This window comes from Suncus etruscus, chromosome 14 (genome assembly GCF_024139225.1).
Source record: "Suncus etruscus isolate mSunEtr1 chromosome 14, mSunEtr1.pri.cur, whole genome shotgun sequence".
Classification (NCBI taxonomy): Eukaryota; Metazoa; Chordata; class Mammalia; order Eulipotyphla; family Soricidae; genus Suncus; species Suncus etruscus.
The window spans coordinates 24933211-25004327 of record NC_064861.1 but is presented as its reverse complement, the minus strand read 5'-3'; the positions used below and the strand labels follow the sequence as shown (position 1 = coordinate 25004327).

The following is a 71117-nucleotide window of genomic DNA, read 5'->3' as shown; positions in this document are numbered from 1 at the left end:
TGAATATTTTCTATCACGATGACTTAGACCTGCGTAAGAGATGGGGCAGGGTAACAGCATAACACAGGCGGGGTTATTTATCCATTGCTCACCAGAGAAAGTGAGGATGTGGGGAGTCCTGCCAAAGGTGAGAGCCAAGGCCAGAAGACTCTGCCCAAGAATAGAAAAGGAAGAAAAACCCGGGAAATCCAGAGCATAGTGGAGAATCCATGCCTCTATCACCACAGCTCACGCCAAGCGGAAAAAGTTCATGGTCTTTTAGAACAGGAAGGAGAATACAATGGGGCTGGGCTGAAATCGTCACAAAACTCCACAAGTATTTTATAAATAGGCCCAAAAAAATACCCACTCAAAGCAATGTTTTTCCACTCTGAGCTGTCCCCCAGACAAGTTGACTAAATCCTTTCCTCAAAGAACCCATATTTAGCAACTCAAAAAGTTTTAGAACAAAGATTGTTTTAATTGTAACAAGCAAAATAAAACTACACTTGTTTCCTTATATAAACTAGAAAAACACAAGTGTATCGCACCACATAAGCATAAAAGTCAACTTAAGGGGTCAGAGCAATAGTATACAGCAGGTAGGGTGTTTTGCCTTGCTTTGACCCGAGTTTGGTCCCCAGTATTCTATATGGTTCCCAGAGTACTGCCAGGAATGACCTCTCAACACAGACCTAGGAACCAGAGCCCTGAGCACCACCAAATGTGGCTCCAAAACAAAAGACAAAAGATAAAAAACAAAACAAAACAAAAAAGCTGAAATAAGAATAACTAATCAGGGCCCGGAGAGATAGCACAGCGGTGTTTGCCTTGCAAGCAGCCGATCCAGGACCAAAGGTGGTTGGTTCGAATCCCGGTGTCCCATATGGTCCCCCGTGCCTGCCAGGAGCTATTTCTGAGCAGACAGCCAGGAGTAACCCCTGAGCACCGCCGGGTGTGGCCCAAAAACCAAAAAAAAAAAAAAAAAAAAGAGGGGCCGGGTAGGTGGCGCTGGAGGTAAGGTGTCTGCCTTGCAAGCGCTAGCCAAGGAAGGACCTCGGTTCGATCCCCCGGCGTCCCATATGGTCCCCCCAAGCCAGGGGCGATTTCTGAGCACATAGCCAGGAGTAACCCCTGAGCGTCAAATGGGTGTGGCCCAAAAACCAAAAAAAAAAAAAAAAAAAAAAAAAAGAATAACTAATCAAACTTTTTGTTGGGGGGGGGGGTTGTGGGCCACCCCTGGTGATGCTCAGGGGCTACTCCTGGCTCGAGGCACTCAGAAATCGCTCCTGGCTCAGGGGACCATATGGGACTCCGAGATCGAATCCAGGTCCGTCCTGGGTCAGGCGCATGCAAGGCAAATGCTCTTCTGAGCTCCGGCCCTAATCAAACTTTTTTAAAACTAATCAAACTTAGTTGGAAGAGGAAGCACCCCACAACCACCTGGTTATTAATTCTCATGTGGAGCCCCAAGCAATCAGGGGTCTCAAACTCAATTTACCTGGGGACCGCAAGAGTCAGGGTGATCCTTGAGTGCAAAGTCAGTAGTAAGCCTTGAACATTGGGGGGTGTGACCCAAACAACTAAAACAAAACAAAACAAAAAAAGATTCCTCCAGGGCAGGGCCACAAAATATTGTACGGAGGGCCGCAAAGGGCCCAAGGGCCCCGAGTTTGAGAACCCTGATTGGCCAGTTGAATCCCCATTGTCAAGAGAATGACTTTTCCTTTGTGATTCCAGAAAGACCCCCCTGGTCTGGAATCCCTGGTCTCACTTGAGTCATGTGTTGATTTTGTTTGTTTGTTTGTTTGTTTGTTTGTTTGGAAGCCATATCCAGTAGTGCTCTGGACTTACTGGCTCTCTGCTCAGTGGTCATTCCTGGCAGTGGAATAATTCTTGGAGAACCATATCCAATTGAGGATCAAACTTCCGTCAGTCATATGCAAGGCAAATGCTCTACCTGCTAAACTATTGCTCTAGCCCTCGGATGTCAATTTTTGAATCACAATGATCTATCAACAATTATCAATCATAATGGTTCTAGTCAGGGAAAACTCTGGCCAGGTACAGATCATGGATTCATTTCTGAAAGATTAGAGGCAGTCAGCTGAATTCTTTTTTTTTTTTTTTTTTTTTTTTTTTGGTTTTTGGGCCACACCCTGTGACGCTCAGGGGTTACTCCTGGCTATGCGCTCAGAAGTTGCTCCTGGCTTCTTGGGGGACCATATGGGACGCCAGGGGATCGAACTGCGGTCCGTCCTAGGTTAGCGCAGGCAAGGCAGGCACCTTACCTCCAGCGCCACCGCCCGGCCCCGTCAGCTGAATTCTTAAAGAGCATGAACTAAGGGTGAGGGGAAAACGTCTTCTTTCTAGATTAATCAAGTAACACTTCCAAAGGAGAAAGATATCACAGAGGGGAACAAAAAAGATATGAGCTGCCAAATTCCAACCTTTTCGATCTGTCTCTTAATAATGCATCAATTCCTTTTCAATGGGTACATGAACTTTATGTTAATGAGTCTTTTTTTAATTATTTGTTTATTTTTTTGGTTTTTGGACCACACCTGGCTGTGCTTAGGGGTTTCTCCTAGCTCTACACTAAGAAATCACTTCTGGCAGGCTTGAGAGACCATATGGGATGCCAGGAATCAAACCCAGGTCTGTCCTGGGTCTGCATGTAAGACAAACACCCTACTACTGTGCTATCTCTCAGGCCCTGATGAGTCTATTTCTTCCTAGCATGCTGGGGTCAGGGTCCTCCAGGGAATTGCTTTGCTTTACAATGAACTTCTTGAACCATTGGACCTCCAATGTTTGTAGTGGGACCTACAAACCTAAATGTTGTCTAACTTTTCTTGCTGAGAGAAATCAAGTACTGGGGCTGAAGAGATAGCATGGAGGTAGAGCGTTTGCCTTGCATGCAGAAGGATGGTGGTTAGAATCCCGGCATCCCATATGGTCCCCTGAGCCTGCCAGAAGCAATTTCTGAAAGTAGAGCCAGGACTAACCCCTGAGAGCTGCCGGATGTGACCCAAAAACCAAAAAAAAAAAAAAATCAAGTACTATCTATCTCATTTAAGACACACTTCTAGTATCCACTGGGGACAGAAATGTGGAAGTTGATTCTTCTTTCAACTTAGGCTATAATTACAGAGGGTTTTGGAAGGTGGAAAAGCAGGACTGTCTATGACTGACCAGCCTCTATGACCGCAGAGATCTATCTGTCTTTCTAACCTAACCACGGTGGTTGGTAGAATTTATGAGAAATCACCAGCAAGAATATTAACCCTGAAATAGAATTTAAAGACAATTGGTCATAAATAATTGGGCACGGCACCCACAGGAATAACACAGTGGCCTAGAGCAGGGCTTCTTAAACGTTGTCCACTAGCAAGTCTCTTCACCCAAGAGATTCAACAAGAGTAAACATTGTCAAAAACACCTCCACTTCATTACATGTTTGATTTTGAATTCGTTTTGGTTATTAACCATTAATATGTCTTTTATTGTTATTGAAATCTTTGTGTCTCCCTCCACACTCTACACCCCTTTATGGGGTAACATAAACACACAATTGAAGAAGTTATGGCCTGAAACTAGAGTTATAGTACAACAGTAGGGTGTTTTGCATGCAGCTGACCCAGTTGATCCCCCAAGCATCAGTAGGTGTGACTTCCCCTCGACGCCCACCCAAAAAAAAAAAAAAAAGAAGCTAGGATCTGCACTGCCTGGTAATCTAATGATTAGAGTTAAAAAGCCCAGTGTCCTACCACGTACATTGGAAGGGAACCTGGCATCTGTAATTCCCAGCACCACAAGCAACTTCCACCTACACCACCATACTCACCACCATGTGAGTATGAGCACAAAAAAAGGGAGTAAGTCTTAGTTAGCTCCATGGCTTACAAAGAAGTGCAAGCCTCACAGCTAGGAAATGCTATCCCCGGCAAACACTCTAACCATAGTTTGTGTGTCTCCACTTAAAGTGCAAGCCCTAGGCTAAAACAATGGCACAGTGAGTAGAAGTAATTGCCTTACACATAGCCAACCTGGGTTCAATTCCCAGCATCCAATATGGTCCCTTGAGCATCACCAGGAGTAAGCCCTAAGTGCAGAGCCAGGAGTGCCTGAGCACCATTCGGTTGCCCCCCCCCAAATTAGCTATTGGTTTTGGGGGCTTGGGGTATTCTGAGGCTATTCCTGGTTCATTGCCAATGGATAGTTCATGACAATTCTTATATTCAATACTGGGGTTAAACCAGCATGGCCATGTGCAAGGCAAAAGCCTTCTATGTCTGCAGCCACAAATCTTCATTTTTGAGAGGTTTTTCAGTGTTGGAAACTGCAGGTTTAAAAGAAAATATTCATGGTCATGCTTTCCTGAAGGAGAGAAGGGGGAAAAAGGCATTTCAGGACTTAGCACTTTGAAGTGCTTCCGATTAAAAGTAATTCGGGTGTTTGTGAGTAACAAAGAGGAAACTAGAATTCCGGTAAAAGGAAGGAGTGAACTCAGCAAAACGAGGTCCACTGTGTTTGCACTTGGAGACTACAGCCCATACCACACCAGCCAGGACAGCTTTGTTGCCCTATTTCTGCCCATGGTATCAGGTCCTGTGAACCCCCAATTTCCAAGGTAGCAGAGAAGCTTCCTTTTAACTGAGTTATCAAAGTCAATCCCTTTTGACTTACTTGAAGTGGATTTTAAATAAACTGCTAAATCTTATCAAATAGAAACTACTGTCACGGGCCCGGAGAGATAGTACAGCAGCGTTTGCCTTGCAAGCAGCTGATCCAGGACCAAAGGTGGTTGGTTTGAATCCCGGTGTCCCATATGGTCCCCTGTGCCTGCCAGGAGCTATTTCTGAGAAGACAGCCAGGAGTAACCCCTGAGCACCGCTGGGTGTGGCCCAAAAACCAAAAAAAAAAAAAAAAAGAAAGAAACTACTGTCATGGGCCAGAGAGATAGCATGGAGGTAAGTCATTTGCCTTGCATGTTGAAGGACTTTAGTTCAAATCCTGGCATCCAATATGGTCCCCTGAGCCTGCCAGGAGTGATTACTGAGCATAGAACCAGAGTAACCCCTGAGTGCTGCTGGGTGTGACCCAAGAAAGCAAAACAAAACAAAACAAAAAATAAACTACTGTACCTCTCAGAGGGAGAGAATGTTTATGGTGAAAAAATTCCCACTTGAAATTCTTATTGTTTCTGAACAAAAGTTTCTCATGTATTATTGTCTGTTTTATTATTATTATTATTATTATTATTATTATTATTGTTTTATTCAGGGCCACAACCAGCAATACTCAGGGATTACTCCTGGCTTTGTATTTAGCAATCACCCTTAGTGATGCTCAAAGGAACATTTAGGACACAGAATTGAACTTGAATTGGTTGCATGCAAGGAAAGAGCTTTACCCACTGTACTATCTCTCCAGCCCAACATTGTCTATTTATTAGTGTACAAAACAAATACTTGTATTTACAGGTACTAAGTTTCATTACAGCAAAGAATAAGAAACCCCCTCCCAGACTTTCTGAGCCTTCCCCCTGGCACAGGGGTTGGACTATCTTCCAGTCTGAAAACTGGAGCCAGAGAGAACTTTTTATTCATTCCAGTAGTTGTCATGCAGTCTCTGATTCCTAGGACACCTGAAGCATTTTTTTTGTTTTTTTGTTTTTGTTTTTGTTTTTGGATCATACCCAGCAGTACTCAGGGGTTACTCCTGGCTCTACGCTCAGAAATCGCTCCTGGCAGGCTCAGGGGACCATATGGGATGCCGAAATTCGAACCACCGTCCTTCTGAATGAAAGGCAAATGCCCTACCTACATGCTATCTCCCCGGCCCTGCTTTTTTCCTCTTTTTTTTTTTTGTTTGTTTGTTTTGGGCCTTACCCCATTATGCTTGGGGGTTATTCCTGGCTCTGCACTCAGAAATAGCTCCTGGCAGGCTCAGGGGGCCATATGGGATGCCAGGAATGGAACCTGGTTTCATCCCTGGCAGGCCGCATGCAAGGCAAATGCCTAATCATTGTGCTGTCTCTCCAGCTCTGAAGCATTTTTATTTCACTCAAACGTCATATAGGCCTATTCCTCCTCTAGAAAGCTCTTACCAGTCTTTTCACATCAGATTTGAATCTTTGGCATCATATGGTGGCCCAGACACACCATCAGTCAATCTTAAGTAACAGGTTACTCCCGATTTCATTTTCTGAACCATGTGGAATCCTGTGCCATAGGCCCCCTTTCAGAACATTGTTCTTTCCCTTTCACTGCATTTATTAGAGGTGTGTATTCCAAAGGGCCTCATTCAACCATCGATTTAGTTAGTAATAATTTTTCAAAGTTCCTACTATCTGCTTCATATTGTTCCAGAGGTAGAGAATACAGATAAATGAGATAAGCTACATGACAGATTTTTAGTGAGAGATAATAAACAAATAGTTCAATAAAGAACCTTTTGTTCCCTTTTCCTTGCCACATTTCTAGAACAGGACTTTGAACTCAACACAAAGCAGATAACCAAGGCTTATTGAGGTGAAGAACAGTGAAGTGAGAGTGAATGGTAGTCAGACTCGATGAAGAGGAGTGTCAGAGTCAACACATCCAACTACTGTGGGATTAGTTCCCCCTTAAATTCTGCCTAAAACATAGGCAGATTCAACATGGAGCCTCTCCTCTCTCATTGGTCTCTATGAACATGAGCCTGGGAAGATGTTGATGTGGCTTCTGTACTTCCATCCACCCTGTACCTGTGTGGACATGTGAAAATGACAACAAAGAAATGGAGCAGACTTGCCAAGTGATCTTGTCCACTCCTGTGCCCTTCTGTGTCACAGACTGGTTAGCTAGTTGCTAACTCATTTCCTCTTTGTCATGAACATTCTCTTGGATTTAATTCCCAAGCCTGTTGCAGTAAAGCATGACTCTAGGAGCTTTAGTGAGTGAATTGTGAATATAAGTGATTGAATCTCTCTGTAACAATCTTCCAGCTCTTTTCCCATCACAGAGCTTGGAACCCATGATAGCAATGACCCAGATAAGAACATCTGGATCACTCTTCTAGAAGATGAGGCTCTCAGGTGGTAGAAATATCCATTTTGGACTTAACCTAAGTGAGAGATGACCACATGATGGGCCACTGAGTCAGGAAGTGATCTGAGAAGCTCTACTCATCTCCAGTCTAGAATCCTCTTGAAAGATCCAGAGTTGTCTCTGCATCTGAATACTGTATATCACTACTGGTACTGTGATCATATTCAGATTTAATTTAGTGGTTCAAACTGGCTTGTCTCTCTTCACCAACTTCTTCCTCTCCAGAGCAGCCTGTCCTATTGGATGGCAGCAGTGTTCACCCCTGGGGAAACGTCTATGTCTTTACAAGCCTGAAACTCAGAGTCATCCTTGACTCCCTTCTCCTTTCTCTCCTGCCTCCTACATATTGGTGACGTTCCTACAGTTCTCTTCTAATGACACACACATTCTAGTTAGACAGTTTAAAAATTAACAAATTACTCTTAGCCCAGAAATGCCACTTCTTGGCATCAACCTCAAGGGCTCAAAAAAATTAATTCAAAAAGACATTTGCACTCCTATGTTCATTGCAGCACTATTCTCTTTTTTTTTTTTTTTGGTTTTTGGGCCACACCTGGTAACGCTCAGGGGTTACTCCTGGCTATGCGCTCAGAAGTTGCTCCTGGCTTGGGGGACCATACGGGACGCGGGAGGATCGAACTGTGGTCCGTCCAAGGCTAGCGCAGGCAAGGCACCTTACCTCTTGCGCCACCGCCCAGCCCCTGCAGCACTATTCTCAATAGCCAAAATAAAGACACAATTCTAAGTGTCTAAGAACAGATGAGTGGATAAAGAAACTATGATATATATATGGAATACTATTCAGCTATTTCTCTCTCTCTATATATATATAGAGAGAGAGAGAGATAAAATTATGCAATTTGCTACTACATGGATGGAACTAGAGTGTATCATGCTGATACTAACAATAAAGTTAGTCCAAAGGATTGATCCTTTGATGATCCTTTGATGATCCTTTGATGATCCTTTGATGATAGAATGATCCCTTTCATATGTAGGATATAAAAGAAAATAGCAAATGTCAAAAAACAATCAGATGAACTCAAGCCTACAATTTCCAGGAATCGATTTGGAATGCAACAAGAGCAATAAATGCTTATTGAAGTATAAGAAAGCAATATTACCACTTACTACTACTTGGATACTATAACACCAACCAAGTGATCTCCTTAAGCTACCACTACTTTATTTCCCCCACTACAGGCTGAATAGTCTACCAGAAAGAAAAGAAAACATTTTTTTTTTTTTTGTGGTTTTTGGGTCACACCCGGCAGTGCTCAGGGGTTATTCCTGGCTCCAGGCTCAGAAATTGCTCCTGGCAGGCACGGGGGACCATATGGGATGCCGGGATTCGAACTGATGACCTCCTGCATGAAAGGCAAGCGCCCTACCTCCATGCTATCTCTCCAGCCCCAAAAGAAAACATTTTTGTTGGAGCTGGGCAGATACTGGAGCACATGCTCTGCATGCAGGATCCCTGAGTGCCACCACTACCACTGTATGGTCCTCCAAGAACTGCTGCGAGCAATCCCAAGTACAGAACCCAGAGTATCCTTTACATTGTTAGATGTGGCCCTAATACAAAATGAACACAAACCAGTCCCAATCTAACTTCCCATTGCCCTGGAGATCTAGACCAAGCTTTCAAGACAATCCTGAAACCCCGTATGGTTTGACCAATGTCATCAGCTATCTATGCTCTTATCACAAATATATTTTACTTTCTTCTCAGTTTTCCTCTCTACTTTGACTGTTTTCTCTATCTAGAATCCACACTCATCACTTTTTTTTTGCTTTGAGCCATAGCTGACCATTCTTCAACATGAGCTTGAGTTTCACTTCGTTGAGGAATACGATAAATAATTATCAAATAATTTCACTACCCAATCCCTGGGAAGACTTGGTCATCAGACACTTCCTATTGTCCATCATGTATCACATCATATTTTTCTCTCATTTTTTGGGCCACACACAACTGTGCTCGGGGCTTACTACTGGCTCGGTGTTCAGTGATAACTCCTGGCAGTGTGTGGGGGACCATGTTTGGTTACCAGGGTTCTGACCCAGATCAGCTGCACATGAGGCAAATTCCCTACCTGCTGTACTATCTGTCCTGCTGTGTCATAACTCTTTTGATCCTTGGTGGTTGTGACTTGTGTAATTGTCAGCTTTCCGTTTATAATGAAGCTCCTAGAAAACAGGCTTTGTGCCTTCAACTTCAAGAACTAAATAGGAATCACTATGTGTGTTAAAGGAAATAATGTGAGAATTAAACTAGCTAAAAATGGCCAACTTGGGGCTGGCAAGGTGGCGCTAGAGGTAAGGTGTTTGCTTTGCAAGCGCTAGCCAAGGAAAGATCACAACCGCGGTTTGATCCCCCAGTTCAATCCCCCGGTGTCCCATATGGTCCCCCCAAGCCAGGGCAATTTCTGAGCTCTTAGCCAGGAGTAACCCCTGAGCATCAAATGGGTGTGGCCCAAAAAACCAAAAAAAAAAAAAAAAAAGGCCAACTTATATGGGAGACATGTTGGGAACAGGATTGGAGGGAGGACAACATTGGTGGTGGGAATGCCTTTCATTCATTGTCACTATGTACCGTAAATAGTTCTGTGTAATGAACTTCAGTCAGAATAAAAGTTAAAAAAAAAATGACCAACTTGATGGGCCAGAGTGATAGTAAAGTGCATAGGGCATGCAGCTGACCCAGGTTTGATCCCTGGTACTCTATCTAGTTCACAGGTCTCTTCTAGGAATGATATCTGAGCACAGAGCCAAGAGTAAGCTCTGATCACCTATGTGTGTGCCGAAAAACAAAACCAAAAAATAATTGCTGGGGCCGGAGAGATAGTATGGAGGTAGGGCATTTGCCTTGCATGCAGAGGACTGTGGTTCAAATTCAGGCATCCCATGTGGTCCCCTGTGCCTGCCAGGAGCGATTTCTAAGCACAGAGCCAGGAATAACCCCTGAGCGCCTCCAGGTGTAATCCAAAAACCAAAAAAAAAAAAAAGAGAAAAAAGTTGCAATGAAGCATCTCTCAGCAGCTTCTTGGGAATAGATGCCCTTTTATGATCACCAACAGTTAATTCACAGCTTCCCTGTGAGTTGAGTCAGTGTGCTTGGCCCTGACTTAGAAGGAAACAGAACTGCAGGGAACCAGGTATGCCCCAGGGAGGCAGTGAGGTGAGGCAGTCACAAACCACACCACCTCCCCCCTCCCACTTTCCTTGTTTCTGAGCACACAAGGAAATGTAATGTCATGACACATAGGGGGATTTCTTTCCTCCCTTGCATTTTTCTGCTGTGACTCCAGCCTCTGGGGGTGTTGAGGGAGCACAGGCCCCAGGAGGAAGGAGGCAGGCGGTGGGGAAGCTAGCTGCCGCATTCCTTAGCAGCCTCCGTTTGCATAGCTCTGAGAAAGAAGAAAGGAGTTAGGGAGCCTTGGCAGTCCCACTGGGCATTCAGCTCCTGTTCTGGCAGCTGCAGAGGCTGGGCCCAAACATGCACTTTGTCAAGGCCAGGGAAGCAGCTTCTGTCTTCCAGCCAGGCTGCCAAGATGAGGTAAAGAAGGTCAGGACCTCTGCCCGAGATGGGATAGCACAGAAAGAGTCCCCTTCTTTCTGCCCAGCCTGGCAGCGGTTGGCCATGAGTGTGTGTGTATGTGTGTGTGTGTGTGTGTGTGTGTGTGTGTGTGTGTGTGTGAAGTGGGGGTGGGGAATCAATATCCAGAGTCTCTCAGCACAAGAATCATCAGATCTGGGTATTGTTAGGGACATCATCTAGCCCAGCAGGTCAGCCAGCCTGGGGATATTGGAGAAGTAGCCCTTGGGCAGCTGTCCCCACCCCACTGCTACTTGGGCCACTGCCTTCACATTCCAGAGCATGCCTGAGAAAGAGTGAGGCCCCGCTCACCATGGAAACCAGGCTTCCTAGGAAAAGGTCACATATTTGATGTGGCTGTCATCCGGGCACCTTAAAGGCAGCTCTGTTCCTGTTTTCCTGAGGACTCCAGCCAACATGGAAGGCCTAAGACAATGGGGGTGGCAGCTGACTATTTGCTCAGCTTCAGGCAGGCCCTGTGAGTGAACTTCTCAGTAAAATGGGGGGGAGGGGGCTGTCTTCTTAAATGACCTGACTGCAATTCATATTGAGTCAGCCATGCAAACTGAGTCCTGAGACTAGCAAGAATCGAATTATGCCAAAAAATCTACCAAGGGTGGAAAAGACCCCTCCCCAGGGTAAGAAACAGCAGAATGTGGGATGGCAGAGCTTATGAACACTTACTGAGAACTTACTGCATACAGACCGGACTCTGGTTCAAAGCTTTGCATACACTAAAATCCTCCAAAATGATAATAAGGGAATGGAGTCTAATAAGTCTAATAAGGCTCAGTAGTAAGTGACTTGCCTTGCATGTATGCACTCCTGAATTCGAACCCTGGAAATATAAATAGGATGGGGGAGGGCTAATAAGAAAACAAGTTAGGGGCTGGAGAGATAGCATGGAAGTAGGGCATTTGCCTTGCATGCAGAAGGACGGTGGTCCCCTGAGCCTACCAGGAGCGATTTCTGAGCGTAAAGCCAGGAGTAACCCCTGAGCGCTGCCGGGTATCCAAAACAAAAAACAAAAAAAACAAAACCTGGATACTGAGGAATGAAGTGCATATAGATATTAGTAATAATATGCAAACCACAGTGTCTAAAAGAAAAAAGGAGTATAGAGCCAGGAGTAACACCTCTGCACCACCAGGTGTGACCCAAACAAACAAAAAAACAAAAACAATTTAAATATTGTCCAACACACCAAGACGACCAAATTTGGCAGTGTTAGGATCTGAACCCAGATCTGTCTAATCCTAAGCATGAATTGTCCACTCTTTTTTCACTCATTTTTTTCTTTGCCTATTCATTCACGCATACATCAAGCATCTAGATTAAGGGGCTGAAAAGAGGGTAGATATAATGGATAAGATGCTTGCTTTATATTTGGCTGACTAGGCTTGATTTCTATCACACCATATGGTCATCCAAGCTTCATAAGGAATGACCCCTGGGTGCAAAGTCAGGAGTAACTCACATGTTTTTGAAGAATATGGAAGCTAGTACAGGAAGAAGACAGTTCTTCACGTTTTGGGGAGGCCCAGAACTGGGGCAGCACAGAGGAGGGGTGAATAAGCCTGCAGGAGTCAAGTGAGAAGCAGCATCTCTCCAGTAGGTTCTCAAATTTCACCTGGTAGAGACTACCTGCAGGGTTAAACTCGGATCAGAGTTTTAGTGCCTAGAGCCTTAGGGTCTGGAAATGAACCCACAGGTGGAAGAAAACACTTGCCTGCCAAGAGCCCTCCTGACCAAGCCTGGGGCTTCCCAGGGCCTTCCAACCCCCTTAGCACCATTGAGGTCACAGGAAGAAGTCAGATCCTTCTAGAAAGCCTGGGCTGAGGTTCACACAGCCTGCCTGGACCCAGACATTGGAGAAGTGAAGGAAGAACAGGCTATTGTGTCTTCCTTCCCTCACTCTCTGCTGAAAGCCAGAGATCTGTCAATGGAGATCAGTAGAAATAAAGTTCATTTTTCTCACTTTGCAGGAACTATCCAAAAGGCCTCTAGATTAAGCAAGAAGAAAGGGCTAGAGAAACGGGTGACTTAATTCCTCCCAAATGTCTGGTTCCTACACCCACATCCCAAGTCTTTGGGAAAGCCTCCTACACAGGCCGCAATGCACTAACTCCAGCACTCCAGTCCTGAAAGAAAGCCTTTTCTTTAGCTGCCCCACTGCTGGGTAAGGCCAACATGGAGGCAGGGATGAGGGAGAGAGGATGGGAGGGAGGGAGAGATGTTCTCTCAAGAGGGCAGCTGGCTTCCTTCAGACTGTGTGGGTGGCAGTGAGCTAAGAGGTCCCTGTTCTCTTCTCCATCAATCAAGGGGGCAATCATGGGGGGAGGGAATGTAATTTCAAAAGTTCAGAAAGAAACCACAACAACCTCCAAATCATATTAATTTCGTGGTGGTCTGCCACTCCGGAAATCAATCATGGCGAGCAGGCCATTTGAATTGTTTCCTTCTGCTCTTGGAAGAGGTTCACGGTTTTTCTTTTTTCTGGGATTTGATTCCACAGAGTGACTGTGGTGCTTGCTTCCTGGAGGTCAGGTCTGGCTTGGACACCTGACCACAGCGAGAAGGCTAGCACAGAAACATCATCTCCTCTCTCTGCAGAGAATGGTGGCAAGAGGGGCTTGTGGTTCATGGCCAGTGAGGAACTGGGCCTCAGGGACAGCAGGCATAGAACTGCATTAGTTACCAGCATTATTGTGCAGCGGGTCTTCACTCCTCAGAGTCTCAGGGCCTGTAGAGTGACTCCTGGGACCAATCCCCATTAGGGATAAGAGCAGACTTCCCCAACCAATAAGCAATTCTAGGAACGCAGCAAGGTCATAATTGAGTTAAAACTTAACCAGATTCAAAAACAATCTCCCTACTGGTAGCAGCATCCAATTCCAGAGACTTAGAGCTTACCCACAAGACCACCCTCTACCTCAGACACCAGCCGAGTGCTTCTAACCCACTGGGTATAAAGTGCAGATTCCACAAACCCCTTTGCCATATTTAATATAAATGATACTGAAGGATACAAAGCAGCCATTAGATGAAGAGAAACAGGGAAAGATCTTGAACCACCACCATGGGGTGGTTTTTCTGTAGTTGTGGAACTTTGAACCCAGTGAGGTGTCAGTCAGCTAGAAGAGCTCTCATTCTCCAGTCTAAAAGTTTTCCAAAGGACTGAGAGATAGCACAGCAGTAGGGTATTTGCCTTGCATGCAGCTGATCCAGGATGAATGGTGGTTTGAATCCCAGCATTCCATATGGCCCACCCGTGCCTGCCAGGAGCGATTTCTGAATGTAGAGCCAGGAGTAACTCCTGAGCGACACTGGGTGTGACCAAAAAGAAAAAAAAAAGGCCAGAGCGTTGGCACATTGGTAAGGCGTCTGCCTTGCAAGTGGCTGACCTAGGACAGACTGAGACCCTGGAGTCCCATATCGTCAAGCGATTTCTGAGTACATAGCCAGAAGTAACCCCTGAGCTTCAACGGGTGTGGCCCAAAAACAACAAAAAATAAATAAATAAAAATTCTCCAAATCCCCTCTTTTATGGAAGAGGATGGGGACATTTTGTGGGACTTCATTGTTTGGACATGACTAATTATAACACTAATTATATTACTTGACAATTGGCAATTGTTTTGTTTTGGTTTTGGTTTTTGGGTCAAACTAGGCGATGCTCAGGGGTTACTCCTGGCTCTGTGCTCAGAAATTGCTCCTGGCAGGCTCAGGGGACAATATGGGATGCCGGGAATTAACCACCAAAGGTCCTGGGTCGGCCTCATACAAGGCTATCTCTTCACCTTCCCCTCCCCATCAAGTAGGCAATTGAGCTCAATCTCCTCCCTTGAAAGTGATACTTCCTTGTTAGTCTTTCTTAGCAACCAGTCCTGTTCTTAGGTATGTTTTAAAAGACATTTGTTAGCATAGCAAGAGACATCTTCACACTCAAAACAATAAAGAAATGCCTGGAATTGTAGGGGCCTGTGGGAGAAACTGTGTAGGAAAACTAAATATGCATAAGAAAATGTGGAGGTTCATCTGAATGATCAAAATGTTTATTTCTTTTATCTTGTTTTTTTTTTTGGGGGGGGGGAGCATACCTGGGAATACTCAGGGGTTACTCCTGACTCTGCACTCAGAAATAATCCTGGATGTATGTGCTCAGGGCACCACATGGTATGCTGGGGATCAAATTTGATTCACTGGGTGCAAGATGAGTGCTCTACCCACTGTACTGTTTCTCCAGTCCCCCAGAACGTTTATTTCTTAGAAGTTGCAATATCAGGCCGGAGAGATAGCATGGAGGTAAGGCATTTGCCTTACATGCAGGACGGTGGTTCGAATCCCGGCATCCCATGTGGTCCTCAAGCTTGCCAGGAGCGATTTCTTAGCATAGAGCCAGGAGTAACCCCTGAGCACTGCCAGATGTGACCCCCCCCCAAAAAAAAAAAAGAAAAAAGAAAAGAAAAGAAGTTGCAATATCACAAGAAACATCCCTTCCCCAGTTACACTGGGTTCATGACACTACTCATTCCTCTGGGTACTGTGAAGATGAAGTAATATCTTTTCAGAAAGTGCTTTTAGAGCTGTGAAATGCCACATCAATGTCAGGAGTCCTTATTTTCTTATCTTCAAATTATTTTTAGTTACTCCTTTTGCTTCTTTTATTATTATTATTATTATTATTATTATTATTATTATTATTATTATTATTAGTTTGTTCTTCCTTGCATCGTACTATAGCCTCCCCTTCACTTATCTAAATATAGCTCCTAAAAAATTCTTGATATCCACTGTCCTTATGAACTCGGTCTTCCCCTTAATTCACCCCATCTTGATGAATAGGACATAGTCTACACAGTTTCTCAAGCTGAAAATACAAAAATAATAATCATCTTTGATTTATCTTATTCCCACGACATCCACATTCAATTTTTTCACTGAACAACTTTTGCAAATTTCTTTGATATTTTAATAACAGAAACAACAAAAATCGCCATTCAATCTATTAACACATCTTATAAGTGATTCCTCTGAAATATGTCTTCGATCTGCTATTTCTCATACTTTCTCTACCATTGTCCCAGTACCAAGCCACTAGCACAACTTGCTTAGACGACTAGAAAGTTCTCCCAATTTTCTTGCTCAGTGCTTCCTTCACTTTTGACCACTAGGGCCCTTCTCTGCATAGCAAAGTCTGGTTTTGAAAATATAAAGTAGATTATGTCATTATCCTGTTTCAAATCCTCCATCAGTTTACAATTGATTTTTCCTATGGGATTCTCCAAGGGATCTGGCCCCAGGCTCCCTTGTTAATCTTCAATAACTAAGCTGTGGCTCAGGATTCCCTTGCTGTCCTCTATACCTTCTAAGCCTCTGATCCCAAGGATTTCAAGTGTTTGATACTATCAGTTCAGAAGTGACTTCCTGGGGCCGGAGAGATAACATGGAGGTAGAGCATTTGCCTTGCATGTAGAAGGACGATGGTTCGAATCCCGGCATCCCATATGGTCCCCCAAGCCTGCCAGGAGCAATTTCTGAGTTTAGAGCCAGGAGTAACCCCTGAGCACTGCCGGGTGAGACACCCCCAAAAAACAAAAACAAACAACCCCCCCCAAAATAAAGAAGTGACTTTCTCAAAGACACTGCCTTTGAGTCACCTACGTAAATTAACTCTACCCAACTCTAATATATCACTCATCTTTGTGGTTTATATCTACAATTATTCTATTTTTCTTTTTTTTTTTTTTTTTGTTTTTTTTTTTTTTTTTTTTTTGTGGTTTTTGGGTCACACCCGGCAGTGCTCAGGGGTTATTCCTGGCTCCAGGCTCAGAAATTGCTCCTGGCAGGCACGGGAGGACCATATATGGGACGCCGGGATTCGAACCGATGACCTCCTGCATGAGAGGCAAACGCCTTACCTCCATGCTATCTCTCCGGCCCCAATTATTCTATTTTTCTATTTACACATGTATTGCAGTTCCATTCACTGTTTTCCAGTGACCAGGAGTAGTACCTAACATACTTTAAGTGCCCAGTTTTTGAGGGCTGCCTGAATCAAGCACAGGGCTTCAAACTTGTCAGGTAACTGTTTTACTACTACTACTGAGCTACATATCTCTTCACTTATTTGTTCTTAATGAACAGATAAATGTCCTTCTTCCATACTACTTTTCCTTCTTTCCCTATTCTCACTCCACCAAAGTGCCTCTTTCTGCAGAACAGGGATCTCATTTGGAAAAATGAAGGGAGGCCTCCATAAATATTTGCTGAGTGAACAAATAAAGCCTAAAATGAGTTACACCCAAGAAGAATGTTGGCCTCTTAATGCCTAACTGTTCCCAGGAGTATTAGCATTTCTCAAATAGGAAACTTGAATTTCTGGCACTGTTGATAAAGTGAGAATTTCAGCAGTCTAGTTGAAGTGATGTATGCAAACAGAGTTAGAGTTCCATGATTTCTTTTTCTTCTTTTTTTTTCTTTTCTTTTCTTTTTTGTTTGTTTGTTTTGTTTGTTTTTGGGGCCACACCCGGTGACACTCAGGGGTTACTCCTGGCTAGTGCACCAGAATTTGCTCCTGGCTTGAGGGAACCATATGGGGACACCCGGAATCCAACCGAGGTTCGTCCTGGATCAGCCGCATGCAGAGGCAAACAGCTCTAGCCCCAGTTCCATGATTTCTTAAATCCATAAATACCAAGATCCTTTAGGATGCCCTCTTTTTGTTTTTTTTTTGGGGGGGGGGGTTTTGGGGGGTCACACTCGGCAAGTGCTCAGCGTTAACTCACTCGGCCTCTATGCTCAGAAATCACTCCTGGTAGGCTTGGGGAACCATATGGGATGCCGGAATTCAAACCACTGTCCTTCTGCATGTAAGACAAATGCCCCTACTCTCATGCTATCTCTCTGGCCCCACCTTTAGGATGGATGTCTCTTAAACTGAAGGTGACATGGAATTATAAAGCAGAGACTGGAAAACGTGCTGTTTCTAGGAATAAATTTGTGGATAGGGAGCAATGCCTGGCTGGGGGTTTGATCGAGAAAAGTCAGTAATGAGCATCATGAGCCAGTTTGCTAGACTTAATCAGTTGTGACAGGGTCACACCAGCATGTGTTGGTCCTGAATGAAAAAAACTTTGTTTTGGGGAGACAAGGAGAAGTTGGGTCACACCATATGTGTTCTAGACTTACTCTACTTTTGGGAGGGAGCTACACTCATGGTGTTCAGGGATTTCTCCTGACATGGAGCTTAGGCAATCACTCCTGGCAGGGCATGGGGCACCATGTGGGATGCCAGGGGGTCAGGTCCCAGGTCAGTCACCTCAAGGCCTTTTTGGCTCTTCTTCTGAGCTTACTCGACTCTGTGCTCAGGTATCACTCCTGATAATGGCACAGACCACATTTATGGGAAGGATTGAACCTGGGTTGGCTGTGTGCAAGGGAAGCACCTTACCTGATATCCTATCTATGCTGCCCTGAAGGGCGCAGAGCATATTTGCAACTGCCTTCCTTAGTGTTGTTGCTGTTTGGGGAGGGCTGCACCCAGCAGTACACTCAGGGATCATTCCTGACTCCACTCCAGAGTTATTGCTAGCAGTACTCAGGGGAACATATGGGATGCCAGGAATTTGAACTCAGGTCAGTCGCAATGCACAGAAAGTGCCTTACCTACTGTACTATCACTACTGGTCCATCACCTGCCTTACTTGAAATCACATAGAAATTCATTCTCCAGAAGCCAGAGCTATTGCACAGTGAGTGGGGTGTTTTTTTTTTTTAATATCTTTATTTAAACACATTGATTACAAACATAATTATGGTTGGGTTTCAGTCATGTAAAGAATACCCCCCTTCACCAGTGCAACATTCCCATCACCAATGTCCCAAATCCCCCTTCTCTTCACCCCACCCCCGCCTGTACTCTAAGACAGGCCTCTCTAACTTCCCTCGTTCAGTCTCATTGTTTAAGATAGTTCTCAATGTAGTTATTTCTTTAACTACACTCATTTGTGGTGAGCTTCATGAAGTGAGCTGGAACTTCCAGCCCTCCTCTCTTTGTCTCTGAAATTATTGAAAGAATGTCTTTCATTTTCCTTAAAACCTATAGATGAGTGAGGACTATTCTGTGTCTTTCTCTCATCCCTCTGACTTATTTCACTCAGCATAATAGATTCCATGTACATTCATATATGGGAAAATTTTTCATGACTGCATCTCTCCTGGCAGCTGCATAATAATCCATTGTGTATATGTACCACAGTTTCTTTAGCCACTCATCTGTTGAAGGGCATCTTGGTTGTTTCCAGAGTCTTGCTATGGTAAATAGTGCTGCAATGAATATAGGTGTAAAGAAGGGGTATTGTATTTTTGTGTTCCTGGGGTATATCCATAGGAGTGGTATAGCTGGATCATATGGGGAGTTCAATTTCCAGTTTTTTGGAGGAATCTCCATATCGCTTTCCATAAAAGTTGAACTAGACGGCATTCCCACCAGCAGTGAATAAAAATTCTTTTCTCGTCAGTTTAAAAAAGAATATATATATATATGTATATATATGTATATATATATATATATATATATATATATATATATATATATAAAGGGCCTGGAGAGATAGCACAGCGGTGTTTACCTTGCGAGCAGCCGATCCAGGACCTAAGGTGGTTGGTTCGAATCCCGGCATCCCATATGGTCCCCCGTGCATGCCAGGAGCTATTTCTGAGCAGACAGCCAGGAGTAACCCTCAGCACCGCTGGGTGTGGCCCAAAAACCAAATAATAATAATAATAATAATAATAAATTAAAAAATAAAATTAAGCACCATGATTACCAAAAAAAAAAGTTCCTTTCTTTCCACATCCCCGCCAGCACTGCTTGTTCTCATTCTTTGTGATGTGTGCCAATCTTTGTGGTGTAAGGTGGTACCTCATAGTTGTTTTGATTTGCATCTCTCTGATGATTAATGATGTGGAGCATGAGTGGGGTGCTTATCTTGTATGTGGTCCACCCAGGTTCGATCCCTGGCATCCCATGGTTCTCCAGGCCTGCCAGGAGTGATTCCTGAGCACAGAACCAGGAGAAACTCTTGAGTACCACCAAGAATGTGTCTGGCCAAAAAAAGAAAAAGAAAAGTCAAAAAAGAAAACAGGACTAGGAAGGGGGGCCAGAGAGCGATAGCATAGAGATAGGGCATTTTTGCCTTGCATGCACGAAGGATGGTGGTTCGAACTCCTGACATCCCATGTGGTCCCCCAAGACCTGCCAGGAGCGATTTCTGAGCTTAGAGCCAGGGAGTAATCCTTGAGCACTGCTGGGTGTGATCCAAAAATAGAAAGAGACGTGAGAGAGAGAGAGAGAGTGAGAGAGAGAGAGAAGGGAAGGGAGGGAGGGAGGAAGGGAGGAAGGGAGGAAAGGAGGAAGGGAGGAAGGAAGGGAGGGAGGAAGGAAGGAAGGAAGGAAGGGAAGGAGAAGGAAGGATGGAAGGAGGGAGGGAGGTAGGAAGGAAGGAAGGAAGGAAGGAGGGAAGGAAAGGAAGGAAGGAAGGAAGGAAGGAAGGAAGGAAGGGAGGAGGGAGGGAGGGAGGGAGGAGGGAGGGGAGGAAGGAAGGAAGGAAGGAAGGAAGGAAGGAAGGAAGGAAGGAAGGAAGGAAGGAAGAGGAAGGAAGGAAGGAAGGAAGAGGAAGGAAGGAAGGAAGGAGCTGAGTTGTGGATAAGACAGACTCTGCTGGGACCCTTAAGCTCAGCAGACATTTTGGGGCTTCCCCGGGCTTGCTTCAACCTGGGAACTTCTCTGGCATTCATCCCCTGACGGCTTGCCTCGGCTGAGGTGAGTGTTTCTGGGCCAGAGTTGCGAATAAAGCTGACTCTGCTGGCCCCCTTAAGCCCACCTATAAGGCTGGCCCCCTTAAGCCCACCTATAAGGGCGAGAAGCAGAGGAGTGGGGCCGCTCTGCTTCGCTTTACGGCCACGAACTCCACCTAGCCAATGAATACCACCACAACACGTAGAAAAACCCACAGCATAAGCGTGACAATGTGGAAACTACGCAGACCAACTTCAGCCATAGAGAATGAAGATGGAAACTCTGATGACCCAACAATGGCCAACCACCTAAGCAGTCTTTCAGAAATGGAGTTTAGAGAAGAAATATGGAGGTTGCTCACAGAACTCAAAGAAAGTATAAATCAGAACACTAATAAAAATCAAGAGACTATGAAGATAGAAATCAGAAAACTTCAGGGCCCGGAGAGATAGCCCAGCGGCGTTTGCCTTGCAAGCAGCCGATCCAGGACCAAAGGTTGTTGGTTCAAATCCCGGTGTCCCATATGGTCCCCCGTGCCTGCCAGGAGCTATTTCTGAGCAGACAGCCAGGAGTAACCCCTGAGCACCGCTGGGTGTGGCCCAAAAACAAAAAAAAAAGAAGAAAGAAAGAAAGAAAGGAAGGAAGGAAGGAAGGAAGGAAGGAAGGAAGGAAGGAGGAAGGAAGGAAGGAAGGAAGGAAGGAGAAGGAAGGAAGGAAGGAAGGAAGGAAGGGAAGGAAGGAAGGAATGAAGGAAGGAAGGGAAAGAAAGAAAGAAAGAAAGAAATGAAAGAAAGAAAGAAAGAAAAGAGAAGAAAGAGAAGAAAGAAAGAAAGAAAGATAGAAAGAAAGAAAGAAAGAAAGAAAGAAAAGAAAGAAAGAAAGAAAGAAAGAAAGAAAGAAAGAAAGAAAGAAAAGAAGAGAAAGAAAAGAAAGAAAGAAAGAAAGAAAGAAAGAAAGAAAGCAAGAAAGAAAGAAAGAAAGAAAGAAAGAAAGAAAGAAAGAAAGAAAGAAAGAAAGAAAGAAAAGAAATCAGAAAACTTCAAATTGAGGGGCCGGGTGGTGGCGCTAGAGGTAAGGTGCCTGCCTTACCTGCGCTAGCCTTGGACGGACTGAGGTTCGATCCCCCGGCGTCCCATATGGTCCCCCAAGCCAGGAGCGACTTCTGAGCACATAGCCAGGAGTAACCCCTGAGCATCACCGGGTGTGGCCCAAAAAAAAAAAAAAAAAAACTTCAAACTGAAATATCAGGTCAAATAACAGGTCTGAAAAACTCAGTAGATGAATTGAAGAACATAAAGGATGAGCTTTCAAACAGGTTAAAAGCAGCTGAGGATAGAATTAGTGCGCTGGAAGATGAGATGCATAACAACTTTACACAGCAGAAGAGATTGGAAAAAAGCCTTAAATCAAAGGATCAGACAATGGAAAAGTTACTCAAAGAATATGAGCAGATGAAAATAGAAGTCTTTGATGAGCTCAACAGAAATAACTTTAGAATCATTGGAGTCCCAGAGACCCAAGAAGAAAATCTCCAGGAAGAATCAATAGTCAAGAACATCATCACAGAGAAACTACCAGAGCTAAAGAAAACATGTGACCAAATCCTGCATGCCCAAAGAGTACCAGCTAAAAAAGACCCCAAGGAGAAACACCCCAAGACACATCCTAGTCACAATGATGAATCCCACAGATAGAGATATAATACTGCAAGCAGCAAGATCGAAAAGGGAAATTACATTCCAGGGAGCATCCTTGAAATTTACAGCAGACCTGTTCCCAGAAACACTCAAGGCCAGAAGGCAGTGGTGGGATATAGTGACAAAACTCAATGAAATAAATGCTTCACCAAGAATACTGCACCCAGCAAAACTCACTTTCAGGTTTGAAGGAAGTATACATGGCTTCACAGATAAACAACAGCTCAAAAATTTTACAGACTCAAAACCAGCCTTAAAAGAAAAACTGAAAGATCTATTCTAAAGACAAGACAGAACAAAAACAAACAAAAAAACAAACAAAAAAAAAAAACCACCAAACTTCTACACAAAGATGGCAATAAATCCCATGACAATTATTTCTCTCAATGTCAATGGACTAAATGCACCCGTTAAGAGGCACAGAGTGGCGAAATGGATCAAAAAACTGAAGCCAACCTTCTGTTGCCTACAAGAAACACACCTGAATAGTCAGAAAAACATAGACTCAAAATCAAAGCATGGAGGAAAATCATTCAAGCAAACAACACTCTTAAAAAAGCGGGGGTGGCCATACTAATATCAGATGACACAAACTTTATACTCAGAAAAGTTGTAAGGGACAAAGATGAATATTATGTACTAATCAAGGGATTTGTACAGCAGGAAGAAATCACTCTCCTAAATATATATGCACCCAATGAGGGACAGCAAAGTATTTAATACAATTGTTGACAAACCTGAAGAAGGATATCAATAATAACACAATAATTATGGGAGACCTCAACACAGGCTTGTCAACACTTGATAGGTCAACCAAATGAAAACCCAACAAAAATATACTAGACCTGAAAAGAGAAATGGAAGAAAGAGGCCTAGTAGATATATATAGGACACTCCATCCTCAGAAACCTTCTTTTCCAATGTACATGGGTCATTCTCCAGGATAGACCATGTGCTGGCACATAAAACATACCTCCATAAAATCAAAAAGATAGAAATTTTGCAGGCTACCTTTGCTGACCACAAGGCTCTGAAGTTAGATGTGAACTACAAAGGGACACAGAGAAAAAACTTTAACACCTGAAAATTAAACAGCCTCCTACTGAACAACCAGTGGGTCCGAGATGAAATCAAAGAAGAAATCAAAAATTTCCTGGAAACAAACGACAATGAAAACACAAACTATCAGAACCTATGGGATATAGCAAAAGTGGTACTGAGAGAAAAATTTATAGCTTTGCAAGCACACATCAGGAAGGAAGAAGGAGCATACATGAATAGCTTAATGACGCAGCTTATAGAATTAGAAAATAATCAACAAAAGAAACTAAAAATAGGGAGACAGAAGTAAATATCAAAGCTGAGAGCAGAAATCAATGAAATGGAAACCCGAAAAACATCCAAAAGATCAATGAAAGCAGAAGTTGGTTCTTTGAAAAAATAAACAAGATTGATAGACCATTGGCAAAACTCACAAAGCAAAACAGAGAGAGAAACTTGATAACACGTGTTAGAAATGAAAAGGGGGAGATCACTACAGATACTGCAGAGATTCAAAGGGTATTTAGAGAATACTTTGAGAAACTCTATGCCACTAAATATGAGAACCTGGACGAAATGGATAAATTTTTGAACTCATATAACCTTCCACGGTTGAATAAAGAAGATGTAGCATATCTAAACACCCCCATCACTGTTGAGGAAATTAAAACCGTAATCAAAAATTTGCCCAAAAACAAAAGCCCAGGCCCTTATGGATTCACGAATTAATTCTTTCAAACCTTTCAAGAGGAACTACTACCAATCCTAACCAGGCTCTTTTATGAAATCGAAAAAACAGGTAACACTTCCAAATAGCTTTTATGAAGCCAAAATCACCTTAATACCAAAACCAGATAGAGATGCTGCCAAAAAAGAAAATTACAGACCAATATCCCTGATGAACACAGATGCAAAGATCCTCAACAAAATCCTGGCGAACAGGATCCAGTGCCTCATCAAGAAGATCATTCACTTTGATCAAGTAAGTTTCATCCCAGGAATGCTAGGTTGGTTTAACATCCGTAAATCTATCAACATAATACACAACATAAACAACAAGAAAAATAAAAATCACATGGTCATATCAATAGATGCAGAAAAAGCATTTGATAAGGTTCAACACCATTCTTGATGAAAACTCTCAGCAAGATAGGAATAAAAGGAACCTTTCTCAATATAGTTAAAGCCATTACCAGAAGCCAGTGGCAAATATTATCCTCAATGGAGATAAACTAAAATCCTTCCCTCTAAATTCTGGTACAAGAAAAGGCTGTCCTCTCTCACCACTCCTATTCAACATAGTACTGGAATTACTGGCTAAAGTGATTAGGCAAGAAAAAGATATCAAGGGAATCCAGATAGAAAAGGAAGAAATCAAACTCTCACTGTTTGCAGATGACATGACACTCTACTTAGAAAACCCAAAGACTCTACCAAAAAGCTTCTAGAAATAATAGATTCATATAGCAAAGTGGCAGGCTACAAAATTAACACACAAAAATCAATGGCCTTTTTATACACTAATAATGATAGGGAAGAAATGGACATTAAGAGAACAATCCCAGTTGGTCCGAGGATTGTGTGTTATTGTTAAGCTGTTTAACATTGTCTCCTGCTCACGCCCAAACTTGACTAACTGGGAGTTTTGGCCCGGAGAGATAGCACAGCGGCGTTTGCCTTGCAAGTAGCCGATCCAGGACCAAAGGTGGTTGGTTCGAATCCCGGTGTCCCAAATGGTCCCCCGTGCCTGCCAGAAGCTATTTCTGAGCAGATAGCTAGGAGTAACCCCTGAGCAACGCTGGGTGTGGCACAAAAACAAAAATAAAAAAGAGAACAATCCCATTCACATTAGTGCCACACAAACTCAAATACCTTGGAGTCAACCTGACTAAAGATGTGAAGGATCTATACAAAGAAAACTATAAAACACTGCTCCAAGAAATAAGAGAGGACATAGGGGCTGGGCGGTGGCGCTAAAGGTAAGGTGCCTGCCTGCCTGCGCTAGCCTGGGACGGACCATGGTTCGATCCCCCGGTGTCCCATATGGTCCCCCAAGCCAGGAGCGACTTCTGAGCGCATAGCCAGGAGTAACCCCTGAACGTCACCGGGTGTGGCCCAAAAACCAAAAAAAAAAAAAAAAAAAGAAATAAGAGAGGACATGCAGAAATGGAAACACATACCTTGCTCATGGATTGGCAGGATCAACATCATTAAAATGGCAATACTTCCAATAGCATTGTACAGATTTAGCGCGATTCCTCTAAAGATACCCATGACATTCTTCAAAGAAGTGGATCAAACACTTCTGAAATTCATTTGGAACAATAAACAACCTCGAATAGCTAAAGCACTCCTTGGGAAAAGGAATACGGGAGGCATTACTTTCCCCAATTTTAAGCTGTATTACAAAGCAATAGTTATAAAAACAACATGCTATTGGAATAAAGACAGACCCTCAGATCAGTGGAATAGGCTTGAGTACTCAGAGAAGGTTCCTCAGACATATAACCACCTAGTTTTTGATAAAGGAGCAAGAAATCCTAAATGGAGCAAGGAAAGCCTATTCAACAAGTGGTGTTGGCACAACTGGTTAGCCACTTGCAAAAAAGTGAACTCAGACCCCCAGCTAACACCATTTACAAATGGATTAAATGGATTAAAGACCTTGATATCAGATCTAAAACTATAAGGTATATAGAACGACATGTAGGTGAAACACTCCAGGACATTGAGACTAAAGGCATTTTTAAGGAGGAGACAGCACTTTCCAAACAAGTGGAAGCAGAGATAAACAGGTGGGCCTATATTAAGCTGAAAAGCTTCTGCATCTCAAAGGAAATAGTGCCCAGAATACAAAGGCCACCCACTGAGTGGGAGAAATTATTCACCCAATACTCATCAGATAAAGGACTAATATCCAAATTTTACAAGGTACTGACAGAACTATACAAGAAAAAAAATCTAACTCCATCAAAAAATGGGGAGAAGAAATGAACAGACACTTTGAAAAAGAAGAAAGGCAAATGGCCAAAAGGCACATGAAAAGATGCTCAATATCACTAATCGTCAGGGAGATGCAAATCAAAACTACTATGAGGTACCACCTCACGCCACTGAGATTGGCACACATCACAAAAATGGAAAACAAGCAGTGTTGGCGATGATGTGGAGAGAAAGGAACTCTTTTTCACTGCTGGTGGGAATGCCATCTAGTACAACCTTTATGGAAAGCGATATGGAGATTCCTTCACAAACTGGAAATTGAGCTTCCATACAATCCAGCTATACCACTCCTAGGAATATACCCAAGGAACACAAAAATACAATACAAAAATTCCTTCCTTACACCTATATTCATTGCAGCACTATTTACAATAGCCAGACTCTGGAAACAACCAAGATGCCCTTCAACAGATGAGTGGCTAAAGAAACTGTGGTACGGGCCCGGAGAGATAGCACAGTGGCATTTGCCTTGCAAGTATCCGATCCAGATCCAAAGGTGGTTGGTTCGAATCCCGGTGTCCCATATGGTCCCCTGTGCCTGCCAGGAGCTATTTCTAAGCAGACAGCCAGGAGTAACCCCTGAGCACCGCCGGGTGTGACCCAAAAACAAAAAAGAAAGAAAGAAAGAAAGAAAGAAAGAAAGAAAGAAAGAAAGAAAGAAAGAAAGAAAGAAAGAAAGAAAAAGAAAGAAAGAAAGAAAGAAGAAATGAAAGAAAGAAAGAAAGAGAAGAAAGAAAGAAAGAAAGCAAAGAAAGAAAGAAAGAAAGAAAGAAAGAAAGAAAGAAACTGTGGTACATATACACAATGGAATACTATGCAGCCGTCAGGAGAGATGAAGTCATGAAAATTTTCCTATACATGGATGTACATGGAATCTATTATGCTGAGTGAAGTAAGTCAGAGGGAGAGAGAAAGATGCAGAATGGTTTCACTCATCTATGGGCTTTAAGAAAAATGAAAGACATTTTTAACAGTATCTCAGAGACAAGAGAGATGGGGGCTGGTAGGTGCAGCTCATGACATGAAGCTCATCACTTAGAGTGATGAGTGCAGTTGGAGAGATGACTACACTGAAAACTATCATAACAATGTGAATGAATGAGGGAAGTAGAAAGCCTGTCTCGAGTACAGGTGTGGGGGCGGGGAGGAGGGAGATCTGGGAAATTGGTGATGGGAATGTTGCACTGGTGAAGGGGGTGTTCTTTACATGACTGTAATCATACAACTATAATCATATTTGTAATCACAGTGTTTAAATAAAGATAATTATAAGAAAGAAAGAAAGAAAGAAAGAAAGAAAGAAAGAAAGAAAGAAAGAAAGAAAGAAAGAAAGAAAGAAAGAAAGAAAGAAAGAAAGAAAGAAAGAAAGAAAGAAAGAAAGAAAGAAAGAAAGAAAGAAAGAAAGAAAAAGAAAGAAGAAAGAAAGAAAAAGAAAGAAGAAAGAAAGAAAGAAAAAGAAAGAAAGAAGAAAGAAAGAAAGAAAGAAAGAAAGAAAGAAAGAAAGAAAGAAAGAAAGAAAGAAAGAAAGAAAGAAAGAAAGAAAGAAAGAAAGAAAGAAAGAAAGAAAGAGAGAGAAAGAGAGAAAGAGAGAAAGAGAGAAAGAGAGAAAAAGAAAAGAAACTCATTCTCCAGGTACCTATTTTCAGAATCTATTTTTTTTTTTTCAAGTTTTTAACACTTTAATCCATCTGCCAACCTGATTCCCCAGCCTGGCCAGCCAGGGGCCATCCCCTGAAGGAGATGCACCTCACCTAATGTCATGATGAGGATTCTGCAGAATCTATTTTAAAAGAAGAGTGCTTAGACTCTAGAGCAATCAGATCTTAGGCCAAAGAGCAGCAGATTCTAGACTCAGACCTATTTTTTGTTTTGTTTTGTTTTGTATTGTTTTGTTGTTTTTTGGGTCACACCCGGCAGCGCTCAGGGGTTACTCCTGGCTCTGTGCTCAGAAATCGACCCTGGCAAGCACTGGGGAACATATGGATGCCGGGATTCAAACCACCATCCTTCTTCATGCAAGGCAAACACCCTACCTCCATGCTATCTCTCTGGCCCCATTAGACCTACATTTTTTTTTTTTTTTTTTTTTTTTTTTACAAACATGTGCTCCTGCTCCTCCACTGCATCCCTATGAAGGCATCTTGGGCCTCCTTTTGTGAATCTAAAAACTGGATGGAGAAAAAAACCTCTTGATCTAAGATCCTTCTTTTTTTTTTTTTTTTTTTTCTGGTTTGTCAGCACTCAGGGTTCCTCCTGGCTCTATGCTCAGAAATTACTCCTGGCAGGCTCAGAGGACCATATGGGATGCCGTGATTTGAACCACCGTCCTTCTCTATGCAAGGCAAACACCCTACTGCTGTGCTATCTCTCTGGCCCCTTTACTTTGTTATTTTTAACTATTGGGGGGAAAAAAAGAGAACAAGACTGGCTCAAGAATTTCTGTAGGGGGCCGGAGAGATAGCACAGTGGTAGGGCGTTTGCCTTGCAAGTAACCTATCCAGGATGGACAATGGTTCAATTCATCATTATAAAGAACCACAGGGGTAGCTGAAGGACCTGGAGAAAGGGAGGCTGTTTAATGCTCAGGAGCACTTTGCCAGCTAAACTACACAAGCAGCTGCCACTTCTCCAGTTCCCAGGGCCACCAGCCAGCAACCTGGTACCCTTATGGTGCCCATAAGGAGTCTGAGGATGCATGGAGAGAACTCCTTGGCTGCAGCACTCAGAGGAGTAGCTAAAAGGCTGCTCCAAGATCTTACTGGAAGCTTTGGCTGGAGAAACAATGTGCAAGTTTGTGTGAGGACTAGAAGCCTGTACTTGGGACCAGCAAAGGGAGAACTCAAAGACTCCTGCAGCTTCATGCTCACTTCCACCGTTTACTCTGTTCTAATGACCAAAGTCAAACATTGGTCCTTTGCAGAACTTCATAGATTATAAATAGCAAGATTTCCCCATCCATGTTTTTATAAGAACATTTTGTGGAAGTATAATATATAGAGGAAAATGCACAAGTCCTACACAGTGAATTTTCTCAAGGTGAATGTACTCAGAAGCCAATACCCAAATGGTGCAACATAGCATTAGTCCCACTAGGATTTTCCAGCTGTTCCCTTCCAGTCATTGCTAAGCCAAACAGGATTCCCTGTCCTATTCTCTTTTTTTTTCCCCTGCCCCCGATTTTCTTCATCATAAACTGGTCTTTTTCTTTTCTTTCTTTCTTTCTTTTTCTTTCTTTCTTTCTTTCTTCCTTCCTTTCTTTCTTTCTTTCTTTCTTTCTTTCTTCTTTCTTTCTCTCTCTCTCTCTTTCTTCTTTCTTTCTTTCTTTCTTTCTCGCTCTCTTTCTTCTTTCTTTCTTTCTCTCTCTCTCTTTCTTTCTTTCTCTCTCTCTTTCTTTCTTTCTCTCTCTCTTTCTTTCTTTCTCTTCCTTCCTTCCTTCCTTCCTTCCTTCCTTTCTTTCACTTTCTTTCTTCCTTCCTTCCTTTTTATCCTTCCTTCCTCTTTTCTTTCCTTTCTTCTACCTTCTTTCTTCCCCGTCTCAATTTTCTAGAAATACCACATTTCTTCAAAGAAAATAATCTCTGAAGAAAAGAAGTAAAATAAAAGTTATATTAAGAAAAAAAAAACAAAAACAAAAAAGAGGGCCCGGAAAGATAGCACAGTGGTGTTTGCCTTGTAAGCAGTCAATCTAGGACCTAAGGTGGTTGGTTCGAATCCCGATGTCCCATATGGTCCCCCGTGCCTGCCAAGAGCTATTCCTGAGCAGACAGCCAGGAGTAACCCCTGAGCACCGCTGGGTGTGGCCCAAAAACAAACAAACAAAAAAAAAACCCAAAAACCAAAAACCAAAAAAAAAGAAAAAAAAAGAAAAAAGTTATATTAAGAGAAACATGGAGGGGGCTGGAGAGATGGCATGGAGGTAAGGCGTTTGCCTTTCATGCAGGAGGTCATCGGTTCGAATCCCGGTGCCCCATATGGTCCCCTGTGCCTGCCAGGAGCAATTTCTGAGCCTGGAGCCAGGAATAACCCCTGAGCACTGCCAGGTGTGACCCAAAAACCAAAAAAAAAAAAAAAAAAAGAGAAACATGGAGTTAGGGGGAGCAGTGAGGAATAAAGAGAGAAAGAAAAACAAACATGGACTTCATAGAGGAAAAGCTAAGGGTACACCTCTCAAGTTGAAACACAAGTGATTCCCCAGGATGGAGAATACGCCTTTGATGTTTTTAGATTTTAAATAAACCAAGTCATTCATCAAGTCACTGAATGGATCCTTTCATGACTGGCATCTTTCACTCACTATTGTAAGATTTATCTATATTACTATTTAACATTTCAGTGTAAGTATATATCATAATATAGTTCTCACAATATATTTATTAATTAATTTATTTTTTTTTTCGTTTTTGGGTCACACACGGCAGCGCTCAGGGGTTACTCCTGGCTCCATGCTCAGAAATCGCCCCTGGCAGGCACAGGGGACCATATGGGATGCCGGGATTCGAACCACCGTCCTTCTACATGAAAGGCAAACACCTTACCTCCATGCTATCTCTTCAGCCTATTAATTTTTTTTCTTAATAGGTGCCATGTCCAGTTCTTTAAGAGTGAGAGAAGCCAGAGATATCCCTTGCAATGTTATGTCTGATAGTGCTTTGTCCTGGTATTTGGGAGAGATGGCTAGGCAGTAAGGGGATCAAACTGGGCACATGTCATCTTTCTTTTTTTTTTTTTTTTTCGTTTTGGGGCCACACCCGGCGGTGCTCAGGGGTTACTCCTGGCTATCTGCTCAGAAATAGCCCCTGGCAGGTACGGGGGACCATATGACGCCGGGATTCGAACCTACCACCTTAGGTCCTGGGTTGGCTGCTTGCAAGACAAACACCACTGTGCTATATCTCCGGGCCACATGTCATCTTTAGCTATCTCCCTCCATGCTTCATCCTCAAACAGTGATGGATATTTGAGCAGTTTCCAGTCATGACATGTAGCAAATAAAAGAGTGAGAATATGGGGCCAGAGCAGTGGTGCTAGCAGTAAGGCATCTGCCTTGCAAGTGCTAACCTAGGATGAACCAAGATTCGATCCCCGGCATCCCATATGGTCGCCCAAGCCAGGGGGGATTTCTGAGTGCATAGCCAGGAGTAGCCCCTAAGTGTCACCAAGTGTGGCCCAAAAACCAAAAAAAAAAAAAAAAAAAAGTAAGAATATGCTCAGTTTTGTTCATTCCTGTTTACTGCAGCACAGCCCCACCCCTCACCAGTTTTAAAAGGATATTCATAGTGCATACAAAAGCCCTGGGTGGATTCTTGGAGAAACCAGAGTCACAACTGTTTTAGAGAAGATGAAGAAGGGACAGTCAAACAACTTTGTCCTATAGCCTCCCAATGGCTCTTTTACTCCAAGTCACCCAAGTTCCCCATGACTATATGACCTACCTCAAATTCTTTGCATCCTGTCATCTCTATCCACTGTGCTCAATGTCACTTCTCTAAACACAACTGTACTTTATTTGTCTACCTGCTGGACTTGGATTGGATCCTGGTTTTTTGTTTTTCTGGTTTTTGGGTCACACTCAGGAGTGCTCGGGTTATTCCAGGCTCTATGCTCAGAAATCGCTCCTGGCAGGCTCAGGGGACCATATGGGATGCTGGGACTCGAACCACTGTCCATCTGCATGCAAGGCAAATGCCCTACCTCCATGCTATCTCTCTGGCCCCTGGATCCTGGTTCTTTTGTATATTCATTCAACCATGTAACAACACTAAAAATTATAAACCTTGATTAAACTGTTTAGGGTTTGGAATTGGAGGAACGATACACCCTAACTTCACAGAGTTAACGTTTTAGTCAGAAGTAGATAATAATGAAGAGTAAGCTAGTGGTGGGGGCCGGAGCAATAGTTCAATGGGTAGGGAGTTTGCCTTGCATGTGGTCGACCCTGGTTCAATCCCCAACATCCCATAAGGTCCGTCCTACCCACCCTGAGTTCACCAGGAGTAATTCCTGAGCACTGCCCTGCCAGATGAGGCCTGAAAACCAAACAAACAAAAAAAGAACGGGGTGAGAGAGAAGTTGTTATTTTATAATGGGTGATCTGAAAGGAATGCAATGCAGACAAGGTGTAGATTCTGCTATTTGTTTTTTGGTTTGGAAGCCACACCCAGAGGTGCTACTTAGAGGGGGTTACTTTTAGCTCAGTGATCAGATGTTTCACCTGGCAGTGGGACTGAATAGTGCTGGGGATCAAATCCGAGGGATCCAGCATGAGAAGCATGTCCTCCAGTCTATTGAGCTATCTCTCCAGCCTCAAAGATTGTTTCCAGTGGTCCTTCTAGCAATGATGTTGGAAACCAAGGTTATTAAAGGAAAGACAGGTCCTCAGCAAAACAGCCCAAGCAAGAAAGGACAGTGAGTTAGACTGCAGCAAATGTAGTGACAGGGATAAGAAGTTCTGCATACAACAATACTCCAAAAGTAGGATTGACAAGATGTACTGCTGGTTGGCTGGAGAATATTAATAGGGAGCGAGAGTTGTCTTGTTGCCTATTTTGCATATACGGCAGAAGATCAGGTACTGAGGCCAAGGTCTTGTGGATTGAATAGGTGGGTTTCTTTTCTAGTGACAGGCAGCCAAACCTTTTAATTTTTTTTTCCCATGGAGAGTGGGTGTTGTTAGCATGGTGCTAGGACCTCATGCGTGCATGGTGAGGGTTCTATAGCTGACCAATGTCCTAGTTCCTAGGCAAAACTTTTGTGACAAGTCTGCTTTTTCTGTTTCAGAGTTAGTATGATGTCAGTAATAAGACAAATCAATGGAGTCCAACACCAGTACCAGTTTTGTCACTCACTTACCAGTAGTGTGTCCTCAAATTACATCATCCCTCCAAATCTCAGTTTCCTCTTTTGGAAAACTGAGATGGTGAGAGGACCTTCATCACAGGGCTGCTGGGAATACTGAAAGAGTGTACACAAATAGGGCATGGCCTGACATAAAAGGCAATACCAAATCAGGGTTTAGGAAATAGCTATGTCAAACTAGATCACAGTTAAAATAAGCAGATAGGGGTCTGGAGAAATATTATAATAAGTATAGATACTTGCCTTGCTAGCAGCTGATCCAGGCCAATCAGATACCCTATATTGTATACCAAACACAAACAGGAGTGATCTTTGAGTATAAAGAGCCAGGAGTAAACCCTAAGCACCATCAGGTGTGTCCCCAAAACAAAATCAAGACAAACAAAAAATCCAAACAGACACAAGGCTACAGAGTAAGGGTTATCTTTATTTGGATTGCAAAGTATAAATATGAACCAGGTTTGAAAATACAGGTGGTAACAATTCAAAAACGTCCAGAAAGATCTATGACAGTGTATGTATCTTCGCATTGGGGGGGGGGGTGTGAATACATTTACACATAAAAGCCTTCCCTTTCCCTCACCTCCAACTTATTCTGTAGCAATTGATAGTTATTATTCACCAAGAAAAGTCAGCTTCAGTGTTTCCTGTTCCTCCTCAGCCTTGCTCTTTGCTAATTAACACCTTCTTTAGAGAACCCTCCGCTGCACTGACTCCTGCAGGGAGTAGCACCAGAAAAGCGGCAGGAGTAAGAGAAATGTCTAGACACACAAAAAAAAAAAAAAAAAAATGGAGAGGAAGGCTGCAGGCCCAATCTCTCCCAAGGTTTGGCTAGAAAAGGACCCAGGGCAATACTGATAAGTCACACTTTGACACCAGCACCTTGGCTTTCAAAACACAAATAGTACACTAGACCACCTAGGCGAGGCTGTAGTCCAACTCACAGAGTGGATCAGACCAAGTGAACTCCTACATCCTGCCTATACAGAACTCCCCCTATGTCACTCTGACCATGGAAGATTTTCAGAAACACGGAAAAACGACAGAAGGGCATAGAGCCACCAGAGATTCATGACTCTGAGCCAGAAGGGGTGAAGGAGGATGAGGGATGGGGGGGCCAGGACATTGCCAAAGTAACAGTGGAGGCACTTGAAATATTATTGTTAGATTGTTAAAAACTCAATAAATTAACATACATAGAATAAAATAAATATATAATTTAAGAGGCATTTTACAAACAAATAAACAAACAAACATAGTTGTTATTTTTTTTTTCATCTGGGTAGAAATCCCCAAATTCAGAGTTCTCTGGCTTGTGGTATTTCACAGTTAGCTCATCAAATCCAAAGCTGGCGGGTCCAAATGGCATATCCCTTGGTAGCTACTTCAGTACAATGGCTTCTCACTCTGTTGTGGTCTTCCAAACCACCTTTCTTTTCTTCTTCCTCTTCTCATCTTTTTCAGTCCACGATCCTGGAGCATATGGAATTTAACTGGCATTTTAATCCAGATGACAAGTGTTTATACAAACTTATGGGGAGACAGAGGAAAATGTGGGGTTTGGTGGAGGGGAATCAGAAGGGCACAAAAGTCTCTCATTTTTGCTTTCTCCTGACCCAGCTCTCACTGGGCATGTTTTTGTTTGGCACTAGATGGCTCTGGCATTTTGGCAGTTATGGGAGGCCCAGCCTAACTAGCAAGAGAGGTCTTCATGGCTGGGGAAAAAATTCCTTCCTCTCTACGGAGTCTGTAGTCAACCTGTGTCTTCTCAGAAGTAGCTGTCCTCAGCCAACTCTTTATACACAAAGGAAGGCATGGAAAGCCCAGTCCACTCTTCAGAGACCTGAAGAGTCCTCAGCTTCAGGGTTGCTCCTCAAGCCCATGTTCTCCCTTGAACACATATCTTGCTTGCTTGTCTCTATGTTTCTTTGCTTGCTTATTTCCAATCTGGAGAAGCCTGTGTTTTCTCTTGAACACACACTTCTTTCTTACTCTTCCTTCACATCTTTCTAAATAAGTTTCAATAAAAACTACCTTGCTCCACCTAAAAAAAAGAAGTCTTCAGTTCCAACTTGAAAAGGTAGAAAGAGTGTTTGGAAAGAGGTGGGAAGGAGCAAGGTGCAGCTGGGAGAAACTGTCCTCTCCGGCATCTTTCTCTAGCAACTTTCACTGGAAGTGAAGATGAAGCACCGTCAATCTCTTAAAAACAATTCAGCAGCCGGACCTAGACTACATCAGGGCATCTCTGTCAGCCCCTCAGTCTAGAGATGATTTCAGCATGTCTTGAAACAGATCCAGGAAAGATAATGATGGTCCCACCCAGCCAAGGGTGGACCATTTCCTTGAGCACAGGTGTCTCTCAGTGAGAAGTGGTCATGCCTAACTTCACTTTCTCTTCATTTTCCACATCATAACCTCCTCTCCTGTGGTACCTGATGAGGGAGATAGGAAGATTTGTGAATAAATCCTGCCTGTGACCTATAACAGGTTCTTAAAAAAATAGAAGTTAAATTCAGTCATATGGTTTCCTCCACTACTTAGAAAGCTGGGTGAATAAGGCAGCCTAACAGGCCCAAGTGTCTTGAGAGTCTGTCTCTAACAGCAGGTTACAATATATTAAGAACTTGGGAGGCCAGAGAGATAGCACAGTGGTAGGGGGTTTGCCTTGCATGCAGCCAACACAGAACAGACGATGGTTCGAATCCCGGCATCCCATATGGTCCCCTGTGCCTGCCAGGAGCGATTTCTTTTTTTTCTTTTTTTTTTTTTTTTTTTTTTTTTTTTTTTGGTTTTTGGGCCACACCCGGTAACGCTCAGGGGTTACTCCTGGCTATGCGCTCAGAAGTCGCTCCTGGCTTGGGGGACCATATGGGACGCCGGGGGATCGAACCGCGGTCCGTCTCCTAGGCTAGTGCAGGTAAGGCAGGCACCTTACCTCCAGCGCCACCGCCCGGCCCCAAGGAGCAATTTCTGAGCAAAGAGCCAGGAGTAACCCTGAGCGCTGCCGGGTGTGACCCCCCCCAAAAAAAATAATAAAAAGGGGGGCCGGAGAGATAGCATGGAGGTAAGGCGTTTACCTTTCATGCAGGAGGTCATCGGTTCGAATCCCGGCATCCCATATGGTCCCCCGTGCCTGCCAGGAGCAATTTCTGAGCACGGAGCCAGGAAAAACCCCTGAGCACTGCCGGGTGTGACCCAAAAACCACACAAAAAAAATAAATAATAATAAAAAGGAACTTGGGTCAGAGAGACATTTGAGCTAAGATGCTTGTTTTGCTTTGCATGCGGCTGACCCTGGTTCTATCTCTGACGTTTCATATGGTTTCCCAAGCAGTACCAGGAGTCTACCCTAAATACAGAGGCAGGAGTAGGGCCAAACCCAAAGCAAACAAACATTAACGTTATCTCATTGACACATTCCTCTTGATATCCTTATGATATAGGTGAATAAAGATTTAAACACTGAAAATACTTGACACTTGCAACAAATGAACAGCACTATTTAAAAACCAAATAGAGAAAGTATTTGGAAGAGAAGATCAATACTCCCACCTAGAATATAATTTGAAAGCCTGATCAGGGTGAGGAGGTGGCCTGTGTGGTAGAGCATTTTCTTGCATGTGCAAGGCTTTGGGTCCTATCCCCAGCTCATGCCCTCCCCCAGTTCCAACAGGAGCACAAGCAAGTAGAACAGTAGAAACAACCAACCAAGTAAACAAACCTTATTAGAGGCTCAAATGCCCAGACTTCGAAAACTTTACCAAGAACACCATCATCTCCTGACAGGGAGATGGCACTATGGGAGACGGCCCAGGGTTGGGAGAAGGCACTGTGGGAACAGAGAGCTCCACAGTGGGGCTGTGAGAAAAAGATCTTCTGTGGCCTGGGAAGTTTGATCCTCAGTCCCGGATAATGGACTCGGGCTATTGTTCTGACTGAGAAACCCATTCAGACTGAAGAACTAAACCCAGGAATGTCAAACAGACCCCTAGGCAAGATGTAGGGACAAGTGACCCAGGAGAAAGAGGAATGGTAGAAATAGATCTGCAGAGATCCCCCAACATACCTAAACATGAGCAGTCCCACGATGACAAGCAGACAGACGGACGACAGCACCACAGCCACCACGGCCAAGATGGTTGTGTGGTCATACGAATATAAGGGATTCTCCACTGGGAGTGACAGTCCATGACAACGTTCTCCGTGGTAACCAAGGTGGCAGCTGGTTTGAGAGAGAATAAAGAGGAGATGAGGTTAGGGGTCTGGCAATAGGTCGTCAATGTTGAGTCATTTCTCACTCCAGCCTTCAGCTGTAGATCTCCCTACCCAAGATTCAAATTGCCCTCCATCATACTTTAGTTGAAGACACAAAACCACTCAGCAGGGTTGGAGAAATAGTACAGGAGTACGGTATTTGCCTGCACTCTACCTAGTTCAATACCCAGTACCCCATACTGTCCCCCAAGCCCTGCCAGAAGGGATCCCTAAGCATAAAATAAACCCGTAGCACTCACTACCAGAAATGGCCCAAAACTCAAAAAGAAAAGAAAAGCCCCTCAGAAGGTTCTGCAGCCTTCTTCCTTCAAGCCATGCCTCCATGCTTTCCTCTTTTCCATTCTTAGTCCTTCTCTGGCCTATGATGCAGGGAAAAAAGCAAGAGAGGATGGCAAGGTCTCAGCTAGATGTGTTTCACGTGTGCTTGATGTGTAACATGTGTTAGACCTTCTGACTAAGCTCGTTGAGAGGACAGGGCACAAGGTCTAGCAGGCTGAGTTGACAGGATTGAGTATCATTCCCTCTAGCAAGGCCCCTCAACACTGTGACCAGAAATAAACCAGCCATCCCCATCAATGCTTCTAGCGTCTGTCCCTCCCTGCCACTGCCCTGCCTATTAATAGGTCTGTTGCTTTGCCAGGAGTCATTTTTCTCAAGTTCTCTCCATTTAACTCCCCCTTCCCCCATGGTGCAGAGCCCAGCTAGTAAGCTTCACTCAGAACCTTTGGTCTCTGAACTCTGGGGCCTCTTTATCACAGGCCGAAGCTGAAGTCAGATAACATCTGCCAGAGCATGGAAGAATGTCAGAAACAACCCTTTGGCCCTTCTCATTCAATAAATAAATCAGATGGAAGATGCCTCTTCTAACACAAAGCACTTCCTGCAAGCTCTTCGGAAAACTCGGAAGCAAGGTGCTTACAGTTGAACAACATATACATATCCCTTCCTTTATCTGAGTCCCTCATAGACCCTTTGATGTAGGCAGGACCATCCCCCTCACCCACATTACAGACAAGCAGAGTTGTTTTCAAGTTTATAAGCAGGGAAGAAACATGGATACAGAGAGTCTGACACTCTGCTCAGTGGATGATGGTGGGACAGATCCCTGCAGGTTCCCTAATAGTTTGCCCCCAGTCAGGGGTGCGGAGGTGCTCATAGCCAGGTGACTCTTGCCCCTCTAGCTTCACCAAGAGCCTAGGGGCCTTCAATTGAGAGCTTCACCAGGTCAGGGAAGGAGCTGGATGCTGGCATTGAAACAAGAACTCAGGGAAATGTCTATACCTGACCAGACCTGACTGTGTAGAAAGGCCAGACCTTCCTAGCCACTCTGAGAAACACCAGCACCTCTGCTGGCTGCTCTGGGAAATACCACATGCACAGCAGGCACAGTCCTAGTCCAGACACCCCATGCACCTGTCCCATTGACCAGAGGTTAGGGGTGAGAAAAACTGCCCACGTTTCGCCTCTCAGGAGCCTCCCTAGAAAACCCTGTGAATTTAATGTTCCTAAGACACTATCCTTGTCAAGTAACTCAACAAAGGTTCAAAACACCACTGTAGACAGGAGCAGTCCTAGTTTACAGACTGATTTCTTGACCGTGGTTAAAGGACAGAATAAGTGATTTGCCAAAAGTTGCAGGACCAGAGGGAGCCGAATCAAGACTAGCAACCCAGGGCTGGAGCAATAGTACAGTGGATAGGTTGTCTTGCATGCAGCTGACTTAGGTTCATTCTCCAGCATCCCATATGGTCCCCAGAGTCTCTCTAGGACTGATTCCTGAGTGCAGAGTCAGGAGTAACCCTAAAATAAATGACTAACAACCAATCTTGGTGTGCCAAATTTATGATTTGTTCTATACTGAATGAAATGGGAAAACATATCTGGGGCCAGAGCTTAATTGGTAGGCTCTGGGTTCAATTTCTGGGACCACACAGTTCCCTGAATATTCCTGAATGTGACCCCTATAAAAATATTTTTGAGGGGTCTTAGCGATAGCACAGCGGTATGGCATTTATCTTGCACGTGACCAACCTGGAACGGACCCTGGTTAGATTCCTGGCATCCCATATGTCCCCTGAGCCTGGCAGAAGCAATTTCTGAGTGCAGAGCCAGGAGTAATCCCTGAACAATGCCACGTGTGGCCCAAAAAACAAAAACAAATTTTTTTTCTTTTAAAAAAACCAACAAACAGGGCCAGAGAGATAGGTCAACAGTTTTAGAACATGTTTTGTATGTGGAAAGCTTGAGTTCCCAGGACTACAGGGTATCCTAAGTACACAGCTGGGGATATTCCCCAAACACCACAAGGTATGATCCCCCCTGTCAAAAAAAGAAGCCAACAGATCTATAATTTTGATGGGCTCCTTACATTGTTTTCTGACTATATTATTATATCAACAATTATAGGGGCCGGGCGGTGGCGCTAGAGATAAGGTGCCTGCCTTGCCTGCGCTAGCCTAGGACAGACCTCGGTTCGATCCCCCGGCGTCCCATATGGGTCCCCCAAGCCAGGAGCGATCTGAGCGCATAGCCAGGAGTAACCCCTGAGCGTCACCGGGTGTGGCCCAAAAACCAAATAAAAACAACCCAATTATAACAAATTAAATATATAATTAATATATAAAAATTATAATGATTCACATATTTTATCATCTTAAATAACAATGACAAGCATTAAATGCTTACTATGAGCCAAGTACTCTGTTGAATTGCTTTATAGAGATAATTTCATTGAATCTTCAAAATATCAATAAAAACTAGAGAGATAGTATGGAGGCTAAAGCACTTGCCTTTGCATTTGGTTTCATGCTAGGGATGGAACTCACACATGCAAAGCCTGTGCTCTGCCTCTGAGTCATATCCAGGCCCTCTCCCCACAGTAACAATAAACACACTGGACTTAAACTGCTAATGGTTAAGGTGCCCAGGGTGGCACAGAAACAGAGAGATAGAGCCAAGATTCCACCCAGCAGAGACTGAATGGCTTCAAAAACTTTTCTCCTGGTGGGGGAGGGAAGCTGAAGTTGATCCTGTTTTTCACTTGTAGCCCATCATTCAAACCTCTCAGGTAGTTACTCAGATGATAGAAATAAAGTTTGCCCTCAGAGTCCTGCAATTCAGTTACATAATCCCTCCACCTCCACCCTGAGTCAAAAGGATAATAATGTAAACATCCTAATATTACCCCTTCTCTTCCCTCTCCAGACTCTGATTTCCCCAGGGAAGGAGAGAGAGATGAGGACATTCCTAGCATCCCAGGACTTGGGGGCAAGATCGTGTGTCTTGCCTGGAACCAGATCCATCAAATGGGGACACGTTCCCCTAATGTGTCTGTGACCCAATTCTCAGCATTACTTACAACCAGATCACAGACAAATGCATCAAAATCCCCCAGACAGCTTCTAAACTGGGTTTCTCTGCTCCCACCCTAGGAGGTAGAGGCCACCATTGGATGGTGGGGGCTCTGAAAACAGGAGCTCTAGACTGGTCCTGCAACTATTTCTAGCCAAGCAGTCTCATGCAAGGTACTTCCATCTTCCTGCGCTTTGGTACTCTCAAGCAAAGCACAGGAACAAGAAATGTTCCTCTTAGTAGAGCACTGTGAGGATTCCAGAAGACAACAGAGACAAAAGCTCATAATCTAAAGCCTAGCCCCACCTACATTAGAGCCATTACATAACCCACTGCCAGCGGGCACTGCGCTTCTTCTGAGGATCAGGACACCAAAGGAGCCCAAGAGAAAGGAGTTGGCTCTACTTCTTGGCATCTGGGCACTGTCGACAAGTGGCCTTTCTCTTTGTCAGCTCAGAAGCCTCCTTAATCCAGCTGCCCCTATATTTCCTGCAATCACGAGAAACTTTGTGGCCAATTTCTTGGGGCAGCTGCCAGTCACAAACCCCAGGAAACTTCTCTTTGAGGGCCAATATTTGGCTGGTGACACAAAAGGGTTTTCCTGCGGACGGTGGCTGCAGAGGGTGGTTAAGGAAGCCAGCAAGCCCTGAACTCACCGAGGCAGCCCTGACACACCCTGGTTGGCGGTTCCTGGGGCTAAAGGCATGAGGCCACAAAGGGCTACAGAGATGGATGCCCAGATGTCTCATCCCTCCCAAACCAGGACCTCTGTATTTCTTGCTGTCTCCAGCTTTGTGTAAAAGACCTGAAGGCAGGAGGGAGCCCAACCAGACAGAGTTCAGGCCCCTAAAAGTCTGCCAAGGAGCAGACAGTGTCTAATGCCACATCCACAGGCTGCTAAAAGCCTTACGAGCTGTCCAGACTAATAGCCACCTTCTCTAAAATATTGTTCACGCCCTTAGTCCAGGGAGGAAAAAAGGACCCGCTGCTGCATAAGAGCCTGGAAAGTTGATAGTTTGAACACTAGGCCCATGTCAGTTTCCATTTCCTTCTCATCATCTCAGGCAAATCACCCACTTCCAGCTCCAATTTCTTCCTCTTTCAAGTCAAGAGAGCAAGGTCTGCAGGTCCAGCAGAGGGCAACTGAGAATCTCAGGGCTCAGCTTCATCTCCATATTCCAGAGAATGTGTGCTATGAATGTGCAAATGAAGCTATTGTACAAATTTAAGACAGACATTCCTGCCCTGCCCCAAGACTTAAGAAGGATAACAGAGGGTCTCTATGTCATTCTTAAGCAATACTGCCCACTAACAATGACGGGGGTGTTCTAGAAGGAATTGGTAAGTGATCCTGGCTATCCACTTACCTATTACAGGGAAGTTGTGCTACAAAGCTCTGATGAGGAAAACAAAGGTTTAAAAAAGGGGCTGGAGCAATAGCAGAGTGGTAGGGTATTTGCCTTGCATGCAGCCAACCCAGGTTCATTCCCTGGCATCCGGTCCCCCAAGCCTGCCAGGAGCAATTTGAGTGCAGAGCCAGGAGTAATCTCTGAGCACTGCCAGATGTGACCCAAGAATAAAAAAATTTTAAAAAGGTTTAAAAAGCCAAGGGATCAGGGCCGGGAAAGTGGCGCTAGAGGTAAGCTTGCCTTGTCAAGCGCTAGCGTAGGACAGACCGCAGTTCGATCCCCCAGTGTTCCATATGGTCCTCCCAAGCCAGGGGCAATTTCTGAGCGCATAGCCAGGAGTAACCCCTGAGTGTCAAACGGGTGTGGCCCAAAAACCAAAACCAAAAACAAAAACAAAAAAAGCCAAGGGATCGTTTAGAGAAAGGTGAGTAAACTGATGATGATAGAATTATGTGCATGATGGGGCCCGGAGTGATAGCACAACAGTAGGTCATTGCCCTGCATGCGGTTGACCGCGATTTGATCCCTCAGTGTTCCATATGGTCCCCAAAGCCAGGATTTCTGAGTGCATAGCTAGCAGTAACCCCTGAGCATCACCAGGGTGTGACCCCCCCAAAAAGAATTATGTGCATGGAAAGCATTATTGATAGTATCAAATATCAATCAACAAAATAATGTAATAAGGAAAAGCCAAGGGCTGGGCTGAAGCGATAGTACAGCAAGATAGGATGCACATGGTCAACTCAAGTTTGATCCCCAGGATCCCAAATGATCACCAAGCCATATGATCATCAGCCAGGAGTGATACTGAGCTTAGAACTAGGAATAACCCTTAAGTACTGCTGGGTGTGGCCCCCCCCCACACACACACACACAAAAACACCAATAGATCTGTCCCAAACACATGAGAATCAGGATTCACCCACCAAACTCTAGCCTCATCCACAGCCTCCTGGGCCACAGAGCCCACAGCCCCATAAGGACCTCACTCAGGTCCAGTGGAAGACCAGATATTTTCAACCTGACATGGGTGTCAGCATTAGCACACTGGCAACATTATGCTTTCCAGAAGGCAGGGAGTGCCTTCATCCCTGAGGAAGTTGCCAAGGCTTCTGTTGGGCTTGGCCTGGCAGAACAGCTGGGAACCCACAACCCTGCCACCCACATCCCGGCTGAGGGAAAGGGTGGTGCTGCCTGATCGGGGGCTGAGGCCTGCTGGTCAGGTTCCATTTCCTGTTAATCTTGCACAAGGGCAGTGTCCTCACCCCAATGACCAAAGGCCAATGACCTTTCGTCCCCCATTTTCTGAAACTTTCCAGAAGGAGGAAAAAGGGAAGAGAGACTTCACTGTTCTCCAGAAATAAAAGCTCATGGGAAAAGAGTTGGGGTTTCCCTGAGGGTGAGGGGTGCAGGAATGATTCAGTGAGGAGATAATAGCCTCAGGTGCAATCAAGAGGCACTTTTTGTTTGTCCCCTTAAGGAAGGTAGATTTCAGGCCAAAGCCATAGCACAATGCATAAGGAGCTTGCCCTGAAAGTACCCTGACACTGCCAGGAGTGATTCCTGAGTTCAGAGCCAGGAGTAAGCCCTGAGCACCACTGAGTGTGTGACCCAGAAGCAAAAAAAGGAGGCAGCTTTCAAAAGAACACTGGTACTTTCCTTTCTAATAAGAGAGGAGTAGGTCAAATAAGTCTAGGACCCTCTGCCTTAGATTAACCTGCATGTGCTCTCTCAGTGCACACACTACTGAAGAGCATAAGATGCCCCTCACACCTGCCACATGTACTCCCTGCGCCCAGAAAGCCCACTGAAGGTTCCCAGCTGGCCTCTCCCACCTGGAGTAGGCTGAAGGCTGGAACAAAGGTTCTGCTTAGGTTGCAGCTCTCCCAGACACTTGTTCATATCTGGACAAGCAGGAAATATCCCTAAGGATGAAAGTGTCACAAACCCACCCACAGGAAATGACATCCTGGGGGGGGGGCGCAGCCCCTTCGGATGACTAAAAATATTTCCCCTGCTCCCAACTTCCGTGCAGAGGTTGAGAAGAAACTGGGTGGCATTATTAACAGGAAGAATAGTGCTAACGAACAATAGCACGTGGATGCTGGAGTCTTGAGGAGTCAGCGCTGGGGAAGGGGCACTTACATGCAAGATGGGGCCCGAAGCTCCTTCACATATTTGCATTCACCATGGATGCAGAAGTCCTTGTATTTTCGAAGACATGGATCTCTCTTCTTCCCCAGCCCCTTGCCTTTCTTCTTTTTTTTCCCACGCTCCTCCTTGCTCGGTGTAGCCAGAGCTTGTGGTTTGGAGGAGAAGGCAGCTGTAGGGAAAAGTGTGGTTAAAGTCTGACTGTCCCAGAAGGAAGACTCACATAAGCATCTGGATGCAATGTGCCAGTGTGGATTCTGGGACTGAACCTGAACTCAGGGGCAGAGGAACTCCCAAAGGCTGATGAAAGACTGCATAGAACATAAGGATCACAGGAGGAAACACAATCTGACGCTAAAGGTATTCTCAAGGAAAACATTTCACAAGCTCAGTTTAATAGTCTAATCCCAAGGCTGGGGTGATATTATATGGGGAGGGCTCTTGCCTTGCATGAAGCTCATTCAAATTCGATCCCTTGCATCCCACATAGCCTGCCAGGAGTGACCCCTGAACTCAGAGCCAGGAGTAGGCACTGCTGAGTGTGGCAGAAAAAAAAAAAAAAAAAAGAACAAGAACAAGAACAAAACAACAACAAAAATAGCCTAATTCCAAGAACACTGTCTTCTTTCGAGTAACTGCAGCTCGTCAGGCCGATCCTACAGCATCACCCCCTCTCCCCCGTCCATCACCATCTCCTACTTCCCCTCGCCCACTTGATTCTATTTTGGCTTTAAATCAGCTTCATTTCCTGATGCTACACTCAGTGACCCACTTGCAGGAAGACAGTGTCAGAGATAAAAATTACTTCTAGAGAAGGTGCCTGGAGGTTGGTTTGGTTTTTTTTTTTCTTCCTTTCTTTCTTCTTCCTTTTTCTTTTCTTTCTTTCTTTAAATCAGGGAAGGAAAAGCTCTTAAAATAAGAATAGTGCTTTGCATATTTGAAAGTGTCAAAGAGAGGAAATTCAAAGATCTCATCACAAGGTTGGAAAATGTGATGTGTTGGAAAAAAACAAAAAAGAATAAAAAAAAGAAAGAAAGAAAATGTGATGTGTTACTATGTATGTCCATTCATACTAACCAAACTCACTGCTCATATCCTTTCATGGTATTTAGTGACTATCATGAATTTATATAGTGAATCATTACTGTTGCAGACCTGAAACTCATATAATATTCTGTCAATTGACCTCAGTAAAAAAAAATATAGGGTGCCGATGGCATCTCTGGGAAACCAGTGTATCTCAGCCAGAGCTGTCAAATTCAGAGAAATAACCATCCTGGCTAGAGCTTTGCTTCTCTGACTTTGAGTACAAAACTGACCCTGCTTTGTAAAAGAACAAGTAAGCCATATCCATATCCTCTGCTATCCTGTTTAGAGCTCTCCAGAATAGGGAGTACAGTGTGCACAAGGTAGAGAATTGAAAACCAAGGAGGAAGGAAATTAGAAGGGTTCAGAAGGAACTGGAACAATTGCAACTCCCCCAATTCTTTCCATACTTCAAAGGGGGGAAAAAACAATCTCACACATTTAGCCTGGACAGACCATGGGTGACACCCATCAGCCCAAGGAGCTGGCCTCAGTTCCCTCCAGCCCTGTTCCCAGCAGGAAAGAAGTGTCCACTGCCTCTGGCTTAAGCCCCATGGCTGGCAGAAGGCAGGCAAATGACTGGAGACCAAGAAACCTCACATAGGATGGAAGTGACTCAAAGAATATCATCCCTTTTCACTTTCAGATAAAAAATTGAGATCTTCTAGGGCTGAAGCCAGTGGGTAGGGTGGTTCCTTTGTACATGGTGGACCAAGGCTCAATCCCTGGCACCATATATGGTCCCCCAAGCCCACCATGAGTGATTCTTCAGCACAGAGCCAGGAGACACCTTTATGTACAGCTGGGTGTGGCCCAAAAATAAAAACAAAAAGAAAGACTTGATGCCCCCCCACAGACAGAGTTGAAGTCAGGGAGATAGTTCAAAGGGCTAGTGCACAAGCTTTGCATGCCAGAGACTCACGTTTAATTTACAGCACTATGTGACCCCTTAAGCACTATTAGGAGTGATCCCTGAGCAATGAGCCAAGAGTAGCTCCTGAGCACCACGGGGTGTGGCCCAAAATCTAAACTAAGCAAAACAAAAGGCAAAGTTGCTTGAACAAGATCAGTCAGATCTGGAGCTAAAAACCACTCGTCTCTAGACCAGTGCTTCTCATATAGTGGGGCGTGCCCCCAGGGGGACGCAAAACTCTCTCTGTAAAGGGGGGCCACATTTGACCTCAGCAAACACTGTCCTAATAAGCTACGCCCCGTGTTTATGTCTCTGTATGTCTCTGGAGCTGAGAGTTGCTGTGTCCTGCTTCAAACCTCGCTTCGAAAAACTATGCATTGCAAAATGTGCTCATTGTAGCCATTAATCCAGACATCACCTCTGATTAAAAATAAGCTCGAATTATTTTATGTATTTTTGTTTTGCAGGTTAAAGTTTTTTTTTAATAAAGATACTATTTACAGTCACACACAGGGGGCACGGAAAATGTTTTTTTCTTCCTAGGGGGACATGACAGAAAATAATTGAGAAGCACTGCTCTAGACTCTACATCCAGTGCAATATTTCCCCTAAGCCACACTGCCTCTCACACTGCATCTCTTCCCTGACAGGTCTAATGCACCTGGGAGACAATAACAGGCTCTGAAGTCAGCTGTATGCTCCAATTTCAGCCATGTGATCTTGGGCATGTTGCTCAAACTCTCTGAACCCTGGATTTCTCAGTAAAACATGGAGAGTAAGAGATTCTGTTTCAGAGTGGTGTTATAAAGATTAAATGAACCACGATAACATGGCAAGTGCTTAGAACACAGTCAGCATGTAAAAACTGTCAGCGTTATTTATTTTAGATGATAGGATGTCCAGACCCAAAAAAGAGTCCTCATGCTGCAAAGCCAAGAGGAGAAAACATTGACAGATGCCAAGAGTTCCAAGTCCCAGCTTCCTGAAAGCAAAAGCCCCAGAGAAACCTGGTAGCCAGAGTGTAGTAAAACTCAAGCAGGCAACCCTGAGCCAACCGAGAGGGAGAGATTGACAGGGTGACAGCCAGGCTCTTGCCCGAACAGCCAGGATCCTGTCCGGAAGAACGGTGAGTCAGGTCTGCAGAGGTATGGGGAGCAGCCATGTCGGAAGGGAGTGAGTCACAGCCCAGCTCTGCCCAGCCTAGGAGGAGCTGGCCAGGGGAATCCAGGTTGTCAGTCTCTGAGTGTCCCACACACAGCTTTGGGCTTTGGCATAGGGCCCTGGTTCATGCCAAGCAGGGAGAGTGCCTAAGGGGAAAAGTCTCTCTCTCTAGGAGAATTCCCCCAGAGTTTCTAGAATCAGGAGGATTGCTCCAGTCACGCAGGACTCAGTCCCTGCTCCACCAGAAAGGACCAGCACAGGTGGGATCGTAACAAGAGTAGAGCGAGTAGGAAGTCTGCCTTTCATGCGCCAATGAGGGTCGATCCCTGGCATCCCATATGATCCCCCAAGCTTGCCAGGAGCAATTCCTGTGTGCAGAAACAGGAGTAACCCCTGAAAACCACCAGGTGTGGCCCAAAAACCAAAAGAAAAAAATAGAATCAGCACAGGTGAGTGGGGTGCAGGGAAGCCAGTGGTGCAAGTGGCCCTGGACTCTGCCCTGGACTGGACTCAGCCTTGGTCACATCTACTGCTTGAAGGATCCCACGAGACCTCCTGGCCAGGGTGTTTCTTCTAGGTGAGTCTCCATGCATGTCTACATGGCGCTCACCCTGTACTGCCTCCCCAAGACCCTCCGGCCTCCCTAGGAGGCAAGAAAGAGCTTTCCGTGCCCTCTGTGAGATGAAAGAGACCTAGATGCTCTGCAGCCAAGTGCCTGGCATCTCTACGTACCTACTTCACACACAAGAGTCCTTCCATGTGAGAATGAGGACTTGCCTCAGTTTTTACATAGTAATTCAAGGAATGGGGTAGAAAAGATAGAGGAAGAGTTAAGGGCCTGCCTTGCACACGAGAGACCTGAGTTTGAAAACTGGATACGGGAAATGATACCCAGAGCCCCACTGGGAGTGACTCCTATACACTCCTATATAAACCCAGCGTAAGCCCTGAATAGCCCAGCACCAAAAATGAACAACTCTAGGAAAACATCTCCACGCGTATCCCGTCACCCAGTATACCTGAGAGAGATGGAAGAACCCCAGATATTTTACTAGTCTCAATGTGCCAGCTACGGATCAACCCACCTTTGACACACACCCCAGGAGCAAAATAAAAAGTGGGGTCTGTATTTCAGGCGCCCCAGAAGACGGGTGAGGCCGCGCAGTTGTTGCTTGAAGTCCCATGAATACCTACACCCCACAGGTGTGCCCGAACAGCGGGAACTGGGCATCCAACTGCCCCCTCCCCTAGGGCCCAAGGATGGGTGCCCTCACACGCACCTTTGAAAAGGTCCAGGTCTGCTGCTTGCAGGTCCAGGACTTCTCGGCCTCGGCCGCCTCCCGCGGACAGCAGCTGGTCCGTGGATTCCGTGGGAGAGTCGGGGTGGCCGGTGCCAGCGGCCAGCCCTCGCCGGAGCCGCTCCAGGCTCTCTCCGGTCACCAACGCCGAGAGCACTGCGGGAGGGGATCAAGGCCGCATGAGACCCGCCCGCCCACCCACCCCCGGCTCCCCCAGCTCCCCAGCCCCGGCCCAGACCCCAGGCTGTCACGCACCGGCGCCGCCTGCCAGGGAGCGCGGGCCCTGCAGCCACCACCTTCCCCCGCGCCCCCAACCCGACTCCCGCCGCCCCGGCCGCCTTGGGCGCTCACCTGCCGCCAGGACGAGCTTCAGCATCACCGACGGCAGCAGCAGCTTCATGGTCCCGGCGCTGGGTGCCGAGGCAGCGAGCACTTCGGAGGCGGCGGCAGCCACGGGGCGCTGACACCGGCGCCGGGGCGGGGAGAGCGAGCGCACGGCCTCGGGGTGCAAGGCTGGCGGAGACGAGCGCGGAGCTCACGGCCGCCGAGCGTCCCCCGGCGCCCTGGTGGGTCGGTCAGTCCGTCCGCGAGAGCACCCGCGCCCGATCAGGCCGGCCAGCCGCGTGCCGCGCTCAGCTCCCTCGATCCACTGAGCGCTCCGGGCGCTCGGCCGGGGAATAAGGGCTCCGCCGAGGCTCCGCCCCACCCCGCGCCGCCCTCGGGAGAGTGGGAGGCGGGGCTCACATTTTTTGGGGGTAGGCCAGAGCTGGCGCGGCCTGGTGGTGCCCCGGTTTGCTGGCCAGCAGGTGGCTGGGATCGGGTCCTACCTTTCCCCACCAAAACGTTGGAACTGCTGCGCCACAGCTCTGGGACCTCTCTGCCCTTGGACACTCCTCTCCCAGGGCTCATGCCCCTGGCTATCCCTGCTCCCCAAATCTCCATTCCCATCTTCTGCGTTTCCAGAGTAAATAATAATCAAGTTGTTATTGAAAATTCCGTCTCAGGAGCTCTGAGGTAACCAGAAAGAACCACGTTGATATCAATCCAGCAAAAGAGAAGGAAATTAGTATTTATTCTTTCATCTGACCTGTTTCTGTTCCCTTCCTCCCCAGGGGGGGGGGAAGGGTTCATGGATTGCTTTAGGATGGGGGGAGACTCTAAATACAGCCCCAGACCTCTGGAGTTGTAAAACAGGTTTCGTATGAACACCAAATTCTTCCTCAGCTGAAACATCAAATCCCCCCCCCTTCCCCAGATCCAGCGGGCCTGCCTAGTGGCCATATTCAGCATGTCCCTGGACACTGATGTGTTTCTTCCAAGCTCTGTATGTTCATAGCGACCTTTGGGAATCAATATTCTAGCCTATAACTCATGCCCTCAGTTGCTATTTCAGCTCCCAGGGATCTGCTTGAGGGCTGGGAGAGAGCTGTATTATGTACAAGTAGGTTGTACTGTGTTATACACGTGTGTTATACACGGCTAAGTTGGCCCTCACAACCCACTATCAGAGCCACACAGAGCCACACATCTGATTCTGTTTTGTGTAAGGTTGTGTACAGGCCTGGATTTATACACAATCCCTCACACTGTTGCCCTCAGTCCCACTTTTCTGAAGGCAATATGGCCCTGCCTTCTTACTTTGCCCCAGCAACCCTGGCAGACCTCACTGCAGCTCTAAGCTGGCTTCCTGCCCTTGATGCTTTCTGCCTGTTTCTGGATATTTCACTTCACCAAGCCTCAGTTCCCTCAGCTCGCAAACCGAAAAAACAATGATGCCTGGTTTACAGAGAGCGTTTGGAAGATGAAACTAGGACACATAGAAAATAGTTAGTACAATGTCATCGTTGTTGTCAGCATGGTCTTTACTGAGCACTCCACTCAAAGGCAAACTCTCCTTCTGAAGAAGATGAGAAAGAAACTAATGGGGGAACAGAGGTCAGGGTTTCTGTTACATTAGTGATGTGGGAGAGTACTATAGCTGTATATCCAAAGCACAAGCTCAACACTGAAAACATGAGTCTGAGCTGCAACCACCAAACTTTGTAAAGTCCCTGTCAAGGTAGCTGGAGAGGAGATTGGGAGGGTGAGGGCATGAAGGAGTTTGGCAACACTGGTGATGGGAGTTGAAATTGGTGTTGGGATTGGTGTAGAAATATGCCTAAAACTCAACTATCAATAACTTTGTCAAGCACAGTTCTTTAACTTAAAAAATAAAGAGGTGCCAGAGAGATAACACAGTGATAGGGCATTTGCCTTGCACCCAGCCAAACCAGGATGGAGCCGGGTTCAATTCCTGGCATCCCATATGGTCCCCCGAGCCTGCCAGGAGCAGTTTCTGTGTGCAAAGCCAGGAATAACCCCTGAGCGCTGCCAGGTGTAGCCCAAAAACAAAAACAAAATGAACAAACAAAACAGACAAACACCGAAACAAAGAAAAAGAGATCCCTTCTATCCTTGCTTTTATCCTTGATTGGTGGTTGTTGCGACCATGCAGGACTCCCACACACCTACCTGTGACTGTAGCACATGGACATGAGGTGTGTGGGTGATACCTGGGCTTCAACTCAAACTTGTGAAACAGGAGCTTTGCCACTAGAATGGGCGGCCACCTCAACATTCCACTTAACACTACTTGGCTACCTTTAAGGCCTTTTTTCTCTCCTTCCCCTGCAGGCTGAGCTGTGGTTTCAGGCGGAAGCTTACATGTCACCTATTTGGCCAAGTGCCACTGTGTGATTGCTCCTTTCAAGTAATGGTATCAGCCTCTGGGCTTCATATGGTCACACCCAGGCCCCACCTTTGTCTTTCCTGAGTAGGCTCCTGTGTCTCCCAAACAGCGCCATCTTGGGGTCAGGCTTGGTCTCCCCAGGGGAGGGTAGAAGGAAACACTTCCTATCACGCAGCCAAGTCACCCCCACTGCCCCCACCCTTCACCACACTCACACCCTGTTTTCATGCCCCAGCCTGCCTCTCCCTTAGCATGCACTATCCTTCCGCCTTGTCACCCCAACATCAGTAGGAGCCCATTCATGGGGCAACTCCAAGCTTTCATCATTCCTGGAAGCCTCACCCCAGCTACTTTTGTGTGTCAGCGAGGTTTAAAGGGAAGGGCCTGGAAAAAAGAAGACTAAAGTCCTAAAATAGATTTGGGGCACTAACTTCTCCTTCTCAGAACCCTGAGTGTCCTCTGACCAAAAAAATAAAATAAAATAAAATCACAATCCATGCTGAGACATCACTCATTTTCTCCACAAATATGAATAGATGCTTTTTAGGCACCAGCGACACAGCAACACACCAGTAAGCCTGAAACATGTTCTCAGAACCCTTAGGAAAATGCAGACGGGCAACATGCCGTTACTCCAGAAGGAAGAACATCCTATGATAACAAGTGCTAAAATGAAAGATAAGAGATTAGAGAGAGGGGTTGGAGTGATACAGAGAGCAGGGTGTTTGGCTTACATGAGACTAGCCCAGGTTCAATTCCCCATATCTCATTTGGTCCCTCATGCACCTCCAGGAGTACTTCCTGAGTATTCACCCAAGAGAAACCTCTGAGCAGTGCCAGGTGTGTGCTCCCCCACAAAAAATAGAAGAAGCTGGAGGGATAGCACAGAGGTTAAGGTGCTTGTCTTGCACATAGCCAAACCTGGTTTTATTCCCAGCACATATAGTCCTCAAAAAAGCCACGCAAAGCTATCCCTGAACACAGAGTCAGCCAGGAGTAAGCCCTGAACACTCCCAGTCCCCTGAAATAAAATAAATAAATTAACATTTTTAATTAATTAGAAGATTAATTCAATGTTGAGGAAAGTAGGAGACAAGGCATCTCAATGGCACACCTGCCGTACAGATAGGACCCAAAAATTCTCCCAGTCCAGTGCATCACAGGTTATAGCACTGCCACTAGGATCCAGTGTCACAGCCAACCAAAGGGAGTCACTCTCACTCATCCAAACAGCAGCAGAGGGAGAGGGAAACGAAACAATGGTGTGCTGGGGATGGAAAAATAAATGACTGCAGAAGATTCGACCCATAAGGTCCTCCAGTTCCCACCTGGAGTGATCCCTACATGTAGAGTCAGGAGTCAGCTAATACTGTACTCTCTGAGGATGGATCTCAGGGTCTGGACAACACTTTCAATGCAAGGAATGATAAGCAAAGGGCCCTCTGACATAACAAATGAGGTCTGAGCGAAAAGAACCAGATTAGCTATTATCCTTTCAAAACAAAAACATCGCCACCCACTGCAAGAGCAAGTGGAAATGAGTGGGTGTGTGCAGGGGACTCCTGAGGATGAACTAGCCCTTAAGCAGTCTCAGGCAATGATGGGGGCAGGGCACATGGCACTGACTTGGCTTCACTCTAGCTATGATCAGCACAGTTAGGAGAATGCTTTTTTTTTCCTTTTTTTCTTTTCTTTTTTTTTCCTAATCACTATGAAATTAAATTTTTTTTTTTTTGGTTCTTGGGCCACACCCGGTTGACGCTCAGGTGTTACTCCTGGCTATGTGCTCAGAAATCGCCCCTGGCTTGGGGGGGACCATATGGGACGCCGGGGGATCGAACCACGGTCCTTCCTTGGCTAGCGCTTGCAAGGCAGACACCTTACCTCCAGCGCCACCTACCCGGCCCCGAAATTAAATTATTTATGATTGGGTTTCAGGCATACAATGTTTCAACACCAGATCCCTTCCCAGCATCCACTCCTTCCACCAATGCTCCCCACTTCGTTTGCCTCCCATTTACCAATTTGTTTCTACAGCACTATTTTTTTGTGTTTTGTTTTGTTTTGTTTTTGGGTCACATCCGGCAGTGCTCAGAGATTACTCCTGGCTCCACGCTCAGAAATAGCTCTTGGCAGACTCGGGAGACCATTTGGGATGCTGGGATTCAAACCAATGACCTTCTGCATGAAAGGCAAACAAACGCCTTACCTCCATGCTATCTCTCTGCCCCCTTCTACAGCAAAATATATATTTTGTATATGATACATATTGCTTTATAGTATACATTATTATATGACAACATATATGTAAACATATATACATATGTAAGTTTTTTCACTGTGGTTTACAGTACTGTTGCTAGAGGGTTTCATATATAACACTTGACCATTTTTCAGTAACACCTCCTCCTCCCTATTGAGCGCTTCCCTCTCTGTCCCTTCCTCACATCCCCAAGTGGCATTTTTCCTTTAAAGACTAGTTCTGGGGGGTGGGTGGAGAGATAGCATGGAGGTAGGGCATTTGCCTTGCATGCAGAAGGACGGTGATTCGAATTCCAGCATCTCATATGGTCCCCTGAGCCTGTTAGGAGCAATTTCTGAGCATCGAGTCAGGAGTAACCCTTGAGTGCTGCTGGGTGTGACCCAAATACCAAAAAAAAGAAAAAGAAAAAAAAAAGACTAGTTCTCAAATTCTTAGTTTCCGCTGCTTTTAAGCATCATTATTTCCCAGTTATGTTTCTTTGGGGGGGTAGGTCACACCCAGATTGCTCAGGGGTTACTCCTGTCTTTGTGCTCAGAAATATGGGATGCCAGGGATCGAACCCAGGTTGGCCGCATGCAAGGGCAAATGCCCAACATACTGTGCTATCACTCTGGCTCTGTTCCCCTTTATGTTTCTCTGTGCCTGGCACATGAGACAGATCAGGTGGATTCTTTCCTGCTTCCCTCCCTCCCCAGCCTCCCACCTGCTCCCTGATTGTCAGGTCCAGAGACCAGCTCCACAGAAAACCACTTTCCCTGATTAGCTACTGATCTCAAACAAACTGAGATATGTACAATTCCTGACCCTGAACCACCAATGAATCAGAGGTGGCACAGAGTGAGCAGGAACAATGGCATCCTGCTGCCCAGCTTCGTGAGAGGTGCCCAGGTCTCTGCAAGGACCAGCTCCTAGGCAACCAGAACTGCTGACTCACCCCCTGATCACTCGAACCTTGACTTAGGTAGCATGCTTACAGGGCTGTGGAGAGGAGAAAGGGGGGGGGGTGAGAAAGGAAAGAGCAGTCTTGGGCAGAAAAAGCTTAACAGGCTGAGCATATGCATTGCATATGGGGAAATCTATATTCCCCCCTCCTGCATCACATATGGCCCCCTGAACACAGACCTAAAAGTAACTCCAGAGGATTTCCTGGCATGACCCCAAAAAGAGATCTTGGCTAGGGATCAACCTAAGTCTCTTCCTTCCCTAGTTAGGTTGGGCTTTGTGGATATAAAAATACATGGTGGGTGTATAAGCACACCCCAAATATGACTGCGCAGTCGATGACCTATAATTGATTAAAGATTTCAGAAAAGTTCCACACCCCAATCAGTCCTAGTTCATTCTCCTGGGGTGGGGCACTCGCTATGGGCAGGTTTCCATTGTGGGCAGGTCTTCCTGATGTCAGCAGGCTCCAGCACTTTCTGCAGAATAAACCAAGATAAGGGACCAGGGGCCGAAGAGAAAGCACGGCAGTAGGGCATTTGCCTTGCATGCAGCCAACCCAGGACGGATGGTGGTTCGAATCTTGGCATCCCATATGGTCCCTGGTACCTCACAGGAGCAATTCTGAACACAGAGCCAGGAGTAACTCCTGAGCGCCACCGGGTGTGGACACCCCCGCAAAAAAAGATAAGGAACCACAAACCTTGAACCTCTGAAACAGACAGTGAGTTCAAGTCCAGGCACTCCTAAATGTGTGCAACTTTTCACCATATCTAACGTGCCCTGAGCCAACATTCCTCCCATCTGAGACAGAGGCTTACATATGAGAGGGTCACAGCCCAGCCCCCCCCCCCAAAAAAAACACCAATCTCAGTGCATTCCTCTGCTGTTCCCCAACTCTCCAATACCCTGCCCTCTAATCACACTCCAAACTAAGCACCCTCTCCCTGCTTCTAAACATGGGACAGTATCATTGTGAATCTTATGGAAACTCCAACTGTCCTCGGGTTGACAAAATCTGCCTCCAGGACACTCTTGGCAGCAGACGGTCAGAGTTCACATTTTGGCTCTGCTATTTTCCTACCTTTCTAACTTTGGACAGGCTAGTCAGCTTCTCTGACCTATGGGTGCTCCTCTGCAAAATGAGGATAATAATAGTAGCTATTATTATCCGAGGATTAAGCCAGATTATGTATGTAAAGCAGATGTGCCTGGCACACAGTAGGTGGTTGCATTGATGACTGCCATTAAGAACAAATGCAGGGCCCGGAGAGATAGCACAGCGGCGTTTGCCTTGCAAGCAGCCGATCCAGGACCAAAGGTGGTTGGTTCGAATCCCGGTGTCCCATATGGTCCCCCGTGCCTGCCAGGAGCTATTTCTGAGCAGACAGCCAGGAGTAACCCCTGAGCAACGCCGGGGTGGCCCAAAAAACCAAAAAAAAAAAAAAGAACAAATGCACAGGGCCAGGTGGTGGCGCTAGAGGTAAGGTGCCTGCCTTGCCTGCGCTAGCCTTGGACGGACCGAGGTTCGATCCCCCGGTGTCCCATATGGTCCCCCAAGCCAGGAGCGACTTCTGAGCGCATAGCCAGGAGTAACCCCTGAGCGTCACCGGGTGTGGCCCAAAAACCAAAAACCAAAAAAAAAAAAAGAACAAATGCACACCGGGCAGGAGAGATAGCATGGAGGTAGGGCATTTGTCTTGCATGCAAAGGACAGTTGTTCAAATCCTGGCATTCCATGTGGTTGCCGAGCCTGCCAGGAACAACTTCTGAGCATAGAGCCAGGAGTATCCCCTGAACATTGCTGGGTGTGACCCAAAAAAAAAGGGGGGGGGAGGCCGGAGAGATAGCACAGTGGTAAGATGTTTGTCTTAGACACAGAAGGACAGTGGTTTGAATCCCGGCAACCCATATGATCTCTTGAGCCTATCAGGAGTGATTTCTGAGTGTAGAGCCAGGAATAACCCCTGAGCACTGCCAGGTCTGATAAAAAAAAAAAAAAACCTCATATAGTCCCTTGAGCCTGCCAGGAGCAATTTCTGAGGGTAGAGCCAGGAGTAACCCCTGAGCACTGCCAGGTGTGTTTTATTGTGACCAATAAAACAAAACAAAGAACAAATGCACAGGGCCAGAGTAATAACAAAGAGGAAGGGCATTAGCCTTGCACGTGGCTGACCTGAGTTTGATCCCCATCATCCATATGGTCTCCCAAGCCTGCCAGTAGTAATTTTTGAATGCAGAACTAGGAGTAACCCCTAATACCACTGGGTGTGGCCAAAACAAACAAAAAAGAACAAATGCACCTTCCTTCCTCCCTTCTTTCCTTCTTACTTCCTCCCTCCCTTTTCCTCCTTCCTTCCTCTTTTCTTCCCTTCCTTCCTCCCTCCTTTTCTCCTTTTCTTTCTCACTTCCTTTCTTCCCTCTTTTTTCCTTCCCTTCTTTCTCCCTTCCTTCTCTCAGTCCTTCCTCTAGTGAAATCAAAGACACTGTTTTATCTCAGAAGGCCACCCTCAGTGCTGAAGTGGTCCCTCCTTGTGTGGTGAGGAACCATGTTCATCAGTGAGACAGTGAGAGGATCTCTGAGGTTTCCCAGGAAGCAGACTTGCCCAGAACTCACAAGAAAGTGTGTGTTTTCCTCAAGGAGAAAGTTCAACCATTTTCTCCTCCCATTTTGTGTGTATATGTGTTTGTTTTAGTTTTGAGATCACAGCCAGCTATACTCAGAGCTTACTCTTAGCTCTGTACTCAGGGATCATTTCTGGTGGGTTAGGGGGACCACATGGGGTGCTGGGAACTGAATCTGGGCAGGCTATGCGCAAGGAAAGCTATAGTTCTGGCCTCTTCTCACACTTCTGGAGGAGAAAGAAGAGAAACTTCTAGAGAAGGAAGAGAAGCTTGTTTTATTTTGTTTTATTATCCGGAAGGTTGTTTTTTGTTTATGCCATACTCAGCAGTGCTGAAGGGATATTCCTGAGATCAATCCTGTAGGTGCTTGGGGATGCAATGCCAAGACATGATCCCAGGCTTTCTACCTGCAAATCATGCACTCAACCCTTTGACTCAGTTTCCTACCCTGGACTAGCTGCTGAAGGGTTCTGATTGATGCCAGAGCTGTGCAGGGTGGAGTGGAGGAGAGAGGAGGCTCCACAGAGGGCATCCCTTCTACTAACTAGTGCTAAAACTAATTACAAGCCCTTGTCTTGGGTAACAAGCCCAGAGTCACTCAAACTCAAAGCTAAGGAGAAGCCATTGCTGGTTTCATTCAACCTTTTTTTTTTCATCCCTATCTAATTTGGTTATCAGAAAGTGTTGGGTACATCAGAAAGTGTTGGTAGGGGCTGAAGAGATAGCACAGCGGTCAGATATTTGCCTTGCATGCGGCCAACTCAGGAGGGACTTGGTTCAATTTCTGGCATCCCATATGGTCCCCCAGCCTGGCAGGGGCAAGTTCTGAGTGCAGAGACAGGAGTAACCCCTGAGCACAGCTAGGTGTGGCCCCAAAACCAATCAATTAATAAGTTAAGAGATAGTGTGGAGGTTGGGTGTTTGCCTTGCATGCAGAAGCACGGTGGTTCGAATCCCTTCACCCCATATGATCCCCCGCCAGAACCTGTCAGGAGTGATTTCTGAATGTAGAGCCAGGAGTAACCCCTGACCGCACTGCTCAGAGGGCCATATGGGATGCTGAAGATCAAAGCCAGATCAGCAGCATGCAAAGTAGACACTGCACCCACACTACTATCATTCTGATCCCCTCAAATATTTTTAAGCCCATGTACAGAGGCTTGAGCCATAGTATACTAAGTAAGATGCTTGTCTTGCATGTGGTCAACCCGGATTGATCCCCAACACCCATGCACCATAGGAGTGATCTCTGAGCACAGATCTCAGAGCACATATTCCACCCCTTACCCCCAAGAAAGCAAGATTAATTCTGAAAGTGCTGAAAACCACTTAACACAAAAGGTGCTAGTCACACAGAAACCTGTGTGCTCTGTGAGCTGCTGCTCTGACAGAATCCCCTAAGGGGAGTGAGGGCGTATGTCCTGTCTGGATAAGGTAGAATGAACTCATAGTTCAGGTTGGCTCCTAACTGTCTGGCAGAGGGTTTTTTCGTTTTTTGTTTTTTGTTCTTTTTTTCATATTTTTAAGAAGTTAATGCCGGGGATGGAGAGATGGCACGGAGGTAGGGCGTTTGTCTTGCATGCAGAAGGACGGTGGATTGAATCCCGGCATCTCATATGGTCCCCTGAGCCTGCCAGGAGCAATTTCTGAGCATAGAGCCAGGAGTAGCCCCTGAGCGCTGCTGGGTGTGACCCAAAACACACACACACACACACACACACACACACACACACAAGAAGTTAATGCCAAAGTTAATTTTAGAGGTAGGGCATTAGCCTTTCTTACAGCAGGCTCAGGTTTCATCTCAGCTCCCCAGATGGTCCCCCAAACTAGTGAAGAGTTGAGCACTGAGCCCAGAACCAGGAGTAAGCCTTGAGCACAGCTGGGTGTGTCCCCCCACCAAACACACACACACACACACACACACACACACACACACACACACATACAACCAGAAGTCTAGGAGGCAGGGAAACAGAATGGAGATTGTTTGAGGGTGAGTGGGCTTTGTCTTTGAGACTCTTCCCTCCAGCACCTTCTCCCATTCAGTTTCACATAGGTGAATCAAGAGGAACCTCTGAGTCAGGTCCATTTCAAGTCCTGACCATTTATTGGGGTAGGGATACCCCAGAATCTGGGTTCAGAGAATCCCTGGAGAGATGACCTTCCTCGAGTATCGGAATCCCTCAGAACAAGATACACTGCCCTTAACTTCAACGAGATAAGGGCCCGAAAGATAGCACAGCAGTAGGGCATTTGCCTTGCATGCAGCTGACCTGGGATGGACCTGGGTTCAATTTCCAGCATTCCATATGGTCCCCCACACCTAGCAGGAGCAATTTCTGAGAACAGAGCAAGGAGTAACCCCTGAGCATGACCCAAAAACAAAACAAAACAAACAAAAAAACTCCAGTGAAATAACCATTTAGCCTAAGTTTTAGAGACTGAAGTGAAGGACTTGGGAGAAGCTAAGATGCAGCTGGGAGCACCATGAGTGCTCAGGAGTCAGAGCTGCTCCACCCAGGCCCTTACCTCAGTTGCCAGCCTGAGGTAGACTCTAGGACTCATGGGTCTAATCTCTGGAACCCCTCCACGCCATTCTCTGGCTTAACTTTTCTGAGACTTGATATTCACACGGTAAAGCAGGAATAATAAAATATATTCCAAATTTGTGGTAAGGGCATTATAAAGATGCTATATTGATGGGCCAGAGTGATAGCACAGTGGGTAGGGTGTTTGCTTTGCATGTGACCTACCCAGGTTCAATCCCTGGCATCCCCCAAGCTTGCCAGGAGTAACCCCTAAGCACTGCCAGGTATGGCCCAAAAATAAACAAAAAAGTTATTTTGAGTTTTTACTCTTATAGGTATTTTTTTTAGTTTTTCTAGAACAAATACGATGTATTTTTAATAACTTTCAAAAAATATTTGGGACTGGAGCAATAGCTCAGTAGTAGGGTGTTTGTCTTGCACATGGCTGATCCAGGATGGACTCAATTTGATTCTCAGCATCCCATATGGTCCCCCGAGCCTGTCAGGAGTAATTTCTGAGCACAGAATCAGGAATAACCCCTGAGCACTGTTGGGTGTGGCCCAAATCCCCACCCCCCCAAATTCTTAAATGCATTGAGTATTCAGTAGGGTTTAGGTCTTCTCACAATAGTCCTATGAAGAAGGTAGCCTTTCTTATCTCCATTGTACAGTAAGAAAAGCAAAGTTTCTTTTGACTGGAGCGATAGCACAGTGGTAGGGCTTTTGTCTTGCACGCGGCCGATCCGGGATAGATGGTGATTTGAATCCCGGCATCCCATATGGTCTCTCATGCCAGGAGCCATTTCTGAGTGCAGAGCCAGGGGTAGCTCCTGAGCTCCGCCGGGTATGATCCAAAATTATACAAAAATAAACAAACAAACAAACAAAGTGTTGGGCCTGGAGAGATAGTACAGCAGGTAGGGCACTTTCTTGGTACATAACCAACTCAGTTCAATCCCCAGCATCCTATAAGGTTCCCAGAGCACTTCAAGTAGTGATTCCTGAAAGCAGAGCCAGGAGTACCCCTGAGTGTTGTAGACGTCTTGTGTCTCAGCAATTCTCATGGTTCATAGTCCTTTCACAGGAGGAAAACGGATAACACAAGCGGACGAATATGAAATATGAAATAATGATACCACACGCAGTATGTGGGGTCAACACGTTTCTGGCAGGAGTGCGAAAAGTCTAATTTTCTGAGCAGGGGAATTTATAGGGGTAAAATTAGCCAGAGGTGAAGAATAATTGTAATCACAAAGCCTAGTACAACAATAACAATACCTAAGCTATGGGTGTGACTAAAAATTCTAAGTTACAAGAGAGAAGGTTACACAACTCAAGGTAACTCCTTGCAAGCTTACTTTAAATGCAAAAATCAGGACTAGTAGGAAATATCTAGAAACTTGGTCTTTCTAGGCTGGACTCTATTGTTTTAGAGGTTAAATGAAGGGAGGTACCAAATCCCCAGGAATGAGCTTCTCTATTTCTTTTTTTTTTTTTGATTTTTGGGTCACACCCGGCAATGCTCAGGGGTTCCTCCTGGCTGTCTGCTCAGAAATAGCTCCTGGCAGGCACGGGGGACCATATGGGACACCGGGATTCGAACCAACCACCTTTGGTCCTGGATCGGCTGCTTGCAAGGCAGACACCACTGTGCTATCTCTCCGGGCCCGAGCTTCTCTATTTCTAAAGGAGGGTCAAAAGTCAAAATCTGTATTCTGGCTATGCCCTTGATTACCAGAAACTGCAGCTGCAAAGGACATATTTGGAAAGGAGAGAAAAATTGTCTTTGCTTTAAGGGCTGACTATATCCCGAAAAAGGGGTTCTCAAATAAATTTTGGTGCTGGAATTTGATAGAGGTCAATATTTTGCCTGATATAAACAAAGGAGAGAGAGTCAGATACTGGCTGAAAATGTAATGCCAGGCGTCTCTTTGGAAATTCCTCAACCATCCACGCAGGGGAAAAAGGCATCCACAGCGGACCTTTTGAGGAACCCCATGGGGGTTAAATTAGTTCTACCCACCAGGAAAATCTGAGGATACATCTGGTGGGCTGAGCTCCCTAAAAGCTTAGGCATGCCCTGGCACCTGAGCAATCCAGGTATGGTCCAAAACAAAAACAAAAAATAAACATGCAAGAATTAATAGTTTGGTGGTATAGCACGTGCCTGTCATGGATTTAATCTGGGTTCAACCCCTGACAAGAGAAACAAAACTAAAAACAAACCCCAAATGGGCCCCAAGTATTGGTGCAGTGACTCACAACACATACTGTGCAAGTGTATAGTCATGAGTTCAAATCCCTGCCAGGCACATGCAGTCCTGGCAGCTCTGTTGTCTGCCATCCCCAGCACTGTAACTGCTTTCCAGCAACTAGTCTAGCCATAGTCAGGGCTACTTGAATAGCACAAAAGGAGGCAAAACAGCCAATGAGCACCACAATGAGAAAGAAGTGCAAGTGAGTGTCATGGCTAGAAGTGGGACCTCTAGTGAGTAATTTGTGTAGGTACCATTGGTGCCCCCACTCACCCAGTGAGCTCCCACAGACATAGCCTATGTGCCACCATCAGGAGTGAAAGAACTGCTACTGAAGTAGTGCAGGGGCCAGAGATGTGACTCAATGGTAGAGCACTAGCCTTGCATATGTGAGACCCTGGGTTTCATTCCTTACTCTGCATGTTACCCCAAGCACCACTAAAAGTGACTTCCCCTTCTATAATGGAACAGCTAGATGTGACCCTTGGATCAAAATTGCTTAAAGGAGTGCGTGAAACTCTCAAGGAAGACTTCAGTTGAGTGTGTGAGCACTGTGGCCAGTCCATCCCTCATCCTGGTACCAAGGGGCGACTATATATCATGGTAACAAAAGTACCTTAATTGTGTTTCCTTTTTTTTCTTTTGGTTTTTGGGTCACACCCGGCAGTGCTCAGGGGTACCTCCTAGCTCTACTCTCAGAAATTGCTCCTGGCAGGCTCAGGGGACCATATGGGATGCTGGGATTTGAACCACTGACCTTCTACATGCAAGGCAAATGCCTTACCTCCATGCTATTTCTCTGGCCCCCTTAATTGTGTTTTCTATATACTAGTGTTATCTTCCATGCATTAATTCAGTCTATGGAAGAGTACTTTTCTTTTTTTTTTTTTTTTTTTTTGTAGTTTTTGTAGTTTTTGGGTCACACCCGGCGGTGCTCAGGGGTTACTCCTGGCTTCATGCTCAGAAATTGCCCCTGGCAGGCACGGGGGACCATATGGGATGCTGGGATTCGAACTGATGACCTCGTGCATGAAAGGCAAATGCCTTACCTCCATGCTATCTCTCCAGCCCCTGGAAGAGTACTTTTCTTATTCCCTTTTCACTGATTAGAAATCTCAGATACTACAGAGAAAAATCTCTTTCCACTTACTAGACAGTCTCCAAATCTGGTTTTACACCTAAACAATTTGTTCTGATATGTTCACTGCCTTGCAGGCTTTTCACCCTAGGCTACCATCACCTCAGCGCACACTTCAGAACTCAGGCTCCTAGAGGTAAAGAAGTTCAGCCAAGGACCCCCAACCTCCTTCACTGAACCCACAGCAAAGCCTATCCTGGAACTCCAGGGCACCATGTTTGTGAGTGCCACACCGTTCACCTTTGCCCCAGTCTCTCTGCAATTTCTCACTTCAGGGAACTGGGGAGCCAGTGTGGGTAGCAACACTTCATATGAGCTGGTTAGATGAAACCCTAAAGATGACAAGGATGACAAGATGGACTGTGGCCAGAGGGATTGATGGGAGGGAAGGTGAATAGGTGAGGAGGCCAGGTCCGTGCTCCTGTCCTCTTGAATCGCTTGCCCCTAAGCAGAGATTATTTCCAAAACTGCATTCCTGACCTGGGTGGTCACAGTTTCTGTGACCCTCTCAGGCCTTAGGCCAGTTTCCATTTCTCCAGGAACTGAACACAAGTCCCCAGCACCCCTCATCCCCGCCCCCGCCTTGGCACCCAGTTCCTAACTGGTAATGGAGTGACTCATTCCTCTGATTCCTGTCCTTCACAGAAATCGAAGTCCAGCCCTGGGGGCGGTGGGGAAACCCCCAACGGAGTCCCATTTCCAGGGGTACCAGGTATCTATCCAGTAGAGCGAGATTCCTTTTGCATTCAGAAGAACCTACTTGGCCCTGACTGCCCGGCCAATCCGCACTGGCCCACGACCAGGGGGCGGCCCAAGGACCGCATCCAGCTTCTCTCCTAGGCGGAGACCGCGGCCCCGGCGATCCGGCCCGCGGGGAGCAGCGCCCTCAAGTGGTCGCGTGGGGACGCGCCGCTCACGCCCCGCTTCACCCTCTCCATGCGCTCATCGAGCAAGTATTTATTGAGCGCCACCGGGTCTCGGGGATCGCGGCGAGGACGCGAGATAAAATAGCTGCGGCTTCGTGGACGGGACATCCCAGTGCACGCGAGAGTGGAGGAGCAAGTGATAAACAAGAAAGATAAAGAGGCCGTTAATCTTTGCTCGGAAGAAAATAAAATAGGGAAAGCTGCAGACTTGGCATCACAGGCCAAGTGCTGAAAGAGGAAGATGTAATGAAGTGGGGGTAAGGGGTGCTTGAGGAATTACAGGGAATTTCGGTGAATTTTTTTGTTTTGTTTTGTTTTGTTTTGTTTTGTTTTGTTTTGTTTTGTTTTGTTTGGGGCCACACCAGGAGGCACTCAGGGATTACTCCTGGCTCTGTACTCAGAAATCGCTCCTGGCAGGCTTGGGCGATCATATGGGATGTCGGGATCGAACCGGGGTCCATCCAGGGTTGGCCACGTACAAGGCAAATGCCCTACCACTGTTTCTGGCCCCAATGTAGGTGAATATTTTTTAATATAAAATCTTTATTTAAGCACCATAATTATAAGCAAGATTGTGGTTGGGTTTCAGTCATAAACAGAACACCTCCCTTTACCAGTGCAACATTCCCACCACCAATGGCTCCCTTCCCCACCCATGCCTATATTCAAGGCAGGCATTCTACTTCTCTCACTCATAAGATTGTCATGATAGTTGTTAGTGTAGTTATTCTCTAATGCACTCACAACTCCTTGTGGTGAGCTTCATATTGTGAGCCGGTCCTTCCAGCCCTCATCTCTATTGTCTCTGGGCATTTTACAATAATGTCTTTAATTTTTCTTAAAACCCCTAGATGAGTGAGACTATTCTGTGTCTATCTCTTTCCCTCTGACTTATTTTACTCTACATAATAGATTCCATGTACATCCACATACAGGAAAATTTCATCTCCTAACGGCTGCATAATATTCCATTGTGTATATATACCGCATTTTCTTTAGCCATTTATCTGTTTACTGTCAGTGAATTTTGAGAGAGAGTAAATCTTGAAAGCACTAGAACTTTCTCCTGAGGAGAAAGGTAAAGGCAAGAGTGAAGCAGGGAGGTTAGAAAGCCAGTGAGGGGGCAGGAGTGACAGCATAGCGATAGGGCATTGCCTTGCACGCAGCTGACCCAAGACAGACCTAGATTCGATCCCCCAGCGTCCCATATGGTCCTCCAAGCCAGGAGCAATATCTAAGCACAGAGCCAGGAATAACCCCTGAGCATCACGGGATGTGCTCCTTCAAAATAAGAAAAAAAAGCCATTGAGAGAGCAGAGAGATAGTACAGCAAGTAGGGCACTTGCAGGCAATAACGAAGATAAAAGCCTCGCTCAGGAGCCAGAGCCCAGTGATAGCACAACAGTTTGGGCATTTGCCTTGTACATGGCTAACCCGGGTTCAGATCTCTGGCATCCCACATATGGTCCCCCAAGCCTGTCAGGAGTAATTTCTGAGCTCAGAGCTCAGAGTAACCCCTAAGCACTGGCTGATGTGGCTCCAAGCCAAAAAAAAATACTTTGCTCAATTTTTTTTTTTTTTTTTTTTTGGTTTTTGGGCCACACCCGGTAACGCGCAGGGGTTACTCCTGGCTATGCGCTCAGAAGTCGCTCCTGGCTTGGGGGACCATATGGGACGCCGGGGGATCGAACCGCGGTCCGTCTCCTAGGCTAGCGCAGGTAAGGCAGGCACCTTACCTCCAGCGCCACCGCCCGGCCCCGCTTTGCTCAATTTTTGGCACTCCATAAGGTCCCCTGTGCTCTCCCCTGGGCTCTCTAGAAGTGATCTCTGAATAATGAACCACAAAGAATCAGGAATAAGCCATGAGCAGATGAGCAGAAGAGAAGAAGGAAAAGAAAAGAGGGAATGGAAGGAAGCCACTGACACACTTTCATGAGAAATGAAGGTGACTTGGACAGGACAGTGGTGATAGAGGAGGCAGTGTGGAAGACCCAAGAGGTCTTCTGAAGACATAGTACCTGCTATTGGACCCTATTATCTATGCAGTTAGCACCAGGAACCCCTGAGTGACACCTCCATCTTCACTGGGGTGTGGAGGTGATTGAGAGGGTCATACCCCAACTTCACAGCTACAATTAGAAAGTTTCCAGGTGGGCCCGGAGATAGCACAGTGGCGTTTGCCTTGCAAGCAGCCGATCCAGGACTAAAGGTGGTTGGTTCGAATCCCGGCGTCCCATATGGTCCCCCGTGCCTGCCAGGAGCTATTTCTGAGCAGACAGCCAGGAGTAACCCCTGAGCACCGCCAGGTGTGGCCCAAAAACCAAAACAAAAAAAAAAAAAAAAAAAGAAAGTTTCCAGGTGGGCCAAAGAGACAGCATGGAGATAGGGCATTTGCCTTGCATGCAGAAGGACGGTGGTTCAAATCCTGGCATCCCATATGCTCCCCTGAACCTGCCAGGAGCAATTTCTGAGTGTAGAGTCAGGAGTAACCCCTGAGCACAGCTAGGTGTGACCCAAAAACCAAAAATAAAAAAAAGAGAAAGTTTCCAGGTGTCTTGGGCCAAAAAAAAATCTATGCTTCAAGCTTTGTGTCCCCCCATGAACTCTCCTCTGCTTACTGTCTTTCTGTTGGCTTCCATAGGCCTGGTTACTAATTAGGGCTCTACTTGGACCTCAGGGTATGTTGGTGACACCCCAAACAGGTTCAGGTGTTTGGTGTTTGCATTTGATACAAAGGAGGGGGTTGCATAAATCAGAGTGGGAGCCCTCAACCAGAGTGGGAGCCCTCAGAATAAGTCAGACAGAGTCTTACTCCTTTTTATTTACACAAAACACAGCAAGGTCCCACTTTGACCCCCCAAGTTGAGAATTTTTGGAAAGTCTGGGAAAGGTCAGTCCCCCTGACAAGCACACTGAGGCCAACAGGTGTGGCGGGGTGGGGGGGTGGAGGGCAGAAAAACAAGCAGGCCAAGGGGACCGGCTGGCTCTGGCATCAGCAGGCCTTGCTGTTTATGTCATGTTGGGGCAGGAGTTTAGGGGAGATATAAATGCAGCTGCCCCAGGGCCAGAACCCCAGAACCTGAGTGGTGGTATGAGACACCCCAAGATGAAGCTGCCAGGCCAGGAGGAGTTTGATGTCTCCAGAAGCTGTGACAATGGGGCAGTGGAAGAGCAGGTCAGAGGAGCTGGCCCCAGACTTGATGGCCCCTCAGACACAGGTCGCAAGGAGGTGGGGGAACCCAAGAATCCACTGCTCTTCATCCAGTTGAACGAGCTGCTGGGCAGGCCGCAGGCACCCGAGTGGAGACAGATAGGCAGGTGAGGGAAAGACAGGCTGGTTTGGGGGAACCTGCTCCTGGCCTAGTTAGGGCTCATCTGAGACTCCCAACCTCTCCTTTGGGGTGACTCCTCCTGCCCCCACCTGCACTCTTGACTGTGTCCTCACCTCACTTCTGTTTTTTTGTTTTTTTTTTTTTGGTTTTTGGGCCACACCCAGTGGTGCTCAGGGGCTACTCCTGGCTGTCTGCTCAGAAATAGCTCCTGGCAGGCACGGGGGACCATATGGGACACCGGGATTCGAACCAACCACCTTTGGTCCTGGATCGGCTGCTTGCAAGGCAAATGCCGCTGTGCTATCTCTCCGGGCCCCTCACCTCACTTCTTGACTGTTCTCACTTGGGACAGTCTAGTTCAAAGTTCCCCAAAATCCAAGATGAGAGGTGACTGGTGAGAAATACATTCTGGGCCTGGTTGGGCAGAAATGGGAGACTAATTCTCTCTTCCCAGCTCCCTACGACCTTGGATAATGGCCCCCCAATTATACTATGCACCCTCCTACAGGTGGATGGTGTTTGAAGAGAAACTGGAGGTAGATGCAGATCGGTGGAGTGCCCCCCATGTGCCCACCGTGACATTGCCTGCACTCAGGAAACTAGGGGGTGCACTGGCCGGGGGCCTGGTGCTACTGGACTGCCCTGCTCAGAGTCTCCAGGAGCTCATAGGTACAAAGGTTGTATGTGGGGAGGATCTGGGCAATGATTCCCTAAGTTTTAGACTTTCCCAGAACCCATAACACAAGAAATATCTATCCTAGCTCCAGAGGCAGGGGTGCTGGGAAACAGGCGAGAGGCAGAGTTTGGCTCCACCCCCAAGACACCCCTGAAGACTACTGGGAAAGGAAGGGCACAGAGAGAAAGGGACCCCCTCAGGCAGGCTGAAACTTGTTCTCCAGAACCGGTGAGCAAGGTGGAGTGGCTGAACCCTGAACAGAGGGCTCTACTGCAAGTGCTGCTACTGCAGAGACCCCAGCATGGGGGTCACACCTCAGGGGCGAGGTGCTGCCCAGGTGAGTGCCCCTGCCTGGTGCCCCTGCACTGATTTCCCTTGCATCTTCCTCTGTGTCCCATCCCAGAGCTTGCAGGATGCAGAGGAGAAGTGTGCAGAGGGATGTGCAGAAAGAGGAGGGGCTGGCTGGAAGCAGCAGAGCTGTGGAAGGCCTGTGCCCTTCCTTTCCCAGTAGTCTTCAGGGGTGTCTTGGGGGTGAGGCAAATTCTGCCTCTCACCTGTTTCCCAGCACCCCTGCCTCTGGAGCTAGGATAGATATTTCTTGTGTTATGGGTTCTGGGAAAGTCTAAAACTTGGGGAATCATTGCCCAGATCCTCCCCACATACAACCTTTGTACCTATGAGCTCCTGGAGACTCTGAGCAGGGCAGTCCAGTAGCACCGACTCTGTGCCCACAGTCTCTCTTCCCACCTTCAAGTCCATCAGTCAGGCAGACCCTACATTACCCCCATGATGAAAGAAAACAGGCCCAGAGGAGAGAAGGGTGAGCCCCAGTGCGGCTCAGTGACAAAGGAGGTCAGGGTACCACAGAGGACTAGCCCCAAAGCCCAGGCTCTCAGCCACCCCATAACCTGTTTTGAAGGATTTGCCTGCTCAGGAGAGTCTCCAGGGGATGAGGAAGCCCCCCAGAAGGAACAGGTGCGTTGCTCCTCCTGGGGCAGGGCTGGGGAGAGGGGTCAGGAGTCGCACAGAAGCGCCTGGACTGAGGGGACCTGAGGGCCTGAGGCTCAGTTCCCAGAAGTCCCAGAGAGCCATGGGGCCACACCCCATCCCTCAAGAAAGAGCCCCATCTTGGTCTTTCTACTCCTGCACCTTCTTGAACCTTTGCACAGTGTCACAGCCCCCTGCTACAGAAGCTGCCAGCCAGGACTGAGGCGGGCGCGGTGCTGGTGGGAGAACTGGACTTCCTGACGAGGCCTCTGGCGGCCTTTGTGCGGCTGCAGAACCCTGTGGTGCTGGAGGCCCTTGTGGAAGTGCCGATACCCTGCAGGTGAGGTTGGGGGTCAGGGGTCCCTGGCCTTAGAAGCGAAAGGCTGGGCCCAGTTCTCTGCGGGCCTGGGACGACGATGTGCAGGAGCGGATGGAGAAGTCGGTGCGGGAAAAGGCCACTTTACAGCCCAGAACCCCTCACACACTCCGGCCTGGTTCTTTCCGCAGGTTTCTCTGGCTCCTCCTCTGCCCCCCTAAACAGGGCTGGAATTGCCATGAGATGGGCCGGGCAGCGGCTGTCCTCCTCAGCGACGCGGTGAGCTTGGGGGACGGGGGGCCCATCCGTGGCCATGGGCTGATGTGGCCCCAAGCTCAGTGCAAACAGAAAGGGAACCCTAGAGAACCCAGCTTTGTCTGTGAGCCTCTGAAAATGTCAGGGCCGGGCCAGATGTGCATTTATTTAAGGCCGGTCTGTGTCCCTATCTGCAGCAATTCCAGCAGTCAGTTCGTCAGGCCAGCAGCCTCTGCGATCTGCTGGCTGCCCTGGATACTTTCCTGGAGGAGGTGACGGTGCTCCCTCCAGGCCAGTGGGACTCGACGGCTCGACTTCCACCACCTAAATGTCTGCACAAAAGGTAGCTGTGGTGGGGCGTGGAGGGCATCAGTCCAGAGACCTTTCCCTACAAGCCTGGGTCTCCTTTCTTTGAGGAGACCCAAGCTGGAAAGGGGTGAGGTCTTAGCTTGGCTTCTGCAGGCAGAGCCTCGAACTGCCGGCAGGTGGCAGCGGCCCACGAACTGGGGCGCAGAGAAACACAGGTTGGGGTTCTCAACTTACCTGGGTTCCCTTTCTGCTCAGGCATCATGGCCTGGCGGCAGACACGCCGGGCCAGCGGCCTCACAGCGAGGAGTTGCAGCGGACAGGCAGGTGAGGAGCGGGCGTGACAGCGGTGGGGGGGCTTCGGGGGGGGGAGAATCAGAGATGGATACCCCTGCGGGAGAGGCCCATGCCAGACACCTGGCTTACTGTCGATGCCCTGGGGGAGATTCTTTGGGGGTCTTGTCCAGGACGTGTGCCGGAAGGCCCCGTGGTACCCCAGCGACTTTTTGGACGCCCTGCACCCCCAGTGCCTTTCAACTGTGCTCTACATTTACTTGGCCACCGTCACTAACGCCATCACTTTTGGGGGGCTGTTAGGGGAAGCCACCGGAGATGCCCAGGTAGGTGGTGAGGGCGCTATTTGAGCACAAGTTCATCAGTGGGTGGACAGAGGCGTGTTCCCAATGGGCGCAGGGTTCTGGGTTAAGCTCTTGGTGCTTCTAGGGAGTGCTGGAAAGTTTCCTGGGCACGGCGGTGGCTGGAGCGGCCTTCTGCCTGCTGGCCGGCCAGCCCCTCACCATCCTCAGCAGCACGGGGCCAGTGCTGGTCTTCGAGCGCCTGCTCTTCTCCTTCAGCAGGTAGCCCCTGGGGAGGGCACCTCAGTCAACCCTTGGTGGCCAGGAGGGAATGCAGGGACCTTTGCTGATTTCAGGGTGCCTGGCCCGGTTAGGTGGGGTTCGGATCACTCTGCCCAGCCTGCTGTTCTCCCGCCCCCTCTACAGGGATTACGGCCTGGACTACCTGCCCTTCCGCCTGTGGGTGGGCATCTGGGTGGCCACCTTCTGCCTGGCCTTGGTGGCCACAGAGGCCAGTGTACTGGTGCGCTATTTCACCCGCTTCACTGA

The 71117-nt window shown here is 46.4% G+C and overlaps 2 protein-coding genes across 2 annotated transcripts in view; one reads left to right on the top strand and one right to left on the bottom strand.

Annotated features, from left to right (window-relative positions):
* Window positions 1–33476: 33476 nt before the first annotated feature.
* HBEGF (heparin binding EGF like growth factor) lies at window positions 33477–49256 on the bottom strand. Its single transcript, XM_049786035.1, has 5 exons — window positions 49065–49256; window positions 48696–48869; window positions 44250–44427; window positions 37136–37291; window positions 33477–35501 (listed from the first exon to the last, which is right to left on the bottom strand). The coding sequence occupies exons 1-5, from the start codon at window positions 49111–49113 to the stop codon at window positions 35429–35431; spliced, it is 630 nt and encodes a 209-aa protein (XP_049641992.1). The 5' UTR covers window positions 49114–49256; the 3' UTR covers window positions 33477–35428.
* Window positions 49257–67227: 17971 nt separating this feature from the next.
* SLC4A9 (solute carrier family 4 member 9) overlaps window positions 67228–71117 on the top strand; it is a 14031-nt gene continuing 10141 nt past the window's right edge. Inside the window, exons 1-11 of the mRNA XM_049787353.1 lie at window positions 67228–67439; window positions 67962–68122; window positions 68353–68466; window positions 69049–69104; window positions 69299–69456; window positions 69624–69711; window positions 69885–70030; window positions 70252–70320; window positions 70439–70613; window positions 70717–70850; window positions 70995–71117. The exon at window positions 70995–71117 is cut by the window's right edge and continues 140 nt beyond it. Coding sequence (XP_049643310.1) covers window positions 67228–67439; window positions 67962–68122; window positions 68353–68466; window positions 69049–69104; window positions 69299–69456; window positions 69624–69711; window positions 69885–70030; window positions 70252–70320; window positions 70439–70613; window positions 70717–70850; window positions 70995–71117 — 1436 coding nt within the window. The remainder of the gene's footprint in view (window positions 67440–67961; window positions 68123–68352; window positions 68467–69048; window positions 69105–69298; window positions 69457–69623; window positions 69712–69884; window positions 70031–70251; window positions 70321–70438; window positions 70614–70716; window positions 70851–70994) is intronic.

Excerpts from the sequence above, each read along its gene's own strand:
- HBEGF (XM_049786035.1), bottom strand. The coding sequence starts at position 49,113 with ATGAAGCTGCTGCTGCCGTCGGTGATGCTGAAGCTCGTCCTGGCGGCA. Across the intron at positions 48,870-49,064 it reads GAAGCTCGTCCTGGCGGCAG|TGCTCTCGGCGTTGGTGACC; the intron begins GTGAGCGCCCAA and ends CCCCTCCCGCAG. Across the intron at positions 44,428-48,695 it reads AGACCTGGACCTTTTCAAAG|CTGCCTTCTCCTCCAAACCA; the intron begins GTGCGTGTGAGG and ends TTTTCCCTACAG.